General features: G+C 40.8%; 1 protein-coding gene across 1 annotated transcript; it reads left to right on the forward strand.

Moving 5' to 3' along the window:
- The first annotated feature begins 7,220 nt into the window (after positions 1-7,220).
- On the forward strand, positions 7,221-36,177 carry LOC139469854 (uncharacterized). Its single transcript, XM_071252167.1, has 3 exons — positions 7,221-7,410; positions 25,045-25,119; positions 35,979-36,177. Exons 1-3 carry the CDS (start codon positions 7,254-7,256, stop codon positions 36,089-36,091), a joined length of 345 nt encoding a protein of 114 aa, XP_071108268.1. The 5' UTR covers positions 7,221-7,253; the 3' UTR covers positions 36,092-36,177.
- Positions 36,178-72,089: the final 35,912 nt, after the last annotated feature.

The raw sequence follows: 72,089 nt of genomic DNA on the forward strand, positions 1-72,089 counted from the left end.
GCTAGACAGTATTTATACTTTCTGAATGAAATAATAATGCTTTGTACCGTAAGTTGATTTGTAACATCAGTTGCCATTTTTTTTCAGCTGAACAATTGTCTTGCCTTTGCATGTGTTTGTGATGTGTGCCACCGGTTGGACAGGATACGCTCACCTTTTCGCGAACTCCTTTATCATTACTATTTGATAGTGATTCACAAACGCATGCTCGTGATATAGTCGGAACTGGACAATCGACTCTGCTTTATGTCAGGATTTCTGTTGGATATGAAAAGGGTTTTGTCGCTTTATTTCATAACATTATACACTAATGGAAAGAGATGCTTAGATTAGAAGTATGATGCTGAAACACAGGTACAAACATGTCGTGGGACGGATAATGAAGTCGGGTATTAAGTCTTCGAAATATTTTACATACATTAAACTACGGTTATAACCGTAGTTCGTTATAAGCATATTTACAGCATATGAACAGCAAATGGTTGGGACCAGAAACAGTTCGTTATATCCGTCAGTTCGTTATAAGCGTGTTCGTTATAAACGTAGTTTCCTGTATACGTATAGTAGGTGTGGTCCTTGGAGAAAATTACTTATACTTCAGACTGTTGTGACAAAAGAAAAAACGTGTCTGCCTCAAAGATTACATTGTTGCAAGGTGTTTTTCTCCCAAAAATATTTACGCTCAACGTTTTAATTAACAGCAATATGTGGCTTTGCAGCTGAAACTGATAACATATCTAATCTCCACCAGACAAATCTCCCCCACCCCCAGCATATCAGATCGTCGGTCCCTAAGCCGATCTGAGTTGGCGGAAGACCTTGCGGTAAGGGGCAGACCGAGTTGCTGCTGGGAAAACATTTTGCTGAATTAACAACTCTATAAATAAGTCACACGATCGTTTTTTAATCGGAAGTTTAGTAAACAGCAATACATTTCCGTAATTAAATAAGGCGAAATCAATCATTTAACAGTTGCTCGCCGAGGGAGTCACGAGTGTTGTGGACGATAACGCATTGCAAAGAATACCGTGAGTGTTACACTTGGGTTTGGTGACAGACATTGAAGGATGTGCTGTCGGGGAAAATATAGATAACATTATCCAAGATCATGTCCTGCTTAACTGTGTTGTTTTTCCATCACAAGGAATAACTATCCATGAAATGATATTTTAACAATATCAATTCTCATTTAGTTCTTATTTTTTTTAAAGGATTGATTTACAAATTGTGATGATGGTAGGAAGTTGTTTTCTAAATTGGTAGTACATAATTATTAACTGAGATTGTTCGTGGCTGTGCCCTCGACGGGGGTCTGTAAAACCATATGCCATTCAAAGGAATTTTTCAATTTGCCACATTTTGGTCGAAGCGAATTTTGTATTTTAATTTTCGGCTTAGATTGCAAATAATCGCCAGCAGCTGGGGGCAAGGTGTCGATCCTGCTGTGAAGCCATGCAGCTGGTAGAGGTATCGTCATTCCCCATGGTGTCTGGTAGAGTGGCCTAACTTTGGTTGTTGGCGGTCTATAGACTCTCTGAAAATATACAATTGTATTCGAAACAAATAACTCTATTTATATTAAATAGGAACACCACTGAGATGGGATGAGGAAAATCTAGTCTTGCTTCATTTAGATTTTTGGCGGAAGGGAAAATAATATGGTTCAGAGACTATGAGACAGACTAGGCGATCTATTGCCTGTTTTTATGTTGTAATGTCCAATAATCATAACATTTTAATGATCAAATAACAGTTTTACATAATATATTATGATATATTCTAGTTATTGCACTGTCCATCAATATGAATACACAATGTAGCACAATGAAATATTTCGCAGCCTTGAATGTTCTAAAGAAATAAGTTAATGTTACTACTTTCAGTTTATGCCTGTGAAGATACGACTAAGTTCACTGCCATCTTATAACTACTTGTAAATTACATCTGACCCGTGAAGGTCCGGGGTAGAATAGGTCTTCAGCAACACATGCTTGCCATAAAAGGCGACTATGCTTGTCGTAAGAGGCGACTAACGGAATCAGGTGGTCAGACTCGCTGACTTGTTGATGCATGTCATCTTATCCCAATTGCGTGGATCGATGCTCATGATGTCAATCACTGGATCGTGTGGTCCTGACTCGATTATTTACAGACCGCCGTCATATAGCTGGAATATTAAAATATTTTAGTATGTTAAAAAACCCAAACAAACAAGCAACTTGACATGTTCATCTTACAGTTTTTCATATGTCAACTTTTTACGATTTCTAAATCATATCATGTTGTCTGGTTCAATATAGAATGTTTTTGATAAATCTTTATACACTAATATAAAGATGGTATGTGTGCAGATATTCAGATTAGAAATAAGATACACAGGAAAAAATATATTATGTGATGGATCATGAAATCTTCCTTATAATGCATACCTTGTTGTCAAAGACATATGTCTGCAATATTACCGATGTGATGTAAAATGTCAACCCACTCACTCACTTATGAAGACTTTCAATACGTTATGAATACTGAATGAGTATCATTTCTTGTTTGTATGCACGGTGTATGCCAAATTGCGTGAACATTACATTCCAAGAAACTACTATGTATTTCCAATGTTACATAAATCCAAAATCTTGATGTCAAGTGATCAGTGTAATATCATAAGAAATTTGGCTATGTATATTTAAAAGCCTATGCAATTAAGGACAAGACTGCTGATGTAAATTTCATTTATAATTATGACTGCTGCACAACTGCTGTGACATGGGCAATGGCCTACGTAACCTAGCTGAATCAACAACAATATGAATACAGTCAGGAATGCTAGTAATTATCTGACTGTCAAGCACTGTTTGTTAGAATGTGTGGATTTGACACTCATTCCTCAACGTTTTTATTCTGTTCAAACGATTTATGACCATATTAGTACCGTTTCTAACGAATTATTTTTTGCATATTTAAAGGAAATTATACTGTATGATGAGATGTCAGTTTAATGCCATATTGGGCTGAAGTTTGAGTGATATTTGTCATCACTTTTATTCCACGTTCTCAGTGATAAGGCAACCCGAGTTGACCAAGGTCAAGTAGCGAGTTGAGGTCAGAACACATTGTGATGAATTAACAACTCCATGAATAAGTCACACAATCGATTATTAATCGGAAGTTTTGTTAACAGCAATACATGTCTGTAATTAAGTAAGACGAAATCAATCATTTAAGCTTCTCGCCGATGGGAGTCACTCGTAGACGATAATGGATTGCAAAGAATACTGTGAGTGTTACACTTGGGCTTGGGAGACAGACACACTGATACATGAAGGATGTGCTGTCGGGGAGAATATATCGTTCATGTCGTACAACATTATCCTAGAACATTGTCGTTGATTCCTCCGTTGGTTTAGCGTGATGTCGGAAGGATTTATAAACACCCTTTTTAATCATAGGGATCATCCCGAGAGTAAACGTTTTACTGTCACAGTCCGAGATAATTCCAGATAATATTTATATCGATCACGGATAACGATGTGCTTAGACAATATATGGTTCTCAGTACTGTCACCGTCGGTGGCGCCTTTGCTATATCAAGTCAGCAGTCGGCATCGCCGTCATCGCAACTGTTGCTTCAAACAGTCAGCAGTCGACATCACCGTCAGTGTAACTGATTCTATATAGAGTCAGCAGTCGACATCGCCGTCAGTGCAGCTGTTGCTTCAAACAGCGGTCACACACACACACACACACACACACACACACACACACACACACACACACACACACACACACACACACACACACACACACACACACACACGCGTTACAGACACGTTACAGACACGATACAGACCGCTGACATTTCCCATTTCTATACACTAATCATCCCCTCTTCCCTGTGGCCGTTTCAGTGACGGAAACATTAACACGTCTACAGACAATGTATCTAACCTACAATGGCTTACTTTATCTGTTTTAGAGATTACAGTCATTATGACTGTCAAGCACAGGAAATACTAGTAGACACCTGATGCTGGCAGGTTTTCGACTTCTACTCAAGCGTTTCCCTCTTGGCTACCTGATATATAACATTCGAAATGTGTTCTCTCTAATGTTGACCGCCTCCGTGGTCTAATGGTAGAGCGTCCGCCCGGAGAGCAGAAGGTCCGGGGTTCCATTCCCAGCCGCGACATACCAAAAGACGTTAAAAGATGGTACTTATTGTTACCCTGTCTGGCGCTCGGCGTTCATTACGGGGCTAAAGCAAGGACTGGTCGGCTTGGCGTCAGTATACTGTGTCTGAGTGGGGTATCCATGTTAAACTGCGGCATGGTATCCCAGTGAGCTAGCACTATAAATCGGCATCAGTCCGGACTAATATAAGCAGCCACACACACACACACATACACGTGCATGCACATCGCTATATAAGTGCAATAATCTTGGACGCGACGTTAAACCCCATTTCACCTCACCTCACCTCTCTCTAATGTTATACAGTCGTTAACATTTCACCAAGGTATACCCATGAGTGATCAGGTGTATTGTCATTTATTTATTTTCATGACGATTCAGAAGATATCTGAGAACTTGCCACACTATTCAGTAGATATCATCAGGAGATCCTGGTGCAATATTTTCACTACCGTAATTAGAGACGAGTAAATTTCTAAAAAAAATTAGTTTTAGTATATCAACATCTGTCGGGAGGATACGCGACTGACAGAAATCACGCGAGTTTTTTTAACGCCATGAATGTGTCACATTTGCACTAGTGGCTGTCACACCTGGGTGATACATCAATATTTAATTCAACATGTTTCCAAATAGGATTATACCAAATACGTTTTTTAAGTCTCGTGTCTTATGGTTCCTAATCTTATCGTGATTCCAAATCATGTGATAATCACTCAGTTTCTGATATTATCTTAACAGTGAAATGACCTTCCCCTGTCTTGTATTTTCACGACTCTCGTGTTTTACTGAGACGTTAAAACAGGTAAGTAAAGGAAAATCGAATATATTTCACCATCCGGCTTTGTACATTCGTACAATAAAGGTAAACTGTATTTCGTGTTGTTTAACTACCCGACCAACCTTTCATAGGAATATACCTGGATCTGAACAGTTTTAACAAATTCACAGCCATGCTGGAATATCAATATGTGAATAGGTCAAGTACCAAGTTAATTAATTTAGCTTCGCTTTTAACCTTGTATAATGGAAACAGAACTTGATAACGGTGTCTGTATCTGCACCAAAACGTCGCATTCATTGTTATAAAGAAGTTGTACTTCCATAGAACTAACTACCGTGTATAATAGAAGCTGTGTTTCCATGACAAGTGTGGCGGTTTTATTCTTCTGCATTTAGTGAACAATGTTTAACAGGATTCCGAGTACTTTACTATCTTGCGAACACGGGTAGAAATGTATCGCGCAGGAATCCATACATGTAAATCTGATCGCCCTATCAGTGCCCAGTAACTGGTGTGTAATTCAGTGAACGCACAGAAGGCCAATGGAACATAAAGGCTTGCATTAAAGTGCCTATTTGAAGAGTCCCGTGAATAAGTAATCAAAATTAATTGGCGCTAATGTTGTCCGTTATCACGGCTATGAAACAGTTCAGCAGTGTGACATTAAGGGACGCTAACACTTCAGGGGTTAATGTTTCAAGAGCGTGTTCGTGCAGCCCAAGGTTAGATTGTTCACATTTTACCCCCAGTTCATGGGTACATTGTCCGTACGTAAGTCATACATTGATGACATTTAAGTGGTTCATTGTTCACATTTGAGGGGTATATTGATGACATTTAAGTGGTTCATTATTCACATTTGAGGGGTGTATTGATGACATTTAATTGCGTCATTGTCCACATTTGAGGGGTATATTGATGACATTTACGTGGTTCATTGTTCACATTTGGGGGGTATATTGATGACATTTAAGTGGTTCATTATTCACATTTGAGGGGTGTATTGATGACATTTAATTGCGTCATTGTCCACATTTGAGGGGTATATTGATGACATTTACGTGGTTCATTGTTCACATTTGAGGGGTATATTGATGACATTTAATTGCTTCATTGTTCACATTTGAGGGTTATATTGATGACATTTAATTGATTCATTGTTCACATTTGAGGGGTATACTGATGACATTTAAGTGGTTCATTGTTTACATTTAAAAGGTACATTGTTGGTATTTAAATGGCAGTGTTCACATTTGAGGGATTCATTTTTGGCTTTTAAGTGGTTGATAAATCATGTTTGAGGGGGAAATTGTTAGCATATATGTGGCTAATTGTTCACATTGAAGCGACACATTATCGATATTAGAGGTACATTGTTTTCTTATGGTACATACAAGTACAATGTTACATTTTAAGTGTTTCATTGATTGCATTTAAGGGGTACGTCGTTCAGGTTAGGTTGTTCACAGTTTCCTCAGAGTCGCGAATATGACCCTCGCGATTTCCAATAAACTAACCATTTTACTTTTAATGACTTGTTAACAGTTTATTGACACAGGCTTCCTAACATTTCACAAGTGCAGACCTCAGGGTATTCCTGGTACGTCATTCACGACAGCCATACTCCTGTCTCCAGAGACGGGTTCTGTAAGCTGCTTGTCCTGAAAAACAATAGTAGCTGTACACACCCTGATGTGAATTGTTTTTTCAAGCATGATGGCATATTAGTGTTTTGTTGACTTTTCGCCAGTTTGTTAGCCCATTTGATAACCGTGCATGTATTACCTTATTGTGAATTTAATACGACCGTGCTGATGTTTCGTTGTCGATATTTATTACGATGTATTTACTTGATACGTGCCAGTGGATATAGTAAACTCGTCTTAAGTATTATATTTCACGACTAACTGCACAGGGTGGCATTTTGATAAAAAAACGTCAGTAGTAAAATACATAAAACGGTAGACAAATACATTACCTTAATGAATAATTCACTTTAATTAGCAAACACAAATGACAAATGTTCTGTTATAGACACAGTTCCCCATCCACCGCACGAGGAACTACCTAAGTGAGCATTGTCAACACGGATCAATACGGATCAATTTCCTCACGCAGCAAATCAGGTCGATTAAGCTGTTTCTTTAGACCACGCCCCTCCCCTCCCCCACCCCCTGTCGCGTCCCGACTGCGCAGCGCTCTACCGCCCCCGCGCAGTTGAGAGCGCCACTTAAGGCACCAGTAGTGATAGAGTGGGGAGAACCGAGGACGTATCGGCAGGATGAAGGTGCTAGCTAGCTGTGTGGTGTTGTCCGTCCTTGTGCTTAGCCAGGCACACGCCAGGGCCATGGATTATCGTCACCTGTCGGGGGATTATGCAGATTACACATGGAATAATCCACAAAAGGGATTATCGTTAAAAAGGAGACTATGGCCAGGTAAGGGATGTTTTTTTTCTAAAAACCGCATTGATGTCTTTGATTTGCTTGTTTCAAAGAAGATTTGAGTGTCTACAGATAATCGCTCCAAGTTTTATCTGAGACGTACCGTTGTATACTGTCTTGCAATAATCTCTATTCCAACCGCAACTACTAATTCCAGTACAACCGCAACTACTACAACTATTACTTCCACCTCTACTTAAACCAATATATCACAATAAACATTACTAAAACCACGACAACAACCTTCACCGAAACCACTACAACAACCTCCACTGAAACCGCTGAAACCACTACAAAAACCTCCATTGAAACCACTGAAGCCACTTCAACAACATCGACTGAAACCAAAACAATAACCTCCACGGAAACCACTACAACAACATCCGCTGAAACCACTACAACACCATTTAAACCATTGAAACCACTCCAACAACCTACACTGAAACAACTACAATAACCTCCATTGAAACCACAGAAACCACTACAACAACCTCCACTGAAACCACTACAACAACCTCCACTGAAACCACTACAATAATCTCCACTGAAACAACTCCACTGAAACCACAACAACAACCTCCAGTGAAACCACTACAACAACCTCAACTGAAACAACTACAATAACCTCCACTGAAACCACTGAAACCACTACAACAATCTCAACTGAAACAACTACAACAACCTCCACTGAATCAACTACAATAACCTCCACTGAAACAACTACAACAACCTCTACTGAAACCACTGAAACCACAACAACAACCTCCACTGAAACCACTACAACAACCTCAACAGAAACAACTACAATAACCTCCACTGAAACCACTGAAACCACTACAACAACCATCAACTGAAACAACTACAATAACCTCCACTGAAACCAATACAACAACCTCCGTTGAAACCACTACAACAACCTCAATTTAAACCACTGAAACCACTACAACAACATCCACTGAAACCACTACAACAACCCCTACTGAAACCACCACAACAACCTCCATTGAAACCACTGAAACCACAACAACAACCTCCACTGAAACAACTACAACAACCTACACTTAAACCACTACAACCTCCATTGAAACCACTGAAACCACAACAACCTCCACTGAAACCACTACAACAACCTCCATTGAAACTACTACAACAACCTCCACTGAAACCACCACAACCACCCTCACTGAAACCACTACAATAACTTCCACTGAAACCACAACAACAACCTCCACTGAAACCACTGAAACAACCTCCACTGAAACCACAACAACAACCTCCACTGAAACCACCACAACAACCTTCACTGAAACCACTACAATAACTTCCACTGAAACCACTGAAACAACCTTCACTGAAACAACAACAACAACCTCCACTGGAACCACTACAACAACCTCCCCTGAAACCATCACAACAAACTCCACTGAAACCACTACAATAACTTCCACTGAAACCACTGAAACTGCCTTCACTGAAACCACAACAACTACCTCCCCTGAAACAACTACAAAAACCTCCATTGAGACCACTGAAAACACTACAACAACCTCCCTGAAACCACTACAACAACCTCAACTGAAACAACTACAATAACTTCCACTGAAACCACAACAACAACCTCCATTGAAACCACTGAAACCACAACAACAACCTCCACTGAAACCACTACAACAACCTCCATTGAAACCACTGAAACCACAACAACAACCTCCATTGAAACCACTACAACAACCTTCATTGAAAGCAGTGAAACCACTACAACAACCTCCACTGACACCACTGAAACCACTACAATGATTTCTACTGAAACCACAACAACAACCTCCATTGAAAACACTACAACAACCTCCATTGAAACCACTGAAACCACAACAACAACCTCCACTGAAACCACTACAACAACCTCAATTGAAACCACTACAACAACCTCCACTGATACCACTACAACAACCTCAACTGAAACCTCCAAAACAACCTCCACTGAAACCACCACAACAACCTCCACTGAAACCACTACAACAACCTCCACTGATACCACTACAACAACCTCAACTGAAATCTCCAAAATAACCTCCACTGAAACCACCAAAACAACCTCCACTGAAACCACTACAACAATCACTGCTACTGATACCCTTCTACAACACTGCCACTAATACTCGTCTACAACACTGCCACTAATACTCTTCTACAACACTGCTACTAATACTCTTCTATAACACTGCCACTAATACTCTTCTACAACACTGCTACTAATACCCTTCTATAACACTGCCACTAATACTCTTCTACAACACTGCTACTGATACCCTTCTACAACACTGCCACTAATACTCTTCTACAACACTGCTACTAATACTCTTCTATAACACTGCTACTAATACTCTTCTACAACACTGCTACTAATACCCTTCTATAACACTGCCACTAATACTCTTCTACAACACTGCTACTAATACTCTTCTACAACACTGCTACTAATACTCTTCTACAACACTGCCACTAATACTCTTCTACAACACTGCCACTAATACTCTTCTACAACACTGCCACTAATACTCTTCTACAACACTGCTACTAATACTCTTCTACAACACTGCTACTAATACCCTTCTACAACACTGCTACTAATACTCTTCTACAACACTGCTACTAATACTCTTCTACAACACTGCCACTAATACCCTTCTACAACACTGCCACTAATACTCTTCTACAACACTGCTACTAATACTCTTCTACAACACTGCTACTAATACTCTTCTACAACACTGCTACTAATACCCTTCTACAACACTGCCACTAATACTCTTCTACAACACTGCCACTAATACTCTTCTACAACACTGCCACTAATACTCTTCTACAACACTGCCACTAATACCCTTCTACAACACTGCCACTAATACTCTTCTACAACACTGCTACTAATACTCTTCTACAACACTGCCACTAATACTCTTCTACAACACTGCCACTAATACTCTTCTACAACACTGCTACTAATACTCTTCTATAACACTGCCACTAATACTCTTCTACAACACTGCCACTAATACTCTTCTACAACACTGCCACTAATACTCTTCTACAAGACTGCTACTAATACTCTTCTACAACACTGCCACTAATACTCTTCTACAACACTGCTACTTATACTGTTCTACAACACTGCTACTAATACTCTTCTACAACATTGCCACTAATACTCTTCTATAACACTGCCACTAATACTCTTCTACAACACTGCCACTAATACTCTTCTACAACACTGCTACTAATACTCTTCTACAATCACTGCTACTAATACTCTTCTACAATACTGCCACTAATACTCTTCTACAATCACTGCTACTTATACTCTTCTACAACACTGCCACTAATACTCTTCTACAACACTGCTACTTATACTGTTCTACAACACTGCTACTAATACTCTTCTACAACACTGCTACTAATACTCTTCTATAACACTGCCACTAATACTCTTCTACAACACTGCCACTAATACTCTTCTACAACACTGCTACTTATACTGTTCTACAACACTGCTACTTATACTCTTCTACAACACTGCCACAAATACTCTTCTACAATCACTGCTACTTATACTCTTCTACAACACTGCCACTAATACTCTTCTACAACACTGCTACTAATACTCTTCTAGAACACTGCCACTAATACTCTTCTACAACACTGCTACTAATACTCTTCTACAACACTGCTACTAATACTCTTCTACAACACTGCTACTAATACCCTTCTACAACACTGCTACTAATACCCTTCTACACCACTGCCACTGATACTCTTCTACAACACTGCTACTAATACTCTTCTACAACACTGCCACTAATACTCTTCTACAACACTGCCACTAATACTCTTCTACAACACTGCCACTGATACTCTTCTACAACACTGCTACTAATACTCTTCTACAACACTGCCACTAATACTCTTCTACAACACTGCTACTAATACTCTTCTACAATCACTGCTACTAATACTCTTCTACAACACTGCCACTAATACTCTTCTACAACACTGCTACTTATACTCTTCTACAACACAGCTACTAATACTCTTCTATAACACTGCTACTAATACTCTTCTACAACACTGCCACTAATACTCTTCTACAACACTGCTACTTATACTCTTCTACAACACTGCTACTTATACTTTTCTACAACACTGCCACTAATACTCTTCTACAACACTGCTACTTATACTCTTCTACAACACTGCCACTAATACTCTTCTACAATCACTGCTACTAATACTCTTCTACAATCACAGCTACTAATACCTTTCCATAATCTTTGCTACTAATACCGTCCTGCAATCACTGCTACTAATACTCTTCTACAACACTGCTACTAATACTCTTCTACAATCTTTGCTACTAATACCATTCTACAGTCACTGTTAGTAATACTGCTATTACTAGGATCATACGATCCTTGCACGACTAAGGGAGATTAATTCTCCAAAGAAAGAATGATATAGTTCGAAATCTCGTACAAATTCACAAAGACATGGTCAATGGTTTTATACCTCTAGCAGAAATCACAATCATGGGAGTGACCTAAAACTGGACCCAAAGGGACAAGTACACACATAGTAATGCATAAATTACAACCCTGAAATATATCAGTTAGCGTGGTTTTCTGGTCATGACATGATGCCAAATGTCAAAAGGCACACTTGGGATGCGTATCCTGGTGTTAATGAATAAATTGCAACACACGGGTACTTGAAACATATGACCTTCCCTCCAACGAGCACCACGAGGCTAACTAGGATTAGCATGTAGTGGAGCCATTGGTTTAACGACTATTTAGACAGCATTGCCATTGGGGGACGAGGAGATGAGATAGGCAGGGGACGTACTGTGCCACATCGACTGGAAGCACTAATTTAATCCAACAAGTTCATAAACTGTTCTACAACAAATACAAGCAGTTACATTCTCCTGGAGCCGGTGTGTCCCGGAGTTGGCATGACATAGCGTGGTTTTGTGCGGTGTTGTAGTAGTGGGTGCTGGTGATGTAGTGTTGATGTTATGATGGTGTTGTAGTGGTGTTGTGATGGTATGGTGATTGTTTAGTGGTTTGTGCTGTTGTAGTGTGGTTGTTTTGTGCCGTCGTGGTGTGTCGGTGTGATGGTGTAGTGTTGCAGTGGTGTTGTGTTGCAGTGGTGTTGTGATGATGTGGTGGTGGTATAGTGGTGGTATGGTGTGGTGGTGTGATGGTATAGTGGTTTGATTGTGTGGTGGTATAGTGGTGTGATGGTGTAGTAGTGTAGTCAATCAGTCAATCATCTAAATCTCTTTATAATGTATTGGACCTACGTGCAAACACAGAGCGAAACAAAAGTTCTTTTCTATTTCAGTAAATGGTTAATATTCATTATGAATATGCCTCCTTCATGTAGTTACTTTAATTAATAAATAATCTTGACTTATTTAATTTATCCTTTGTAAAGGCACTCTGGATTCAGGTTATTAACGTTTGCACCTCAAACTGCTATTGGCCCATGTCTCCAATCAATTTGCTACATGTGCTCTAGATGCTGGCTTTGTGCAGCCAGTTGTGTTTTGCTTATAAACCGAATGCAGTTCTATCACTAGCATCATGGCACAATATGTCGTAATTTGAACTAAGAGATAATGAACATTAGTTCTCATATTATTCAAAACTCGTGATTTAACCAACTGTTTTGTGGTTTACTTTCATACCTGTGACAATTGATGTTCAAAATAGTGCGTTTCTGTGCTTTACTGTGCAGATTTCCCGAGAGCGATTCCGATGTGATTGATTTTCAAACGTAGGACGGTTAAATTTAGAGAATGTTTTCCTTTAAGCGAACTTTTCATTCGACCTTAAGACGGGAAAGGATAACTTGTTACGGACTGACCATTTGATTTTCTTGGGGGCTAGGGTTTCGTCTAGGGTCTAAATATTGTTATAGTTATAGTTATAGTTACAGTCTCAAAGCCAGGTATTTTTCTAGTAATAGTATGAGCCTGAATTGTGTTTTAAAGGAAAAGACAATGTAATTTTTGTGGTTCAAGGTTGTTTTCAATAGTCTGAAGAGTAATTATTTTTTTCAAGAATTTTCTGGCACGATGTCTTTTTAGATTATAAAATCCACCACATCCTCCCTCCATTCCCCCTTCAAACCCCCACCGCCCACCCCCAGCCCAAGCACCCACACCCCGCACCCCCACACCAGAATATCTAGAGGTCGGTCCCTCAGCAGCAGGTGGCAATACTGAACCGATGGCTAAATTACACCAATCAGTTCAATTATTGTGCAAATTTAAATCGCTTTTCCAAATTCACTTTTTACCACGTGTTCAGCTATTCTACTTGTGATAGTTACACTTGTGTTAGATTTCGAGTCTCACTCAACGCTTACAAGCTATCAAACATCGTCCAATACACACTTCCCATACATTGATTAAAGCTGATTATGAATTTACAAGAGATGGCATTTAAAAATCAATATATTGTAATTAAAGGCATCATTACTGCAGCAACACGGATTTTAACCAAATGTCACGTTATTCAGCCGCTCCATTACGCCATTTGAACCCTACATTATAGGTCATTGTAGGTTTCAAACGACAGCTGAGATAATACAGGAAGACCTTAATGACATATGTATGCATTTCTCTCCCTGGGGGTTGAGCAGAGCAAGTGTAAACTGAAGTCTATGAGTAAACTGAAGTCTATGAGTAAACTGAAGTCTTTAAGTAAACTGAAGTCTGAAAGTAAACTGAAGTCTATAAGTAAACTGAAGTCTATGAGTAAACTGAAGTCTATAAGTAAACTGAAGTCTATAAGTAAACTGAAGTCTATAAGTAAACCGAAGGTTATAAGTAAACTGAAGTCTATAAGTAAACTGAAGTCTATAAGTAAACTGAAGTCTTTAAGTAAACTGAATACTATAAGTAAACTGAAGTCTATAAGTAAACTGAATACTATAAGTAAACTGAAGTCTATGAGTAAACTGAAGTCTATAAGTAAACTGAAGTCTATGAGTAAACTGAAGTCTATAAGTAAACTGAAGTCTATAAGTAAACTGAAGACTCTAAGTAAACTGAAGTCTATAAGTAAACTGAAGTCTATAAGTAAACTGAAGTCTATGAGTAAATTGAAGTCTGAAAGTAAACTGAAGTCTATAAGTAATCTGAAGTCTATGAGTAAACTGAAGTCTATAAGTAAACTGAAGTCTATAAGTAAACTGAAGTTTATAAGTAAACTGAAGACTATAAGTAAACCGAAGACTATAAGTAAACCGAAGACTATAAGTAAACCGAAGACTATAAGTAAACTGAAGACTATAAGTAAACTGAAGTCTTTAAGTAAACTGAAGTCTATGAGTAAACTGAAGTCTATGAGTAAACTGAAGTCTTTGAGTAAACTGAAGTCTTTGAGTAAACTGAAGTCTTTGAGTAAATTGAAGTCTATAAGTAAACTGAAGTCTATAAGTAAACTGAAGTCTATGAGTAAACTGAAGTCTATGAGTAAATTGAAGTCTGAAAGTAAGCTGAAGTCTATAAGTAAACTGAAGTCTATAAGTAAACTGAAGTCTATAAGTAAACTGAAGTCTATGAGTAAACTGAAGTCTTTGAGTAAATTGAAGTCTATAAGTAAACTGAAGTCTATAAGTAAACTGAAGTCTATGAGTAAACTGAAGTCTATGAGTAAATTGAAGTCTGAAAGTAAGCTGAAGTCTATAAGTAAACTGAAGTCTATAAGTAAACTGAAGTCTATAAGTAAACTGAAGTCTATGAGTAAACTGAAGTCTATGAGTAAACTGAAGTCTATGAGTAAACTGAAGTCTATAAGTAAACTGAAGTCTATAAGTAAACGGGAGTTCATAAATGATATGATGCCAAGTTGTTGTGTGTCTTTTTCTTTGTTGTTTACACAGCACTCAGCACTATTCCAGCCATATGACGGCGGCCTGTAAATAATCGAACCTGTACTAGACAATCCAGTGATTGACATAAGAAGCAATGATCCTACGACCAACATAGATTGGTGGGGATTATTCTAACATAGAATCCCCACGGGGCGTTCACGAAAAGCTGGACGTATGCTACCCCACCGGCGACACCCGTCACAAACACATGCAAAGGCAAGTCATATGTTTACATACAAAAAAATTGGGCACAAGTCAAAAACATATGGGCACAAGTCAAAATAGGGACTTGCATCGGACATCATTGTAAATTAACAACCGAACTTCTTACACACGTAATCAAGAAACTAGTTTTTTTATTCCTTCCAGCTCAGCTGGACACCAACAGAAGTGTCAGTTTCGCCCTACAAGTTCCCAGTGAATCCAGCATGCTGGGAACAAACACTTTACTGACACGCCATGTTGTTTTTTTGCAATAACGTGCGCTGTGTTCACCCTTTGATCTGTCCAAGGTTCAAAGTCACTGACACTGTGACAACGTCAAGAATCTTTTCAGATAGCTGAACTAGTTTTTTGTTTTCTTTACAAAACCACAATCATACTCTTTTTAAGACAGCTGATATATATGATGTTCAGAAAATGTGTTAGCATTTTCAGAGAAAAAACAACTACGTAAATTACGTTTGAAGAAAAGGGACGTAAGAAAAGGGACCTTATTCACTCAACGGAATCTTTGGAATATTCTTTTGAAAATAATTGGAAATGTACATAAGATTGACATGTTGCCCTTTTTCTTTCTTATAGCGGCAATTTTTTATGTTTGTACGTGATGAAGTACATATGAGTACAAAAGGTCCATTTTCCAAACAAATAGAAGATAGTAACTGATAATAAGCAAGTTATAATGCTAAGGTATGAAAACAATAGTTCCCGAACAGCTCTAAAATAATATGTTTTTGATAGGTATTTCTTAGATGACGACGGATGACAAAGTAGACACAATGTGTGGATAACAAAGTCGTTAGTATAGTATAAAAAGTATGATAAAGTATATACAAATATAAATACAGTATATATCCATAAGTTGTTATCCATTGTGTCTACTTTAACTTCTAAAATATAGCATTTCCAGCACATTGTAGTGTTATAAGGGCACAACTGAACCTTCTGTCATGTTCTTCAGATCTGTGTTGTGTGGCTTGTTGAGAATTCATGCGATTGCCACATATGCTGGTGGTAAAGGACACAGTTTGACATTTTGTCATTCTCTCAATTAATTTCGCAATATTGAAACATGAAACTACAAACATTTTAATTTCTTAAACAGCCCCGGGGGTACACCCATACTTTCTGATGTACATGATGAGTCTCCAGCCGCTTTCAATAACACATTATACATTGCCCTCGGATCGTAAAACTATTTCTGTTTCAGAAAACAACTCCAGATGTGTCTTAAGTAAATCTCTCATATATATCTCGTCGTTTGGCTTTTTGTATTGCACACAATCAAGCTGATTGTGGCAATATAGATATGAAGCGGGACTTTACAAGCACTTTATAATGAAGACAAAGTTGACTTTCAACTATAATCTCTAAGCGACGTTGGGGCATGGATGCTTTTACATTTCTCAAGTAGTTTTCATAAAGCTAGGATCACCTGTCCTTAACGTCGCTTAGAAAAAATAAAGAGACTGGCATTCCTAAGTCAACTTTATTGATATATTATTATCATCCATGCTACCGTTGTACAAAGCGATCTTAGCCCTATGGTGCTCTTACTCCCATGCCTTAACATAGACTTTCGACAGTCGTAGCGCTGAAGCTGTTTTGTACAACGGCACCCTGAACTGATTTCCACAGGAGAATGTCGCTGCTATGAAATTGCATCACGATGCTTTGCAGACCATTCGAATGACATCTCTAATTTCTTACCATTTAATCTTTCCATTGTGTGTTGTACATAAACTACACTGATTATTAATGTTTACAAATTAAAAACGAGGGAAGAATGATTTTGGATGTCAAATAGAACACCCTCATGTCCTTGATATCATATAGATATACTCATCGATACAAGCCTAAAACTCCTCTGCACGCGTTGGGGTTTTAAACGTGTATCGATTCGTATTGATATATCTGATAACAACAGACACCAGGTGAGATTCTCTACAGACATTCAGTGTCTATAATCACAATTGCAATAGATACCGATCTTGCTAGTTCTTCAAAAAAGGTGTTGATGGTCGCTGCTTGATCGTAGCCTGGCTTTTGTGTTAGTGTGAGAGATTGCTAACAGGACGGACTAATGGGTGCTAATGTCTCGTTGCCCACCTCGCTAATAACGTGATAATGACCTGACGCATGCTTCATTCCCTGTATTGTCTCGCCTCTGGTGATAAGGGCCAACACATTCAAAGCCTTCGAAAGCGTGACGTCACCAAGATGAGGGTCGATGCGCTCTTCGTGCTATATTCAAATTTGGTGGAATCTTACACAAGATCATACAAGTTATTTACCATTAATGAATATTAGTTTTTTTAATTTTTCGATATCCGTTGGGTTGATTTGATAATAATGGAGTTGCAAACATTACACGGGTATTTTCTTGTCGGATTAGGGTGAGACAAAGCAACGGTGAAAATTGAGGTTTACCATTTTCGTGAAAGTCACGTTGATCATACTAGAATCCAATCTGTGAATCGAATTCATGACTAGTGGATCTTGGCATGGCTAAGGAACGGAACTCTGCATGGCAAGTCGCTGTTCCTTGGACGATGACATAGAAAAGTGTTTAAAGGTTTTTTTAATATTGCAGTAGATGGCATCAAAATTGCGAAAACAACTGATATTTGTTAATGAAAAGCAATAAATTAGAACAATATAACTGAATAATGATATCTTATATTTTTCTGTAGCTCATTCTAAATAAAATTTAGTTTATCGATATAATTATTCGGTTTGATACGTTGGAAATCATTAGTTTTCTCTTGTTATCCACACCAGAGTAGCTGACATTTACGTGAGCTTGTCTCATTACTTATTATATGATTATTAGACATAATAAGATCTTTGTTGCAGCTAATATGTTCATCTTCTGGCCGAACATGAATACAATGCCCCGGTCAACACTCCCTATTACACAGCGCCGCCCTCCCTACACCCTGTTGATCTATTAGCGTTAATTACTAATGTACTATCAACACTGACTTGCATCTTGCAACTGACTTGCAACTCTGCGCAGCGAATCGCGGCGCCTTAGACGACCGGGCCACCCGTGCCCCCGCATCTCAGAGTAGTGATCATAGCAACAGTGTCATCAGTTCATGATAACTTTTGTCAGTGATCTAACACTGCTCTTTGATTAACGTAAGGAGCGACTTGGGAGACCTATATTATCCCGCCTTCTTTCAGCATACAGATAAACATTGTAACATGGAACTAACATGTATTAATAATGTGTGTGATAAATTCCTAAATCAACAGCTTTTATATAGAATAAAACATTTTCAGAGAAATATGAGAGAAATATCAACCTATTATAATGAATAATTTAGATAAGAGGCAGTATCAATTGCTCCATTGCAGTTAGACTGGTCGTCTTCAGCAGCAAAATGTCAAAATCTCGTTTGCATGTAATTTGCTTAGCGACGCATATTTACTGCGCAAATAGACCAACGCCCCATTGCATAAAGCTGCCATTTACTCTAGTACTTTCCCAACACTGACTTTCGATCAGGACTGGTCGCTCACTTCCGGTGTGTGCGAATGATGCCCTTGTAGGACTTCCCTGAAAGAGGTTCCATTCCCCAGATCAAACGGGTGTTTGTGAGATTTTGTCATTTTTAGATGATTGTGAAGTCTCGTGATTAATTGTAAACAGGTGTGGAGTATATTGAGTACCAGGCCATTATGTCCACAGTCTGTTCGGCATCAAAGAACCATTTCTATTACGGCGACTCAAAGTAGGCCACTGTTATTCCATCATACTAGGCTTTTGATAGGAATACAGGGATATATATATATATATATATAAATATTTTGAACAATGTTTGACAATACTAAAATCCCCAGTCAAAGGAACTCTTAGCACCACCACCCTGCTTAGTTGTTAATCACGGTCCTTGCAGCGATAGCCTGGTAAAATCCCCTATCTAAGAACCTTCAAGAGTTATTTGGCTAATTCTTTCCTGCCAAGGACATCGCACAGGCACCAGTCTAGATTCCCCAACCTGGCGACCTCGCTGATTACTTAAAGGGGGACTACAAACGGGAGAATTAGCAGTCCAGGAAAGTTGTTCAAACGTCCCATTGTATGTCTGATAATCCAGTTTTTATCGTGTATATTAATGTAACAGTTGCTCACTGCCATAAGCCAATGGGGGCATTTTGACAAAAATCACACAGTGCACTTCAACGTCTAGGCCCCAAACACAACCACAACCACAACCTCAACCACAACCTCAACCCCAGCAATCACAGAAAATAACTCTCCTTCCTTTCGTGTATTTAATGTTTATCTCATCAATAACATGAAGCCAGTTTGACACACCAGCAACACTAAACGTTCCATAGGAAATTGATATTTAAAAACACCGAATCAGTATATTAGATGTGATTCGAAGCAATACCTAAACTCTGTCTTCAGTTGACACAAGATGAAGTAGAAGTGATGTTGTTTTCAAGCTAATGCAAATCACTCTTCCGATTCTTCTGGGTCGTATTTAATGTGTTTAATTCGGTGCGACCAACTACAAGATATAGATACAGAAAATCAAAATCAAAGTATTTGATTTAATTATCTCCATGAACGTGTAGCCTATGTCACACGCATAGCTCAGACGAACAAGGAGCGGTAGGGTAGCCTTGTGGTTAAAGCGTTTGATCGTCACGCCGAAGGCCCGAGCTTCTATTCCCTACATGGGCACAATGTATGAAGCCCATTTCTGGTGTACCCGCCATGATATTGCTGGAATATTGTTTAAACGGCGTAAAACCATAATAAGACTTGCATAACCGTTCTCGTTTCCATCATGCCTTTATATCATCACAGGGACATATAGGCATATCACAGCTTCTGACGTGTCCCTGGGTGCAAGCTGTTCTGTCAAAAGGTGTATACGGCCAGGGTTCACCCCTCGGTGTGTAATGTGTGAGGTATCTAATCATGTCTGCTTTGAAGATTGTGTCAACTGTTTACGGTGTCCACTAAGCCCAGCGTCTAGACGGGATTGGTCACCGGGCCGTCAGGTACTCGCCCTTAGTTTGTTATAACCGGACACTTGTGTGGCTGCAAGATGGCGATAAGCGGCCTTCTCCAGAGTAGGATGTTTTTCCTAAGAATGATCTAAAGAAACATCAGAACTGTAAAGGCACAGTTGGCATCGATAACCAGTTCTGAAAATACTGTTCGTGTTCAATGCCAAACATGCTTACATTTTACGTCATATGCATAAGGCTGGGTTATTTATCCTTTTGATGTTCAATGGCTACCTCTGATCTGCAGGGGGGGGGGGGGGGGGGGAGGCACGCGGTTCGCTGTGCAGAGTTGCGTCCCTTGGGCACGCCATGTTTCTAGGTTTGTCAGCACCATACCCGTGCTCGTGGGTTTCACCGAAGTGGTAAACGTCTGAGACCTGCATCACTTCGGGCTTTCCTCCCACATTAAGCTGACACACCGTGATATAACTGTAATACTGTTAAAAGCGGCGTTAAACCCAACTCACTCACACTCTGATCTGCGGTCTATAGAACTTCGGGCTCTCCTGCCGTGATATAACTGAAATACTGTTAAAACGACGTTACACCACTCATACACTCTTATTATAACGATGTCTTTTTATGACAGGTCTGTGTCATCGAAGGCGACGGTTAAATGCAGATATCAAAAGAGGTACTAAACAGTCCTAGGTGCCTACAACCAAGCACTGTCCCTACTTCTAGCTGTCATGATATTCAGTTATAGTGTTGATTTGGGTTCGAATTCCGGTGCGTCCCAATTTTGTTTATAGGTTTGTCAGTACCACACCCGTGCTCGTGGGTTTCACCAAAGTGGTAAACGTCTGAGACCTCATTACTTAGGGCTTTCCTCCCACATAAAGCTGACACGCCGTGATATTACTGGAATACGAACGTTATACTCAAACTCACTCACTCACCTTTTCGTTTGAGATAAGGCGGTGTGTGGATAAACGGGTTTCCACTATACGCAGATTTTAATCCAACATGCATTTCCACATTTTTGAACATGTTGTAACGTCTACAGACACACTTTAAATGCGATTGTTTTTCTAGGCATATCAACTTGTATCTGCTAATGTTTGATACACTGTCTTGTCTTTGGGTGATCCAAGTTAATCAATTACAGCACCAAATTTATATTACTGATGTAGAAAGTTGGCTCCGTATTTGTCAAATGACATCGATCGCTGTACGGAATTAATGCGATAAAGTATCCATTTCAATCCCCATGCTGCTACACAGTCCGTGGCATACCGGAAGTAATCCGATCTAATAAAGTCAAGGGTCATTGGTTGACTTCGCCACACAAAATTGTTTAATTAGTTGTCTATTTCCTGCTTAGATGATGGTATCGCCAGATGGTATCGATAACCGTACAATTGATATCGTCCAAATCATATCGGACCATATCATAGCCTACTGCATTGCTAACCTCTTGTGACGTCGGATCCTTGATTTAATGACTTGCCTGGTGGTAACCCATTGAATAACACTATTACTATATCCAGTGATACTACCCCTAATGCACCTTAACAAACGCCCAACACAGTTCAAGATGTCACTTACTCTTAGTTTAAGCAAAGTCTAAGGCTTTTGTGGAATGATACAATTTGATTACTCCGTAACGTGTAAATCCTGATAACTACAGGCAATGCATTTAGTGTTTTGTGAGTGTGATATATGGCTGGGCGTTAAAGAAGCCATCGAAAACCCAAAGGCTTGAAGATTGTAAAGGGGCCTGCTCTTCTGTCCAGTACAGACCGCCTCCGTGGTCTAGTGGTAGAGCGTCCGCCCGGACAGCGGAAGGTCCGGGGTTCGATCCCCGACCGCGTCATACCAAAATACGTTAAAAGGTGGTACTTGTTGTTACCCTGTCTGGCGCTCGGCATTAAGGGGCTAAAACAAGGACTGGTCGGCTCGGAGTCAGTATACTGTGTCTGAGTGGTGTATTCATGTTAAACTGCGGCATGGTATCTCAGTGTGCTAGCGCTATAAATCGGCATCAGTCCGGACTAGTACAAGCAGCCACACAAACACACACACGTACATGTACGTCGCTATATAAGTGCAATAATCTTGGACGCGACGTTAAACCCAGTTTCACCTCACCTCTGTCTAGGACACAGTGTCACTCCTGTTTCAGGCGTTGAATTTGCGCCTTGTGAAACTGGGACATTGACGCATGTAAACATAGTAAACATAAACCGTTACTTAAGAAATAAACGACGAGTGGGAGTTGTTTATCGTGGAATAAAACACTGCATGGAGAATAAACCATGGGGAGCTAAGCCCCGAGTGGTTTATTCTCCCTGCATTGTTTTATTGTACGATAAACAACGACCACGACTCGTTAATTACTTATATGAGATGTCAACATTATGTACAGTCTTCTTAAGGATGCCACTAAATTGTACAAGCTTTTAGAACAATTACCCGTATTAAAACATTGATGACTCCCTGAATACAACCCGACCTCGGCAATGTCGGACTGCTCCATTTTATGTACAGGGGAGTTTGGTATTCTCACAATTTTTACGTCGATTGCCTGCAAATTTTCTCCCAATAACTAGTGTCATATCTCTCCCAATTTTTGGTGCGATCGTTCGACCATTATGTCCATTTGCATAGCTCAGCTACATCTATGGGGAACAACTCTCTCCAGACACTGCCCTCTAAAAAATAACGTCGTCCAATATACGACGTCATCAAGTTGCGAGCGTATGTTCGAATCTCAAGACATGACGTCATGATAGAACAATGTTTTATCGTAAAATAAATCACGCTTCGTTCTTCATCGTTCTTTGCGATTTATCGCGTGGCTATCGTTTATATTCTTATATTTAGAACATACATAGAGGTTATCACGCGAGTGTGTTTGGGGATGGTAAATATCCTGCATTAGGAATAAACATTGTATTTAGCGAGCCTTGGCGAGCTAAATACATAGTGTTTATTCCTAATACAGGATATTTACCATCCCTAAACACACAAGCGTGATAACCTCTTTATCATATAATGTCATTCTTCAATTCTGTACTTGAAAATCTTTTCCCCTCACTCACAAACATTACCTAAACATTGCGAGTTTTCCTGGAATGCGCGCATTGATATTTATTACGTCACAGGGTAGGTGATGTGTCAATCGGACAGTGACAGTATCCAATATAGTTCAAACTGAAATCTGTTTCTTATACAGTGGCGAAGCAACATATACGCAAAACAACAATTGTTTTTACTTGCCTTTCGCGACAATCCATCGGTCTGTCCGCTAGAGTAACTGCCCTTTGTCAAAGGGAAGCTACTCTAACCCTAGTCTATGAGACATCACGGCCAGTGATTGTTCACAGTCGGCCTGTTCTGTCATAACGTTAAGAAGTGTAGTCAGATGTATACACAGCGCCAAAACGAAACAAGGTAACACTTCATACATATTTCTCCTAAACCCAACTATTTTTATTTGTGGAAAAGGTTTCAAGCCGCAGAGGTCTACAAGCACAGATATGGCTTCTGATCCCGCTTGGCTAGGCCTAGTGCCCTCGCAAAATTGTTTCGAAATTTATATCTCCAAAGTTGCCCAAACTTATAAAATGCCTTAGTTACGTCGCAGTTCGACACTGACTTTCAGTATATAATTGTAGCAATTATCCCTGTAGTTTATCCAGATTCACGATGGTTAATTCTGACTCGATCGCCGAATGACAAGTGCGACGCCATGTTTGTTTATAAACACTGAAAGTAGTCCCTACTTGACCTTTGATATTTGCATCTCTATCCGCATATGACCCCAACGGATATCGTTTTTATCCGTTGGCTTTATCCTGCCGAGAAACCTACCCATTATATGATAAAGACGAAATACACGGCTTCGTGCCATTGTTCGGCTATGTATCGTGATCACGTGTTATCAGCTGGGAGCACCTGAACATATATTGATTATATTCAAAAGAACGTTGTTAACTGAATATAATATTATTCATCTTATTTATAACAATTGAATGTTAATTCGATGTACGAATTATTTTCGAGTTTCTATCATTCAGACGCTCTAATGGTTGAGCATTTGCTCGTCACACCGAAGCCTCGGGTTCTATTCTATTGATGTAATTTGTGAAACACATTCGTAGCGTCAGCACATTGGACTGTTGCTAAAAGCCGTTTTAAACAAACCACGATACGACTGCACTGTTGCTAAAGCCGTTTTCAACAAACCACGATACGACTTACTGCTGTTGAAGGCGTTCTCATACAAGCCGTGAAATGACTTTTTACTATTGGTCAAAGCGGTCAAAATCCATACTGACCATACTCCGATATTGTTTGGACCCCGACACGATAATTCACACTTGACATTTAGATCTAACTAAAAATGAAACATGGAAATGAGTGTTTGTTAATCTTGATATGTAATGTTTATGTTATTGGGTGAAATGTTTCGTTTTTCTTTTCCAGATTACCCATTACTGCCAAATAGCTTGTCAGAATTACCGGTTCAGACGAAAAGAGCTCAACACGGATACTACTTGGGTGAGTACTTGTTGGGACACTGATGTCACATATAGTAAACCTTCCTCAATCCGGACCCCTGTAACAAACATCAGGATTAACATTTCGTCGTAGTGAAGATTATGGACGAACTTGGACCCCAGGGAGGACTATTTGCCCTCAAGAATAACAACTCATATACCATTGTACATATATAGGCGTTAACAATTATAATCGCCTGGCAACCTGTATTTCCAGTTTAACAGGGTCCAGACTAACGAAGTTTCACTGTATACAAAGATGGACTTCGTACATCCCTTTCAACAAGGCACACATGTAGCCGCGTCATATAGTTCAACACATCGTTGGTAATAAATAGTGATAACAAGATATTCTCTCGAGATATGTCCCTACACAAAACTAGATTTTTACAAAATAAGCGGTTCCTCGGAAACACAATGTGGCAATGTTATTGCCACTTGGACGTTGCTGTCCCCAAAGAGAGCAGGCTTTATCACGCTGAAGGAGGATAATCTCGCCCTAGCCCGCCATGTTCACCTCAAGGACTCACAGGTACAATGTCACACACAATACCAGGCGCTGCTTGATTCGGCATGTGCTCGGTGTGTGTGTGATCAGCATTTCCTTTTGATGAGGATGTTAAATTGCATCTCCGACTTAATCCAAAACCAAAGTAATGGTTCACCTTGATTTTGATTGGAAACTGAAAAGCAAAACATATCAGTTAACTATCATGCAGTAAATGTTATGGTTTTCAAAATACAATCGTGAATAATCACAATAGAGGACAAGTGGAAGAGGGGAAATCAGTCAGTCAGAGGACTTACTGACCATCTCGTGGAAGGTCAGGCCTATACGGGATGCAGGTTAGGGACAAACTCCAGAATGCCGAGATCAAGGACAGATTTCGGGCAGAGTACAAATGTAGACTTTAGAAAATCTGGAGTTCATAGCTGAACTCTCGCAGTAATGTCAAAGCCACAAATCTGTATGCTGTACCCGTCCTTTCGTAGTCATTTGTTGTTGCTGATTGACGAAACAGGTAGTTCAGGGTATTGACATCCTCACGCGAAGAATCATTTCAGACCCTAGATCAGTGGATACCAGCCTCGCTCTGCCCTCAATCGCGTATATTTACCAATAATACGTGGAGGGCGTGGTTTGATTAACGTGGATGATCTTCATGATAAAATTGTATTGTGCACTTTTGCAAACATTTATTTGTCTGATGATCCTCTTGTGAAGCATGTCATGACTCACAATGAAAAATAAGGCATTCCACAGTTTTCCTAAACGAACCAAGGATGTGGGACATAATCTCAGTGTTTGCTGTTGGTTTTCTTGATGATTCTGTTCTGCTGGGCGGTACAGAAATGAGCGTCAACTAAGCGAGGTGCCATATCAAATCGGCCCAGACTCCTTTTTAAAGGAGAGGCTATCTGAATGCCCACTGCATCGAGATGTGTACAGCGTGTTGAGAGGATCAGCAACCCTGCAGAGCCCTTCGCTTGGATGAAGTCGGCTGGCCGGAAAATTGAAACAAGTCTTTCTGTTTTCTGATCAGGACCAGTCACTTCCCACTCGAAACCGTCAATGTGTGGTTTTGCATCAAAATGTAAATATGAAATTTAGGTTATGCAATGAACTTAATGAGACTGTCCAACACATTGTCAGTGGATGCCCAGCTTTGGCACAAACACAGAAAGCCATACTTGTGGTATTGGCACAGAGGTCCATCGATTGTACGATTCAGAATATGTAGAGGGCGTCATTGAACATGATAAATACCAAATTCTTTGGAATAGGCCCGTATACACCCCAGACCTATCCTGGCCGACAAACCTGGTCTTGTCCTTTTTTATTAATCACATGAAATAATTTATATCATTGAACTATCTGTCCCTTTTGTCACTAAAGTGATTGACAAGATTCAGAAAAAAAAACATGGCAAATATCCGGCCCTCGCTTTCGAAATGTCACGCTTGCATCCCAAGTACCAAGTTGTCCGACTCCCCATTGTTCTCGGTGCCTTAGGGTTGGTACCTCCCAATCTGTTGACTCACATTGGGTAAATACCCGAGTTTGCTACCAGGAATACACCCTTTCCGACCATCTGGATGGATCTTCGATTTATTTCGAGTTTTAAGGACAACAAGGAGTTTATGTTTTTGGCACATTTCTATATACGACTAAGACGTCAAGCAGCCTCTGACACACACGTACATGCACGTCGCTATATAAGTGCAATAATCTTCGGCGCCACGTTAACCTCCATTTCACCTCACCTCATGTTGGCTTAACGAAGTACCCAAGCTGGACATTTTGAATGTCATGTATGTGATTAAAGTAAACTGATCTGACAAACAATGCTTGTACTTTGTTTAATGGCTATTATCGGTGTTTCCTAATTCAGTTCGACAACCGTGACATCATTCGGCTGTACCCATGCCGCTTCACTCACGACCTTCACTAACACGAATTCGCGTTTAATTTTGTCATGATAGACTAGAGATAAATATTGTCTGCTTCCAATGTAGATCTAGATAAGCTGGGGGCACGGGTGGCCCAGTCGTCTTAGGCGCCGCGATTCGCTGTGCAGAGTTGCGTCCCTTGGGAACGCCAGAAACCTGTGATTAGCTAAACCTATGATTTCGATATCAATCCCGGTTCGCCCCGATTATGTCTCTAGGTTTGTCAGCACCATACCCGGCTCATGGGTTTCACCGAAGTGGTAAACGTCTGAGACCTGCATCACTTCGGGCTTTCCTCCCACATTAATCTGACACACCGTGATATAACTGTAATACTGTTAAAAGCGGCGTTAAACGCAACTCACTCACTCTAGATAAGCTGGCGTTCATTTCCAAATACAAATTAGTGCGGTTAAACGTTGAAGTAACTTTGCTGGTTCTACATTGACAGCACAGTACGAGAGGGTACCAAAACATTTTGAGCCACGCATACATATTGTCGTGAACTATAATTATTCTTAAACATAGTCCCCTTGCGGTTCAATACACTTGCTTAATGTCTTCCTCTGGCCACTTATCCATGTATTGCAGAAGTCAAATCCTGGTCTGTGAACCATCAATGTACAGCAGCAACCACTTCTTGGTCGTTCTTAAATCTCGCAAGTTTAGTTTGAAGGGGGCACGGGTGGCCCAGTCGCCTAAGGCGCCGCGATTCGCTGTGCAGAGTTGCGTCCCTTAGACACGCCAGAAACCTATGATTGTGGGTTCGAATCCCGGTTCGCCTCGGTTATGTTTCTAGGTTTGTCAGCACCATACCCGTGCTCGTGGGTTTCAACGGAGTGGTAAACGTCTGAGACCTGCATCACTCCGGGTTTTCCTCCCACATTAAGCTGACACGCCGCGATATAACTGGAATAATGTTAAAAGCGGCGTTAAACCAGTGAAAGATGGAAGTGACCAGGTCTGGTGATAATATGGATGGGGAAGACGCTGGAACGTGAGCATGTACAAGTTTGCCGTGATGCTTCTCTCTGAAAGATTCATGCAATCTTTTCAATATGTTGGCATACTATTCTCCGTGGTAAATAATCGATTTGTGTTATCCCTTTGCTGTCCCCAAAGAAGGTGGCTACGGCTTTCTTAGTGGATCTGGTTGCTTTCATCATCTTGGTTTGGGATGACCCTTAGTGTTTCCACTCCATTGAATCCTGTTTGCCCTCGGGGGCACCGTGATGGATCCAGGTCTCATTACCCGTCACTTATCTCAAATGAAAATCTACTGGGTTGAGATTAATAATAACAATGTGCATTTATAATGCGCTAATTTCCATTCACCAAGTTGATGCTCATAGCGGTGCACTATCATCACCATGGTCAATGGAACAGTGTGCACTCGATTTTCATTCTCGGCTCCCTGGGGAGTATATCTGATTAACAGGACGTTAGAGGCGGTGACCCGCGTAGCTTTCATTTCATCCGATAGCATTCTAGGAACCCATAGTGAGGAACCTTTGACATATGCAGATGTTCATAAAGGATTGTTTGTGTTGACTTGTTGTTCTAGCCACAAATACGAGAAACCTGTGGTGTCCTCTTGTGGGCGGGGTCATCCTCCAAACATTGTCTCCCACTGCTTAAATTTCACCACCCAACGTATAATTGTGGCATATGATGCGCCAGCCTCCGCACAAACAACACGAAACCGTTCATCAATATTCTTTGGTGATTGACTAGACTAACACTTAGTCTAAAAAATATATAATTTTAATGAAAAAAAATAACCCCATTTAAATTGAAAAGAAGCCCAGTGAGGTGGGGGATTCAGAACCTGCGGAAATGTAGACTTGGTTCATTTAGGGTTTTTGCATGACAGATAGGGAAAATAATATTGTTCAGGGACTGTGAGACAAACTAGTGACTCTGTAGGGTAAAACTATTGATGACGGCTCTATGCTCAATTCTGTCCATGCCACTGCTGAGGTGTAGTGTGCCCTAGAGCAAGTCATCGGACTGAAACACGCCAAATTGTGACTGATGACTCAACAAACACAGGTCAATACCACAATAAATCACACGTAAGTATAACAACAAGCAATATACCGGGCGCCAAACTTTCTGATATACCTGTAGTAAAAACGTCACTATTACAGCCACAAATGCTCCCATAGTCAAACACGACCCTGTTACAGCCACAGATACTCCTGCATTGAAACATGCCCATGTTACAGCCACAGTACTTCTATAGTATCACACGACCCTGCCGCAGTGAAACATACTCCTATAGTAAAACACGTCATTGTTACAGCCAAACATATTCCTATAGTAAAACACGTCACTGTTACAGCCAAATATACTCCTATAGTATAAACGTCCCTGTTACAGCCACACATACTCCTATAGTAAAACATGCCCATGTTACAGCCACACATACCCCTACAGTAAAACACGGCCCTGTTACAGCCAAACAAACTCCTATAGTAAAATACGACCTGGTTACAGCCACACATACTCCTATAGTAAAACATGCCCATGTTACAGCCACACATACTCCTATAGTAAAACACGACCCTGTCACAGTGAAACATACTCCTATAGTAAAACACGACCCTGTTACAGCCACACATACTCCTTTAGTAAAACATGCCCATGTTACAGCCACACATACTCCTATGGTGACACACGGCAGTTACAGCCACACATACTCCTATAATAAAACACGACCCTGTTACAGCCACACATACTCATATAGTAAAACACGACCTGGTTACAGCCACACATACTCCTATAGTAAAACATGCCCATGTTACAGCCACACATACTCCTATGGTGACACACGGCACTGTTACAGCCACACATACTCCTATAATAAAACACGACCCTGTTACAGCCACACCTACTCATATAGTAAAACACGACCTGGTTACAGCCACACATACTCCTATGGTGACACACGGCAGTTACAGCCACACATTCTCCTATAATAAAACACGACCCTGTTACAGCCACACATACTCCTATAGTAAAACACGACCTGGTTACAGCCACACATAGTCCTATAGTAAAACATGCCCATGTTACAGCCACACATACTCCTATGGTAAAACACGTCACTGTTACAGCCACACATACTCCTATAATAACACACGACCCTGTTGCAGCCACACATACTCCTATAGTAAAACACGACCTGGTTACAGCCACACATAGTCCTATAGTAAAACATGCCCATGTTACAGCCACACATACTCCTATGGTAAAACACGTCACTGTTACAGCCACACATACTCCTATAGTAAAACACGACCCTATCACAGTGAAACATACTCCTATAGTAAAACACGACCCTGTTACAGCAACACATACTCCTTTAGTAAAACATGCCCATGTTACAGCCACAAATACTCCTATGGTAAAACACGTCACTGTTACAGACACACATACTCCTATAATAAAACACGACCCTGTTACAGCCACACAAACTCCTATAGTAAAACACGACCTGGTTACAGCCACACATACTCCTATAGTAAAACATGCCCATGTTACAGCCACACATACTCCTATGGTGACACACGGCACTGTTACAGCAACACATACAACTATAGTAAAACACGACCCTGTTACAGCCACACATACTCATATAGTAAAACACGACCTGGTTACAGCCACACATACTCCTATAGTAAAACATGCCCATGTTACAGCCACACATACTCCTATGGTAAAACACGTCACTGTTACAGCCAAACATACTCCTATATAATAAAACATGCCCATGTTACAGCCACACATACAACTATAGTAAAACACGACCCGGTTACAGCCACACACACTCATATACGCCTTGTCACTTTAACCTGAAGCAAACTCAAGCCTGTTTAAGTCTACATCGCGTGGGCCCTCACCCGGAACACTATCTTAATACAGGGTTTGAAGACAAAGGCGCCGTGGTAAAGACGTGCTATTCCCACGATGACATGAACGACATTTCTTATGAATATTAATTCTATTAGAAAAAGCCTCAAGAAGAATAATTCAAGAAACACAATGATCTCGAGCCTTAACTAGATCTCCTTTGAAATAGATAGCGGGCGTATCCCCAACGACCAAACATCAATTCAAGCGTAACACAATTGTCACCGTTGTTGCTTCACAATAAATACTCCTTGTATCCGTTCATGCTCGAATACTGAAACGTTCGCGGCAATTACCATTAGCTGATTTCATTGTCTTCTCCCATGTGAGTATATTCACTATAATTACTTCTTTACAAAATTACCTATTCTGACGCAATATATCACCTGACTACATACGTGGACTCATCATAGAATTATTGAATGCCATTTTTTGGATGATTTTTTTGTTATTATACATCACGGACCACATTGACGATCAATTTTTTGCTTCTATTTGCACCTAAAACCAGGACATTAAATGTTCAAAATAATTACCATTAACTAATAACTTATCCCATTTAATATTCTGACAAAAAACATGACGTCACTACATATTGCATGCATACAGAAATACTCATTGGTGACATTTTTAATTGTATGTCGGTGTACAGATTCTACCGACTGTAGCTGGTGACGACAATATAAATAAACAATAAAATAGTCAAATAAAAAGTCTTCCTTTCTAGAAGTAAATACATGTACATATCCATGTGAAAATATTACCCATTCCGAATTAACATTTATTTACAAACGAAAACAAACCCGTTTTCGCCAGATTTTTACAGATATTATTCATTTTTATTTCGACCTGCAAACGCCATCGAGAACATATGGTCTTATCATTAAATGTCATGTCAATTTGACTGATGACTCTCTGAGACTGGGTTCCGCTGGGGCGACTTGCTCAGAGGGGTCTTTAAGCTGAGGCCTTCGTCGATCGAACAATTTAACATAAACTTACAATAATCCTTGACCCAGACCACACTGAAATCACATGATTTTCTTTTGACGGGTAATAAATGCTTCCATTTCCAATTTAAAAAGAGAACTACATTTGAAACAAAGAATTAATGCATTATGCCATGTAATAACTGTCCTGCAAGACTATTGTCAACATTGTGATATTACCTTCTCTAAAATCTATACCAGTTATATAAGTATTTTCCCCCTTATACTATACGACGTGGCCTCTGCGTTCGTGAAATTGTATAGGTTTTTACAGTGTTATCCTGTTCCAATGAAATTTGACTTGAAGTGAAGCGAGAGACCAAACATTGGGATATGTTGTGCAGGTGGCAGTGTAGGGTGACAATGCCTATATATAGGAGCCGCCTCTAGCAGTGCCAGTCTGTATAGGTCACGTGACGGCTCCCTGGACACACGGGCGTGTCAGCCGACGATACTCCGCGAAGCCCGATACTCACCCAATAACCTGGACTACTCGCACTATTAATGTATGTTGTACACAACAATCGATGCACATTCACCTCTTTTATATTGTGTTACGCTGTCAAAACCTTTTTTTCTGCTTATAGTATTTGTCCAGGAATAGCAGTGGGTGGAGTAAGTGAATATGGTTTTACGCCGCTTTTAGCAATATTCCAGCAATATCACAGCGGGGGACACAAGAAATGGGCTTCACACTTGTACTCATGTCGGGAAACAAACCCGGTCTTCCGCGTGACTAGCGAAAGCTTGAAGTACTAGGCTACCCGACCACCCAAACGCAGGGTAGAAAAAAAAGGTATTCACGGAGTAAAGATAAACCTTAAGGCCTGACAAAATAACCAGTCTCGATTAACCACCAGTCTCGTCTTCAGCAACCCACGCTTGCCGAAAGAGTCGACTATGTTTGTCGTAAAGGGTAGTAAAGGGTAGGGATCGGGTGGTCAGGCTCGCTTACTTGGTTGTCGTCGATTCCCAATTGCATGGATAAATGCTCATGATATCAGTCACTGGATTGTCTGGTCAAGACTCGATTATTTACAGACCACCGTCATATAGTTGGAATAATGCTGAGTGCGGCGTAAAACAACACCAACCAACAAACCTCTAGGGCCAGTGTGTATCAACTGGTTGACATCCCATAGGAAGGAACTTCTATTCAAATCACTGACAATCAACTGTCTGTTTGCCATTCTAAGAATTTATCATGTAATAAGAAAATATACATGATACTTTATGGTTACATATAGTAAAGGTTCTATGTGACTCGGTTGTGGTCACCCCAGCTTGATAACGACGCAAGGATCTACATCGAAACGCCGCTATATGCAATAAACCAGAAGTTGTTATCCATAAAGTTGTATGTTTGCTTATTCACTGTCAATGACTTGTAATACATCGTTTATACTCCACTTGCCCCTTACGACGCTCCTTCCGACCGGTGACATCGTCATAGCGACCTGTTCCCCTCTCATGGCCATTTTGTGTGACCGGGTTCCGTCTTAGCGCAAACGGGCATACCTAAAACAATTGTCAACTCGTTGCGTAATGGTTCACATTTATTTCCCCATATATTATATATATTTCAGATGCAATTTAAATTTACAGTATGATTGAACATATTTAAATGTGTCTTGGGTATATATTTAGATGCAAGACATATGTAAAATCAAAAACTATTTCTGAGGGATTCTTTGACGAAGAACTTGAAATCATACGCGCATTCTGATTGGTTTGTCGTATTTTCGCACACAACATTCATCGATAGGGGGACGAGTCTTCTTGCAGGCTACGGAAAGGGGCGAGTGGTGACGAATGGGGGACGAGTCTTCTTGCAGGCTACGGAAAGGGGCGAGTGGGGACGAATGCTATCGAGAGGGACACCAGCGACTTCTCTGACCAATGAGCGCACAGATTACATTTCATTAACGGCTGTATTTCTCGTGCAACATGTGCTTCAACCTTTCAGCGATCTGTTCTGAACATTGATTCCAAATCTGGGTACTTTTGGACTCGCGCTCGCAGTAAGGCTCATTTGAATTCCATGTGCTATACACTGCCTCATTGCTTGAGTGGTATTAGACACGCGTCACCAAAACACCGCATTTCTGCAACATATGTCCACGGATGATGGCGGTAGGTAGTGTATAAAACCCCGTGAAGTTTTGAAAATGCACCGTGAATGGATACGACCTCTATAAGGGGTAGTCGTGACACCTCTCTGTCTGAAGTCACCAAATGAGTGAGTGAGTATGGTTTTACGCCACTTTTTGCAATATCGATATCACGCCGGGGGACACCAGAAATAGGCTTCACACAATGTATCCATGTCGGGAATCGAACCGGGACATTCGGCGTGAAGAACGAACGCTTTAAACACGTGGCTACCCCACCGCCCCTCATCAAATGAAATAATTGGTCAGATCACTCACATGCATCCCACCCCTCTTGCTGGAAGCAGGACATTGATGTAATCGTTGGCTACAAATAGGAAGAGAGTGAGTAAGTATGGTTTTACACCGCTTTTAGCAATATTCCAGCAATATCACGGCGGGGTACACCGCAAAATGGGCTTCACACATTGTACCCATGTCGGGAACACCGTATACCAGCCAAGGGTAGTTATGTACGATGAAGTATACAAATCCGAGAAATATTGATGCTTATAATAAAATGAAATACCCTAAGTTAAGTTGACAACATATAAATCACAGTAGAAATTATAATCAGACTGACATTAACAGACTAAGATTAACATTATAAACATCACATTCCTGATACATTAAAAACGAACCCTTAAACATTACACCATGATATATTTTTGTCAAAAGAAGTTCGTTATATTTCTTACACCCAGAATGTCAAAATTTTCATATCCCACCTGAATAACACAATAGTTAAAGGTACACGTGCTGCAATATGGGGAACAGATTCAGTGATAGACGGATATTCACACCCGCCCACGAGTAGCTCAAACGAGCACATTTGCTAAGTTTTAATCTACAAAGTATGGTGTGTGTTCGTTACCTAACAGGAGTGACGTTGAGCGCCGTTACAGTGGCGGCCTGACTTCAGTCAGATAATTACATAGTATCACATGGTCTTCACATCCATAAGCTATTCGAAGACGACTAAGTCACCCTGATGTCAGACGCGAGGCTTAGCATTGCACAAGAAATACACAGCTTTTGTGATTTATCTGACTGTCACATTATATCTGACATTGAAGTTTGTAGGTGACGTCTGTATTCATGGGGAAAAATTGTATCATATTCTACTTAAAGTAAGGTATCTTTGCCAATATGCTAACTTCTTATGCCCGACTGATCACTGAATGTGAACAGTTTGACACATCGCACTCATGAATATTTAAAGAGCTGTAAAGGTTGTGGCTTATTAGGTTTCATTAAGTGAAATGACCTTCAGAGGTATCGACAAATCATTTGGTTCAAACGATTTGAAGAAGATTTGCTTTGATATTTTTAATAAATCGTTGTTTCTCTTCCAGATTACAAGCGAAGCAGTCTGAACGAGCTCATTCAGCGTCTCCTTGCAATGAGAGGCGATTCTAGAGAAACCGGTAGAGCCAACATGATGAGATTCGGAGCCGGACGACGATGAGATGATTTACCACGTGGCTTTCAGCCAATCACAGCAGAACATATCGTGATCCAGTCACACTGATTGGTGCGATATTCGAGTGTTTTACAACTGTTATTTCTTCTTGGCGCGGACACGTTATTCTGTCTCAGAAAGTAGGAAACGATCATTTCTCGAAACCATGAACATTGGGGTGTGGTCTGTTCAGGAGGTGATATGTCGGACTGTATTTGGTCTAAAGTGCTCTCTACTACGACCAGGATGGTGTTGAAGTTGTTATACAAGCTGGGCCTCGTTTTGTAATTTATACAGTGCATCTTGTACTAACCACACGCTAGGATTACATTGTGGAGCGAGGCTCTGCTAGTTCTACGTATTATTATTCTGCTCCTCGATGTGTCACTGTCATTTGTCATCATTAACTTCAATACACTTTTTCACGCGAGAGCGATTCCTTTTAGCAAATTGGTTATGTGTTGAGGCTGTGGCGTCGGTCACGTCTAAGTGTTATTGTGTTTTAAGAATTAATCACATTCCGTGCTTCAGTGACATCTGACATTACTTAAAGGCTTAATGAATACCTTCTTATGTCAACCTATCGCACGTTACATGTTCATTTAGTTTTTATGAAATACCGTATTAAAATATCAGTTAACCGGAAGCGCTGTTTCTCTATGTTGTCCAATACCCATGTTTTCATTTAAGTCTCTTTAATAAGTCCTCGGTCCCTTGCTAAATGTCCTACCTATGGCTTGAGGTATTTAGATTCGAGTTGCGTTTCTGACAATGCAACAGAAATCCCGAACGCATCAGTTGAAGAGCTGACACATATCTGTTTCATTCATCCCGCGGGATGGAGAGTCTCTGATGTGCTGGTGGCTCATCTACTAGCCTCTCACTGGTACTGCTGGCATTTGGTCCATTGTGTGACCTGGAATCTGATCTATGACAGTTGTTTGAAAAGCATTATCTTGGTCTGTCATCTGAAGGGATACTTGAAGCGAAATGGTTAATAAAAGCGGATTTGTAGAAATATTTTTTCTTATTCTTTAACGATAATAACAAAACAGCGGCGAGCACATTAGATCTGGGACTGTAGAGTGCTCTTTAATAATAGCTATGTAATTCGGAGCGAAGCAAGACTAGCGCTATTTCAAATACTTCACAGATGTGGATAAACGTTTTTCTCATTCTTTGAAATTCGACAAAAAGTAAACTAAATTCTGCTGATACACAAAAAGGCAACAGTTTACAACATTCAACAAGAACATGGGACACAGGCCAATGATATTTACACACCATACTGCAATGTCTCTCACTATAGACCAACTGTCTGAAGATCAACTGTCCTGTTATTCGGAGTTCACAGTATCTTAATGAATGGGTGATTTACGAGAATATACATATGGTAGAGTATTGCACGCTACTGTTATGGAATATATCAAAATGAGTTGATGCAGTAGCAATTAGCAACTGCACCAATCAGTACTTTACAACCATCAATAAGGACATTAAGTTAGATGGGTTTGTTTTGCACCGAGTTGACAGTATTTGAAATACATAAGAGCCTATCAGCTTAATTTGGAAGGTCGTAATCGTTCACCACTTGGTCCAGGGTACAGTGATGACACACCAACCATTCTACTACAGGGTGTTGCTGAAATGGTCTGCGCCTAACAAATGATGTTTAGTTCACTCTTAACTGTTTACACGTAGTAAGTGCAATAATGTTCATGTTTACAGTCACTATTGGAGCCCAATCAATACAAAACAAGGCAGCATATTTCAGGAGGAATAAAAGTGACTAGGTATTTATGTTGATAACATTGGATAAAATTGGGTGCCATGCTAACATCAAGTATCGCCAACCGAACGGTCTCCAACAGCCAGCCATCTGTAAAGGGGTAGTGGGGTAGACTAGTGGTTATAGCGTTCGCTAGTCACGCTGAAGACACGGGTTCGATTCCCGACATGGACACAGCATGTGGATCCCTTTTCCGCGACATTGCTGGAATATTGATAAAAGCGGCGTAAAACCACACTTACTTCCTGCGGACATGTGTCAACATTAGGGGATGGTGTTTCTTCTTTTGTCACTGTTAGAACGGACAGAAAGGTTCAAGAGGGATAGAGAGGCCGTGTCAGGAAGACACTCAATTGCCACCACTGAGGAAAATGTTGAGAATACTTGCCAAGCTAATTTGATTAGGGGTAATCGACTACTCACCACAGGTAACATTGCCAATACAGTAGGCATCTCTCATGAGTTGAACACATTTTGAAGAATGAACTAGGCATGACACAGGTATCAGGGGCTCCGTTCCAAGGCTCCTGATCAGAAACGTTCTCGGTTCTTCATCTCTCTGAGAATGTACGTCGTTTTGTAGCTGACACAGCTGATTTTGTTGAGCGAATGTTATCCAGGGAAGCGTTTGTACCTTGCCACAATTAACCACAGACAAAACTACCGAAAAAGTGTAGCGGCGATACAATATCCGAGTCCCGTGATGGGATTCGAACAACGGACCTTCTGATCCGAGGTCGGACGCCTTGTCCACATAACCAAAGAGGTTAATCCCGTCAGCAAGCTGGCAAGGTAAGGATGTCATCTGTGGGATGACTCCGCGCCCTGCTACAAAAGCAATGGAGACATCTAACGTCTCCTCCTCAGAAGTCTGTTCATTCAGTTGGCAAGGTGATAGCTTCGTTTTCTGAGATTCCAAAGGAATCCTACTGTCCGATTATAATTACACCCCCCCCCCCCCCCCCCCGAACTAGTATGTTAATCTGCTTAGACAAATGAACTTATTGAACATCCCACGGTGTTCACCGCGTGTCACCGTCAGATCTCGACCTCTTCCCAAACTTGAAGGAAGAACTGCCTTGCACGCATGCACATCATGATGGGGTAATGTCTGCTTTGGAGGACTGTTTCACTCCAGCATCGTTGGCAGAAGCGTGTGGACCTCGGAGGGGATATTTTTGAAAAATAATTAGCAACCCAATCCATCAACCCAGTCAATCATAGACCTTTCAGCCACTCCTCGTAGCATGGCTCATCTCATGGTGAAAACCACAAGGACAATACCATTTCAACATAACTGTACTCACAAAAACTGCATAATAATAGTAATAATAATAATAATAATAATAATAATAATAATAATAATAACGACGACGATGACGACGATATTACTACTACTACTGCTACTACTACTACTACCACCACTTCTACTACTAATTGCATTCTTAAACAAAATACAGTAATGCATTAATGTTTGCTTCTTCTTTCAAACGTTTGTTTCTGAAGCAAAGCCATAGGTACTTATAAGTTGCAGTGCGTCATCTTGGCGTACACAGCGTCAGAGTGGATACGGCGTTCCAATCAACGAAGCCATGGTGTGGACGTGACCCGCATCAATGCTGTGAAATCTTTGACAAGCCAATTATCTAGACACACATCTGAAACGTCAAATCAGTCTTTCTTGCTTCATGTGTTTATTGTGTCGTAGTATGTTGTTATATCCGTAAAGAAAGACCTCCTCTACTTCCTCATATCGGGACTGAAAGACCTCAATTATGTCGGTATGTCAGGACTGAATTACCTCTATTCTTCCTTATATCAGGACTGACACCCTCTGCTCTGTGTGAAGCCCATTTCTGGTGTCCAACGCCGTGATATTGCTGGAATATTGCTAAAAGCGGCGTAAAACCACACTCACCCACCCACTCACCCTTATGTCTGGACTGAAAGACATCCATCTGCTTCCTTATGTCTGAACTGAAAGACCTCCATCTGCCTCCTTATGTCTGGACAGAAAGACATCCTTCTGCTTCCTTATGTGTGGACTGAAAGACCTCCATCTGCCTCCTTATGTCTGGACTGAAAGACCTCCATCTGCTTCCTTATGTCTGGACTGAAACTGATATATGTCCTGTACTTCCAGTATATCCGGATTCAAAGACTTTCTCTTCCTCCTTATATATCTGGACTGAATAAACCTCCTGTTCTTCGCGGTACATCCGGACAAAAACACCCCCTGTACCTCCTCTAGTCCTTACCCTAGAACAACCATAGCGCGCCTTGTCTCCGTGCATTCAGCGTATGGAACAAGTTAATATAATTAGGAACAATTAGAGTGCTAAATGCTTTAACCAGTTTGACATTTTGTCTACACTGTAGTCTGTCTGTGCAGTCAGGTGGTAAGTCAGGGAACTACCGACAGACACACCTCAGTGTCAACTCATCCCTTGCTCGTGTACAGCTCAGCCTCTGTAAATAGACATATGCAGCAACAACTGATGAGGCAAGCATGTCAATCAAGCTGCGTTACATAAGGAACAGTTGGAGAAAATGTCAGAATTGCATTGTTACATGTCAAACAGATATAGCAATCTGTTAAGAGAATTCAGTCTCATACTAATACTGTTAATTCTGTCACTGGCAACATGCCAATATATAGGAAAATGACGTATTTGGGAAAAGATTTAATCAATGTTTCATTTGGTTTTAATCTTTATATTTTAATCTTCATTTTGTTAGAACTTAACAATTCTGACCAATATTAACGTTGCTCTAATGAGACTTTAATGTATATTCTTCTTTAAGGCACTTTGAAGTATTGATATGTTTTTACTGAAACAGATGAGTATAGAATTTGTTTTTTTATTTAATTAAGAGACGAATCTACCTGCTTCGAACGATGTAGACACTGTCTGTACAAACTTGAAAACAACAAACAAATGTTGTTAGTAAGAAATTATAAGCTGTTGGATTAATGAAATGAAATGGAACAGTAAGAAACATAATACTGCTAAATACTGATAAATATGATTCCATGATTGCAATTAGCAATATTCCCCGGCATGGATCAGGAATATTAGATCTTTTAATCAATAATTGTTACTATTTTTAATCCGTTAATATGTTTATTTTACGTTGCTGAAGGCAAGAAGCCCGACAAATTAACTAGTGTATATACTGATACACGGCAAAGTAGTTGACAGCTGTTGGGACAGAAGCGGACAGTTGTGATCGATAACTTCTAATTAATCAATACAACGGAGAATTTACAACAGTTATGGCAGAATGTGACAGCCTGGGTGTTTGTTGCACAGTGTCTCCGCTATCCCAAACCCTTTGGCTGCCATTTTCTCTTGTGTCTGTTTACTAACTGTTAAGTAGCCAAAGAGGTCAACATGAGAAACAATTTCCCTGTTCAATACTCATTTAATTACGTTGCCTGTGGGGTATTACGATGTGTTGCTTATAGAAGATAGCGTGTCTTTCTTTGTTATAGCAGAACATAACTATGTCGCTCACACCTATAGTAAACGCACCATTATAGTAGAACTTTCAACCGTTGTAAAACTCGAGGTTGACATAGCCTCACACCTATTGCAAAACACGACCAATCAAGATGGATAATCTCTACACTCAGCGTTGTATGCCATCATCCGGGCGCTATATTTATAAACAGGACAAGATAAAAGTCAATTTCATATTCATAATCATATAAGTCCGCTGTACGATTCCGACTATATGTATAATTAAGCATGTGTTTATGAATCACTCTCAAATAGAGATGGGGCGTTCGGGTAGCCTAGTGGTTAAAGCGTTCGCTCGTCACGCCGAAGACCCGGGTTTGATTCCCGATATGAGTACAATGTGTAAAGCCCATTTCTGGTGTCCCCCGCCGTGATATTGCTGAAATATTGCTAAAAGCGGCGTAAAACTTCACTCACTCACTCAAATAGAGATGATACACGCTTTTCGCGATAAGATGAGCGTATCCTGCACAACCGGTGGCACCCGTCACAAACACATGCAAAGACAAGTCATTCACCTGAATAAACACGGGATCATGTACAAAATCAAAATGGCAAGTTCCATCGGATATCATTTTGGTCATTGACGGTCAAATTTGGAAATGTTCTCTCAAACATCTACCAGAGACCTTTTTGAAAGCTCTTCTTAGGCATTGATCGCCTAAACCGCATTGGAATAACGTTTGAGTTGTAGGATCATGCATACAGTCTTTCTTTTTGATTTAGTGGTGATTTACCGTTGAAAACTCATCTCCCAAGTCCAAATATCTGTACCCTGCTCAACAACAAAGCAGAAGGCTAGATAAACCGGAAGATCCTAGTGCTCCATTTAACATCACAGCAGCTCTTTAATACAGCGTGCATGTTTAATTGATATTATATCATAAGCGTGGTTGATCTTATAGAACATACACTTTGTATAATGCCAATTTCTTTCCCAGACAAAGAGTGTGACTTTCACAATAGATTTGCAGTGTTTCTGCTGTAATACTGAAACTTCCGCGCCAATACCTTTTGTTTAACCCATACTGATATTATTTGCCCATGTAAGCATATTCACGATAACTTATTCTCTACGTAAATCTAAATGTTTAGAAGAAATACATCACGTGACTACATACGTCCCTCCCCCCGAAAAACAACAAAAACAACATACAAAACAAAAAAACAAAAACAAAAATAAATAAATAAATAAATACCCCCCCCCCCTCCAGGAACCCCCCCCCCCAAAAAAAACCCAACAAAACAAAACAAACAAACAAACAACAACAACAGACAAACAAAACAACCCACATTCAATATAATGACATAACTACCTCTCAAATCCATACATCTGCCATATATAATTTTCCTTATGCCAGAAACTCTTAGCCGCCTTGGTGTGCGCGTTATTGTCAGGGGCACGTTAAATGTGTAATTACCTGTTCTTAGGAACCTTAACGTCCGCTTGGAAATCTTACAGTATAGCAAGATGCCAAACAATGACTGATGAGCCCATTGTTATGTTATACAAAGAACAGTGAAAATGTGACGGGTGACATCTTACTTGCAGCAGGCCTCACTCTTTCTGCGTTATAGTTTGACGTCTTTGATTATCGCCTTTCCTTTTGCCATGCGCTCCACCAAAATAAATACTGGAACCATGAACTAACTATATTATAACAGCGAATTCTCCTTTACAATTGCACATAAGTCCGCCATAACCACAGCATTGCACAGGTTATGTAGTGAAGGTTCACGACAGAAAATGAACAGTAAGACCTGGTGGGAGTAGTAAGGCCTGGAGGGAGTAGTAAGACCTGGTGGGAATAGTAAGGCCCGGTGGGAGTAGTAAGGCCTGATGAGAGTAGTAAGACTTGGTGGGAGTAGTCAGGCCTGGTGGGAATAGTAAGGCCTGATGGGAGTAGTCGGGCCTGGTGGGAGTAGTCGGGCCTGGTGGGAGTAGTAAGACCTGGTTGGAGTAGTAAGACCTGGTGGGAGTAGTCAGGCCTGGTGGGAGTAGTCGGGCCTGGAGGGAGTAGTCGGGCGTGGTGGGAGTAGTAGGGCCTTGTGGGAGTAGTCAGGCCTGGTAGGAGTAGTAAGGCCATGTGGGAGTAGTTAGGCCTGATTGGAGTAGTAAGGCCTGATTGGATTAGTAAGACCTGGTTGGAGTAGTGAGGCCTGGTAGGAGTAGTCAGGCCTGGTGGGAGTAGTAAGGCCTGATGGGAGTAGTAAGACCTGGTCGGAGTAGTCAGGCCTGGTGGGAGTAGTCGGGCCTGGTGGGAGTAGTAAGGCCTGGTGGGAGTAGTAAGGCCTGGTAGTAGTAGTAAGGCCATGTGGGAGTAGTAAGGCCTGGTGGGAGTAGTAAGGCCTGATGGGAGTAGTAAGACCTGGTGGGAGTAGTCGGGCCTGGTGGGAGTTGTAAGGCCTGGTTGGAGTAGTACGATCTGGTTGGAGTAGTAAGGCCTGATGGGAGAAGTCGGGCCTGGTGGGAGTAGTAAGGCCATCTGGGAGTAGTAAGGCCTGATTGGAGTAATAAGGTCATGTGGGAGTAGTAAGGACTGGTGGGAGTAATAAGGTCTGGTGGGAGTAGTCGGGCCATGTGGGAGTAGTAAGGCCATGTGGGAGTAGTCAGGCCTGGTGGGAGTAATAAGGCCATGTGGGAGTAGTAAGGCCTGGTGGGAGTAGTCGGGCCTGGTGGGAGTAGTCGGGTCTGGTTGGAGTAGTAAGAACTGGTTGGAGTAGTCAGGCCTGGTGGGAGTTGTAAGGCCTGGTTGGCGTAGTAAGGCCTGGTTGGAGTAGTAAGCCCTGGTTGGAGTAGTCAGGCCTGGTGGGAGTTGTAAGGCCTGGTTGGCGTAGTAAGGCCTGGTTGGAGTAGTAAGCCCTGGTTGGAGTAGTCAGGCCTGGTGGGAGTAGTCGGGCCTGGTGGGAGTAGTCGGGCCTGGTGGGAGTTGTAAGGCCTGGTTGGAGTAGTACGATCTGGTTGGAGTAGTAAGGCCTGATGGGAGTAGTCGGGCCTGGTGGGAGTAGTAAGGCCATCTGGGACTAGTAAGGCCTGATTGGAGTAATAAGGTCATGTGGGAGTAGTAAGGACTGGTGGGAGTAATAAGGTCTGGTGGGAGTAGTCGGGCCTGGTGGGAGTAGTAAGGCCATGTGGGAGTAGTCAGGCCTGGTGGGAGTAATAAGGCCATGTGGGAGTAGTAAGGCCTGGTGGGAGTAGTCGGGCCTGGTGGGAGTAGTCGGGTCTGGTTGGAGTAGTAAGAACTGGTTGGAGTAGTCAGGCCTGGTGGGAGTTGTAAGGCCTGGTTGGCGTAGTAAGGCCTGGTTGGAGTAGTAAGCCCTGGTTGGAGTAGTCAGGCCTGATGGGAGTAGTAGGACCTGGTGGGAGTAGTAAGACCTGATGGGAGTAGTAAGGCCTAGTTGGAGTAGTAAGGCCTGGTGGGAGTAGTAAGACCTGATGGGAGTAGTAAGCCCTGGTTGGAGTAGTCAGGCCTGATGGGAGTAGTAGGACCTGGTAGGAGTAGTAAGACCTGGTGGGAGTAGTAAGGCCTAGTTGGAGTAGTAAGGCCTGGTGGGAGTAGTAAGGCCTGATGGGAGTAGTAAGACCTGATGGGAGTAGTAAGGCCATGTTGGAGTAGTAAGAAATGGTGGGAGTAGTAAGACCCGGTGGGAGTAGTGAGAACTGGTTGGAGTAGTTAGGCCATGTGGGAGTAGTCAGGCCTGGTGGGAGTAGTAAGACTGATGGCCGATAGGCCCAAGGTGTTACCTTTCAAGCGATGCCCCCGAGGTTTTACTATTAATTAATCAAATATGATGTGTTTAATTGGTACCTACACACCTGTTTAAAATTGGCTCGGCTAACGGTTATTGATATGCTAGCACGCGCAGCAATGGTGTTGTACGTTGAACCGACCGATGGCGCCACACACTGTCATAACCCGTGTTCCTATTGAACCTTGGCCTGCTCCGATGGCTCATTGGACCAACGCTGGGTTACAATACAAAGTATAATATACGTGGCTGCAGGTTCGATTCACATCATGGAATATTTATGTGAAAAAAATCTTGATTTTTAACCAACAAATAATCAACATTAGATGCAAATTATTGGTATGGTTTAAAAAATCTTAATTAGGAATCAAAGTAAAACATCAGGTCCGACCTGATAGAAGTTAAACCTCAAAGCTAGTCATACTGGGAAAGTAAAGCCTCCCTGTGTATATTCAAAGTCACTCTCGGCTTGCAAGTCCAAGTACCTGCTCAAAGAAGAAAACCCGTAAAGAACAATGGGATGACGTCACTGAAGGATTTCAATGTTGAAGAAACACCTTTGAAAAAGTACATAAAACATCTACTGAAGGAACACATAATATGGATACAGATTTAAAAAGGATTATGTGCAACCTTTATTGCACAAAGGCAAAACGTATCTGTGAATCTTGACTATTCTTGAAATACCTTATCATCTCCTCTTTTTTCATTCCCTTTATAAATTGTAAGATTAGTGGTGTTTAATGGGGCTGAGGGTAGACCCTATAGCATTTTAAAGAGAAGCGATGTGTAATTGGTTTGAAGATTGTTTTGTTTGACCCTACGGGAATTGTAAGTATTTTATATTAATCTTCTTATTCATATCTACTGAGCATATCAATATCATAAATGTTCTAAATATCTCTAGCTAAAGCCAAGTGCACTTGTAATCTTTCAATTCAACACGGCCTCCGCAGCAGTGTATGATATACTCTATATAACTAGAAACGCAAAAGTAGTAAGATCGTAAATATCAGAGTATAGCCAACATCCATACACAATTAACACAAATAATGAATGGGTGATTTCTGCATGGATTGGGATTGATTTGCGTGGAATGAATGAGGATATGCAGAAATTTGGTGAAAATCGCAAAAAACAAAACCACGTAAGAGCCTTGTGCCGAAACACACCAACATGATATTCACGTGCAACATCACTTGTTGGGCTATAAAAACCTTGGGTTTTCATTTGTTTATCATCACAATCTTACAGCAAGTGAACAGTGAAAACATGCCACGATTGACGGGAGCCCAGCGCAACAACGCCATGGTCTGACTGCAAACAGGAGAATCATTAGATGTAGCCAGGAATTTCCACGTAGCACCAAGCACCATTACAAGACCGTCGAACTGTTATCAGGCACACGGGACAATAAGTGACCTTCCCAGATCCGGTCGACTACGTATGACTACAAGAGCACAGGATAGATGCATACGGCAACGTCACTTACGTGACAGAACCACTACAGTCACCTCTTCAACTACGGTAATACCAGGATTGCGTAGGATATCAGCACAGACAGTGAGGACCTGTTTACGAGCGGAATGTATTCGCGCCAGACGACTAGTTCGAGTTGTCATTTTGACAGACCTGCATCGTCCTCTGCGACGTCAATGGTGTATGGCCACAAATGAGATAGAGGCAAGTTTGGTTTAGTGACGAGCCACATTTAATGCTTCGCTGTGCAGTTGGTAGACGTAATGTTTACAGGCGTCGCGGGATCGTTATGCATGAACCTGCATACAGGAAGCGGGCAGATTTGGTGGTGGCAGTGTGATGATGTGGGCAGCCATCTCCTACACTGATAGATCAGGCTTGGTGCAAGTTCTGGGGAATTTAACGGCACAGCGTTACATGGATGAGTTTCTTCGGCCACACATCCATCCCATTATGCAACAAGCGAAAGTTATATTCCATCAAGACAATGCCAGACCTCACACGACAAGACTGACAACAACCTTTTTTAGGAATCACAACAATCAGGTCCTGTCAGGTCTCCAGATTAAAACCCAGTCGAACATGTACAGGGTGCCCTGGATCAACGACTGCGAGCACGTCAGCAACAATCACAGAACCTCCGACAGTTGGCAGAGCACTGCAAGCAGTGTGGATGAACATTTCTCAGGCCACAATTCGGGATCTGATTGCTTCCATGGGACGACGATGCCAGTACTCTAATGGTTGCCATGCAAGATATTGAGAACAGATTACTTTCATTTTGAAAATCTACTTTTCCATTTGTACCATATGGAACCTAGATCAATGACAATAATGTGAGCAAATTTTGAACAATCGATTACACTCTGTTTATTTATTTGTAAGATATATAAAATATACCTAAAAAATCACTTTTGCGGTTTTTTCTTTGAATGGCATAGTTAGTAAATGCGACAAAGGCCTTTCCACATTCCTGAGAAATCTCTGCCAAAAGCAGTCGATTGTACAATTCCGACTATACCATGAGTTTGTTTATTTATCACTATCAAATAGTGATGATACCAGGTGTTCGCGGAAAGGGGAGCGTATCCTGCCCCACCTGTGGCACCCGTCACAAACACATGCAAAGGCAAATCAATTCTTCAACAAAACACAACAACACGGGAACATATGATATAAATAATAATAGGGAATTTCATCGGACATACTTTCTGTCACTTGGAAATGTCCTCCAAAAGTCTACCTTAAAACCTATTGAAAGCCTTACTGAGGTCTTGTTCAAACAACGTCTGAGCAAGGGTTGTTTGACGCTCCTTGAAATCTTGGTAGAAAGAGCATGTTCGATTGTACCTAAAAAAATGTAAACACCAAAGACTGGAGCTGCAGGATTATTACTCGTCATAAGGGAAAGCGAACTATTGGAAAGTTGAAGTAATCCCTCTTTCATGCAGTCTTGTGGAGAGTGTTTTGTTACACTGAATCCTTATACAATGATCTAAGTCTCGCTGGTCCCCTTTGTTTCTAGTTCTGTGCACAATTGGTGCACATATGACTATTGCTTGCCTAACTGTTTTATCACCAAATTATATATTTGAATAGCCTTCGGGTCAATCTCGTCTCCTCAGAAAACAACGGAAATATTTAATGATATCGGAGGATGTTCATAAGATCATTCTTTACAATGCAGTAAGGTTTTAATCATGAACAATTTGAAATAGAATGTGGTCAATATGTTTGAAATCTGTTGAATATCCAAGTTTGTCTACCACATGCGTATTGTACTTGTCTGAGTTAATACAGATTACTGATCGAGTCCCCGTTGGATTCTGTTTTAAATACAACGGGTGCATTTCAAAACGCATACATAAACGAGTTTTGTTACAGAATTTATTATTTTAAAATATTTTTTTCTGCTGTTTGTTAAACAAACAAACAGGGTAGTCCGGCAGAGAGGACAAAATCCAAGAATTAGGGGATAAAGTTTTTTTTATTGCTGGATTTGTTTAAGTACACATTCTAGGTTATGAAATTGACTGATGACACTCTGTCATCTTTGGGCATTTTAAAATATTCAAGATGGCCGCCAAGGCGGCCGCTAAAACATGAAAATATCTCTTCCGTGCTAATTGTATGGAATATGGGACTACTTTTGGTGCATATCACTATTGTTTTGCCATCAACATATTAGAATATGTTATTCTTAATGAAATAGTTTCATTTGGAAATGTAATTAATAAAAATAATAGGCAATATTGTCTATGAAAAACCCCAAATCAGTATATATCGTTATATATACATTTGTTATTATATTATTCAGTGTCAACTGGGATGCTTGTGGATTTTCTAACGATTGTTAATGTTCTATAGTTACAAAATAAGATAAATTCCCACTGCATTTTGAAATCAAATTATAAAAAACAACAATTAAAACTGATTAATTGGTTAGCGTCTAGAAAGTGTCCGGAAAAGCGTCGAGTTTTTCAAGCGTAAAATGGACGGAAAAACGATGCTTTTTGCTCCGCCTTGTACAACTGTTAACGGCCAATCAGATGGCGCTGGTCCCCCGACGCACGTGATACCCAAGGCTTCTTTTCGGAAGCATTAAGTTTCGTATTTCTGGCAGGCCTTGCTCTAGTATCTGTCGCGCGCAGTGCAGCGAGATTTGCTGATAAGTCAGTTTTAGGATATGTAACATGTTAATGGAATTCAGACACACGCCAAGAAGTCAAACCAAACCATGCTACCAAGTTTATTGAGATAACATATCCCTCCGCTATGCACAGTTACCTCTATCGGATAATGGGTTGTGTTTCATTTGGTTATAACAGTAACTAATTTTGTAATGTGAAGTTTACACGATATACGGCTTTTCCATAGGACGAGAGGTGGGTCACATGACGTTTATCAGGTGACTGTATTCTTGAAATTACGTAAACACTGACTACTTCCACATTCCTGGGGAAAACCCTGGGAATTCCCAAGTACGAATTCATACAGAAGCGTTGTTTTTCATCATTTAGACCCTTTAATTTTGAACGTAGCGTCTTAGCATACTCTGGGATAAGTCATAGAGTTTGGTTGCATGCCGTTCAAGGATACCCATCCTAGAGAAAAAAAACAACCCAAAAATCCAAACTATCGTAGTGACAATCTACAGCAATCTATGAATTTACCTTAGTATCTATTTGACACATCTTTACAATCACCTTTCAATGATCGGCCAATTGATCAGTGATGACAAAGGCTTGAAATCGTCACAGGTTAATTAACAACTTCGGAAATATCTCCCGTCACGTTTATCGTGTCGGCCATTTTGTACTTGATGTAAATGTATTACAACGCTCTGTCATTGTGATTGACTTACTGAGGTAGTTCTTAACGGACCTTCTCATCTAATGAGGATATTTTTGGGAATACATTTCTTGTAAACAAACTAAAACAGATGTTCCTCGCTTTGGGGGGAACTATTTTATTCCGGAATGGCCTATTAAAGCTAATAGTAAGTCAAGGCACAATGCGTGTATATGATCTGTTATTATATGTGTTTAACAAATACGGGTTTGGGCGTTAATAAAATACACTGACGCAAGTATACTCTAATCAAATCAATTGGATAATTGAATATGCTTTATTTTACATATTACATAACATCACTACACAAAATTTGGACAGTTGCAGTAACACACTACGGTGATCACATTAAACACCACTTTGAACAGTATTTTAGTTATATCACGGTGTATCAGACTGATGTGGGATACAAATCCGAAGTGGTTCAGGCCATCCAACGGGTGTTCGCGAAAGGTGAGCGTATTCTGCCATACAGTTGGCACCCGTCACAAACACATGCAAGGACAAGTCAACCTGAACAAAGCAGGGAAACACACAATGATGCCCGTCCTCACTATTACCGAGCATGTAAATTATATTGTCCGTCAAAAACATGGACGAGTATAAGCAATATGTTCCTACAGGTAATACATGTCATACATTTGACAAAATGTATTGGCTCAGAGCATTATTGTTCATCACAGCGTATAGACTCGGCATGCAGATGAACTCATCAGCGCATTTTTACACTTTATCTTTTAACTGGCATGTTAAACTTCTATTTCATAACTCAGTTTTATTTGCACGGATCACTATGGAATCTTGGAAGGGACATTGTCACGTTGTCGTATTGCCGCATTGACGCCTTTACAAAAACAAGCAAACACACTGTATACTGCATGTTGTATACAGTATATTGCAGTTGATATACTGTATACTGCATGTCATACTGATTTGCGGAAAAGCTGCAACTTTCAAGATTCAAGATTCAACTTGCATTTATTTCATATACAACAGACCGCCGTCATATATCACTGGAATGCTGCTGAGAGCGGCGTTAAAACAACTTGTTTTCATAATGGAGCGCTGCAGTCATTTAAAATGGAACCGTATACATGTGTTGTACCAACTCAATCACTCTGTTTCGAATATTCAGCAGCAAAAATATATAATAACCAGCTGTGAGGAGAGATATAAGATTTTTATAAGCAGTCAAATATGGATGATAAAGGACCCCTCACTGATTAGGTTCTTGTTTACTTAAGAGCAGAGTTGGCCATGTTAGATGATATAACGGTATCCTCCCAGATCGCCTAATTTCTCCCCACAAGGTACCAAAATACAATTAGGTGATGTGGGTATGCCATGCCTGGATGAGATTTATAATTAGGTAATGTGTGTAGTTGGAACAGTCCACTTTACTGAATGAAGGTATGACAAGACAGCCAGAGATACATAGTTTTACATATTTTAATCAACAATATATTATAACAAGTAGCCTCTATCAAAAACTATGTGTCTCTGTGTCTCTTGTTGAATTAGCATTAGATAAGGTTGAGAAATAATTTGGAAAGTGTGTCGTCTCCGCCCCCAGCTGGCGCCATCACAAATCGTCAATCACCCACTGACCCATAGCCCCGACAGCTGAATGTCCTGCTATTTTTCACAAATTAAACTACCAGCGGCGGTACTGATTTAAACATATTTTATTTCGGAAAACCAAATGGATTAGGCACAAGTGACACACTTACGAGGCCTTCTCCTATTACATTGTAGCTCCAGTGTCTGCTTCAACCAACTCACTAACCGTGTTGTTGATGATGATTGTATGTATGTGAAGAAAACCTTGAGCCAATATTCATTTTTGAAAGTTCAGAATTATCCTTAAAAAGAATGCCGTGCTTGTTGACTTTATAATGTTTCGACAGGCATTTTGCCAGTTATCTTGCTTATTTAAGAATCAAATTATGTTTTAAATGATACCAGTTCATTTAGAATACCATATTCTAATTAGTTGAAATCAAAATATTAGTGATTTGCTCCAAAAGTGGTATCATATTCCATACTGTTAGCAAGAAAGCGATATTTTCATGTTTTGGCCGCCATCTTGTCGGCCATCTTGAATATTTCAAAATGCCCAAAGATGACAGAGTGTCATCAGTCAGTTTCATAATCTAGAGTACATCATTAAACAAATCCAGCAATAAAAAAAACTTTATCCCCTAATTCTGGGTTGGGGGAAAATATTCATTTCTCTGCCGGACTAGGGTGGCTAATGCTAGTTGTAGATTCCTGAAATAATACGCGGCCTGCACCAATGACATTTGCATCTACTGCCTGTTGGCAGTTTTGTTTTTGTCTTTTTTTTAAAATCTAGTACTTGCAAGACTGGATAATTTTTAAGTATGGCCTTTACTCCGGCAATGGTGATTCCAAAGAAAGTTTGACATTTTGTTTGGGCCAATACATCAGAGATATTTCTACCCGAAAATCCACACCAGAAATCTCATCTGGGACTGCGAAATTTGGAATAGCTTCCACCTTTATATTGACCAGTTGTACCTAACCTTGACCGACTACGTCAATTAAGAACACAACATGGGCCTGAGCAAATTCACACAGATAAATAATCAAGGCTTGTCATAATCGCTCAAAGGAAGCATGTATCTTCATTAAATGATCGCCCCATTCCATCGAATGGCAGTCTTTGTACGTTATAGTGAGTGTGTGAGTATGGTTTTATTAGCAATATTCCAGTAATATCCCGGCGGGGGACACCAGAAATGGGCTTTACACATTGTAACCATGTCAGGAATCAAACCCGGGTCTTCGGCATGACGAGCGAACGCTTTAACCACTAGGCTACCCGACCGCCCCTTGTACTTCATCAGCCAGAAGCGTCGTAATTGATGCGGCCCGTAAAAGTAGCTGGTGCATATGTCAACGCAAATGTACTGGTACAGTCCAATAAGTGTAGCAAAATCTCATTTCGTCTTTGCATGTTCTGCGGGAATCTGATACTACTTCTCCAACAGGTCACACATAGTCATAAGCTTGACCAATTCTGTCAATACTGTTATTGATTATTGGCATGGGGTGTAAGTCCGTCTTTGATAACAAGTTCACTCAGTCGCAATTAATAAGAGGCTTTATTGCAAAACTGCACTCACAAATGTCAAGAATTTGTCACAGTTGAATTTCTTGGATAAGTCACATTCTCCATTCTTCAATCCAGGAATCAGAGTTGGAAAAAATGTCAGAAAAGTCAATGTTTTCAGAAGTACCAATTCTGGAGAGACTAACATATATGTTTGGATATGAGCAATTTCTTTAATCTACCGCTGTCGGAAACCCTACAGAATTCAGGATTAGTATAATTGATTTCAATCAATGACGGTCAGTATTTGTGATCTGTCAACAGGTTAATATTACATTGCTGAAGGCAAGAAGCCTGACAAATCAAACTATGAATAAAATGATACTCGGCAAAGCAGTTGTCAGCTGTTTCGACAGAAGCAAACAGTTGTGATTGATAACTTCTAATTAATCAATACGATTCGAGAATCTACAACGGACAGTGAAAACCAGGCAGCCCGATACCACATCTCTCCTGTCTCAACACTGTTGCTGCCATTTTGCCATCTCTGGTGTCTGTGTGCTAACTGTTAGATGTCAATATAGTTTAACACCAAACCTGATTGGTCTGTTCAATTCTCATCAAATTAATTTGTCTGTAGGGTATTACACTGTGTTGCTTATAGAAGATAGCGTGCCTGGCTTTGTTACATTAATGGCCGTGTAGACAGTATGGCCACAGATAGCTATATCTGAACATCTACGATTCCCTTGGCATAACAATAGCAATATTAATAATGATTTTGTCCTGTAGGTCAAATAATGGTAAAATAACTTCCAAAATCTTTAAGTTGGTTGACCTGTGAAATGTAATGGCACACACGTTATTCATGCAATGGTGAGGTGAGGTGAAATGGGGTTTAACGTCGCGTCCAAGGTTATGGTACTTATATAGCGACGTGCATGTACGTGTATGTGTATGTGTGTTGCTGCTTGTACTAGTCCGATTTATAGTGCTAGCACACTGAGATACCATGCCTCAGTTTAACATGAATACCCCACTCAGACACAGTATACTGACTCCGAGCTGACCAGTCCTTGTTTTAGACCCTTAATGCCGAGACCCAGACAGGGTAACAACAAGGGACCATCTTTTGGTATGACGCGACTGGGGATGGAACCCCGGACCTTCCGCTCTCCGGGCGGACGCTCTACCATTAGACCACGGAGGCGGTCTATTTATGCAATGACTACCAATGACTTCCGACACACGATCTATGCACTACGACTATCGTAAGTACCCTCCATGCTTGTATGGGAGTAGTTAAGCATTAAGCCCCATCATTCGTTCTCTGAGTATGCGTGTGCGTGTGTAATAATTTACATGGCCATGCCTCCTGTGTTGTTGCTCTGTGGTCAACACTACTACAGTCAGCGATGCTCTCGAATGCAGACTGAAATCCCGTATGCTTTATTTCATCGAAAGTGATCTTAATAAATTTTCCAGATCGAAAATCAAGTAGTGTTTTCGAGGAGGCTGCGTCATGATTTCGATATTGAATTCTTATTTAAAGTTCACTTTCGATGAAATAAAGTATATGTATTTAAAGGTAAGTAATTAAGAAAGAAAATGCGATATAAGTAAAAAAGATATTTCTTATTTACAGCCAATTGGAGACGTAGAAGTGCGCTGGAAATCGTACAGCCAAATCATCTAGCTTCTCTAGTTCCCAGTTCATCTGAGTAACTCCAAGTAGTGACATATAGAAAAACTTATATATAACGATGACCGGATGAGGGGTAGCGTTAACCGCAGCTTGGGTGGTTGAAGTCTTTGCATGTATGTCATCATTGCATCGCCATGGGTCCCCATTCGCTGCTCGATGAAAAAGTGGACCCTCATATACGGAGGAACCAGGAATGGCCTTTCATTTTGGATGCATACATAGCTACATATACACTTTATTACATATATTACACAGGTACTCCTCACATATTTTGTGGGAGATAAGAAAGCCATAGCCTTATTAACACACATGAAGCAACATTATCTACACGCGATGTTGTGAGCATCATCACCCTGAACGCTGTATCTATAGAGATATTTAAAAGAATGACAATATGGCCTATTCCCCTGACATTTGAATCATATTTCTATCAATATGTAATACTACGGTTTTATAGCTTTTCTATATATCGTTTCGCATTACATGCCTTTGAGATAAAAGCCATGACTCCTATTATGAACAATCAGATATGATTAATGATTTACATTAAATATTTGTTTGTAGTTTCTAGTGGGGTAAACTTGGTGTAACTATCGCGATCATTTCCCTTATTTGATTACATCAACTTGTCCCATGAAACCAATAATAATCTCTCTGCCAAAGTACACATCACAAACCATATGCTACAAAACCATTTCCATAATTATACGACATATCTAGTAAAAACAGCCCACTGTATATTTCCGACGACATCATAACCATTCGGTTATGAATCTTTATACAAACAGGTGGGCGTAGCCTACTCCACCGGTGACTCCCGTTACAAACACATGCAAAAGATAGTCAATCGTTTATCTCGACAAACAGGTGGGCGTATCCTGCTCCACTGGTGACACCCGTTACAAACACATGCAAAAGATAGTCAATCGTTAACCTCGACAAACAGGCGGGCGTATCCTGCTCCATCGGTGACTCCCGTTACAAACACATGCAAAGGATAGTCAATCGTTAACCTCGACAAACAGGCGGGCGTATCCTGCTCCACCGGTGACTCCCGTTACAAACACATGCAAAGGATAGTCAATCGTTAACCTCGGCAAACAGGCGGGCGTATCCTGCTCCACTGGTGACACCCGTTACAAACACATGCAAAGGATAGTCAATCGTTTATCTCGACAAACAGGTGGGCGTATCCTGCTCCACTGGTGACACCCGTTACAAACACATGCAAAAGATAGTCAATTGTTAACCTCGACAAACAGGCGGGCGTATCCTGCTCCACTGGTGACTCCCGTTACAAACACATGCAAAGGATAGTCAATCGTTAACCTCGACAAACAGGCGGGCGTATCCTGCTCCACCGGTGACTCCCGTTACAAACACATGCAAAGGATAGTCAATCGTTAACCTCGACAAACAGGCGGGCGTATCCTGCTCCATCGGTGACTCCCGTTACAAACACATGCAAAGGATAGTCAATCGTTAACCTCGACAAACAGGTGGGCGTATCCTGCTCCATCGGTGACTCCCGTTACAAACACATGCAAAGGATAGTCAATCGTTAACCTCGGCAAACAGGCGGGCGTATCCTGCTCCACCGGTGACTCCCGTTACAAACACATGCAAAGGATAGTCAATCGTTAACCTCGACAAACAGGCGGGCGTATCCTGCTCCACCGGTGACACCCGTTACAAACACATGCAAAGGATAGTCAATTATTTACCTCCGAAAAACACGAGAACATACTTATGGTACAAGTCAAAATAAGGAATTACATCGGACATATTTTTGTTACCGATGCCTCAAATTTGGATATGTCCTCCACATGACTACATAACATAACCAAGCAGCGTGTGCTTAACAATGAAAGAAACAAGAAATGATTGTTCGATGACGATGTGTTCGATACGGCAATCACAGCTGTGTTTTGGACCTTAAGTTTGCGACCCGTGAAGATTCGGGGTAGAATAGATCTTCAGCAACCCATGCTTGCCGTAAAAGGTGACTATGCTTGTCGTAAAAGGCGATTAACGGGATCGGGTGGTCAGGCTCGCTGACTTGGTTGATGCATGTCATTGATCCCAATTGCGTGGGTCGATGCTCATGATATTAATCTCTGGATTGTCTGGTCAAGACTCGATTATTTACAGACCGCTGTCACATAGCTGGAATATTGCTGAGTGCGGCGTTAAACAACAAACTAACCAACCCACCAACCTTAAGTTTGCATTGTTTCGGCGATTGTTTTCAGCCTAGTATAGTTTTGATAAGGTTTGTTATTTTGGGGTCTTATGCCGGAAGCTCTTAGCCTCGGTGTTTGCGATATTGTAAGGGATAAGTTTATTATTAACTTAACGATCTCTCAAGTCCATGCTAGTTAAATAAGTATGTATTACCCTATTGTAAACACCCACCGGTTGTCTTATGTCGGAAGCTTTTAGCCTTGGCATGTACGTAATTGCATGTGTATTGTTGTAAAGAACAGTCCTTTCGGTAAAGTAGAAAGCCCACGCTGGCTGATGAACATACTGTTTTGTGGCACAAACGACAGTGTCACGATAAGACATGATCGTGTATAGCCCTGGATCTCTCTCTGTAAGGTCGTGCCAGGTGGTACAGGTCACGTGATCAAGGCGAGCTGGACACAAGGGCGTGTCGGAAGTCCTCAGTCCGCGCGTGCCAAGAGTCACTTTACAATCCCGGCTACACGTACTGACCGGTAATGTGTGTATTGTGTGTAAATCAATAGCCTTTTAATGTACACCTTGTAGTAGTGTTCTGTTCGTATTTATCCCAATACATGCATTGTTATTGTAATGTCAGATCGTCGCATATAATTATCTGTCGGAGTCCCCATTTAATGCCTGTGGTATAATATATTGTCAGATTGAAATGCAACTCTAAGTTTGTTTGTTTGTTTGTTTAATTTTTAACGCCGCACTCAACACTATCCCAGCTATATGACAGCGGTCTGTAAATAGTCGAATCTTACGACAAGCATAGTCGCCTCTTACAAGCATGAGTTGCTGAAGATCTATTCAAACCCGGATCTTCACGGGTAGCAACTCTAAGATGAACATGATATGCGCCACATTCCTCGTACATTAAATATAAGAACTTAAGTTTCCTGATTTCTTTTTACAAAGGTAATGTCTGTGTATTGTCTTTAAAAATATATTTCTAATACTGACGACACGTCATATAGCCTGACTAAAACGAGTGCTTTTTCTTTAAACGAGTAAAATACACGTAAACTGCCGGGCAAAAGAAAGTATACACCAATGTCTGATGGTGACTAAAATGAAACAGACAAGAAACGGTAATACGGGTATAATAGGCGACATTACATGCATAACGTCAATGAGCATCTCAAAACAGGCGTCCCCAAGTACCACGGGGATCGCTATTCCACACTACACAGTATGAGCAGAGAGAAGTAGGTATTGTCATGATCGGTTTATGCTGGTTCACAGAATCCAGACAAATAATATGACCGCCACGAGCGCCAATGCATGCCCAGACTTGCCGTCTCGTTGTAGTCAAACGACTGATGCCGTCTTTGCGAACAGCAACGATCAATTGCATTGTATACCATTTTCTGTAGGAGTTCAGGTATTCTTGTCATGTTTACGGGCATCTCCCAAACAAACGGGTTGTTTTGGACCTTACGTTTGCAGTGTATCGGCTACTGTTTTCAGTAATGCGACGTTGTGACAACGCTTGTGGTTGTTTGGTCAAATCAAACTTTGAAGTGTATGGTTTCTTTCGCCTGGCGGTTTACACTTGTCTTTTTGGATGTTTGAACCACCGATATTCCTGCATCGTGGTTGTGGTAATTTCAAAGAGTCACCCGTTATAATACATACCCGCGTGCAATGAGGAGGTGCATGGTTACCTCGCATTCGTGACCAACTCGTGTTATTCCGGGACAAGCCGAATAGCGACTCGGTGCCCCTCTCATAGCCATTTTTGCGACCGGGATCCGTCTTAGCGCAATCGGGCATACCTAAAACAATTGTCAACTCGTTGGGTAATGGTTCACATATATTTCCCCATATATTATATATGTTTCAGATGCCATTTAAAGCATATCTGGACATGCGGAATTATACAGTATGATTGAACACATTTAAATGTGTCTTGGGTATATTTTTAGATGCAAGACATGTGTAAAATCAAAAATTATTTCTGAGGGATTCTTTGATGAATAACTTGAAATCTAACGCGCATTCTGATTGGTTTGTCGTATTTTCGCACATAACATTCATCGATAGGGGCACGAGTCTTCTTGCAGGTTACGGAAAGGGGCGAGTGGTGACGAATGGATTATCTCGTTCACATGCATACCGACCATGTGTTTTCGGTGCTCGAGAGCGCTGACATTGACATTGTCCATACACTGAGTAAAGTTGGTACTGACCGTGAAGTTTTAGGTCATTTGCGGACGCTATAGGGCCGTGCCTTTAACATGTATGTGTACCATATGCTGACTGGTCTGCGATTTGCAATTAAAATACACATTTCCATGGGAAAAGGTTCTTGGGATACTATTCAAGGAAAATTGAGCAGCTTTGCCGTGCTCGTTTCGCGTATCGGGCCGGGAAGCTAAACATAAAAGCCTAGGTTCATTTATAGTTATATATCATTAAATCCGGGATAGAATAGATCTTCAGCAACCCCAACTTGCTGTAAAAGGCGACTATGCTTGTCGTAAGAGGCGACTATCGGGATTGGGTGGTCAGGCTCGGTGACTTGGTTGATGCCTGTAATCGTACCCCAAGTGCGTGGATCAATGCTCATGACGTCAATCACTGGATTGTCTGGTCCTGACTCGATTATTTACAGACCGTCGTCATATAGTTGGAATATTGCTGGAGTGCGGCGTTAAACAACAAACAAACAAACCATATCATTTAAAACTCACCGTGGTATTTATTAAATATCTCAGATCACATCCATCGATCCATCGTCAATAATTAGATCAATACCGAAGAGGCAGTGATACTATGCAATGCACTTGTTTGTCCACTGCAGAGCCAGCAAACGGCTGCGTTTGCGCCATGCTGTTTCGGATTTAAATTGAAACTTAAGAACTGGAACCTGCAATATCAATGCAGTAACATGTAGTCTCAATTTGAATGTTATGCTCTGTCTATAAACAATAAGTGCATTTCCCTTGGTTTGAAAGAATGGAACCAGTTCTGCAGGATCTCATTGTATCGGACCTTCGGTTGATCTTACCCTTTGTTTACTTTTAAACCCCGTTAGGTGATCGATAAGTGATGGGTTATGGTGACACATTCGCAATTATTGTCGCCCTCGCCCCAACCAACACCTCACCCACAAATATAAACAAACTGTTATATTTACACCACCCATTGGGATCGTCTCGGGTGCCGTTTATGTACACTGGAGTATCGTTCTTGGATACAAACTTAAAACGCTATGAGCCTTAAAGTACTATTTGTTAGTGATGGATTTTGATACAAATTGTTGAAATACTCCCAAAATAACGACAAGTTATCGCTTAGTAGAGTAAAACTCTTTTTATATTTCTATTAACTGTATGGGCCAAAGGGGGCCAATTTGATTGAACGAGGGGGAAGTGTTTCTGACCCATGAATACGTTCACAGGTAAAGTCTCTCCGCCTCTTTCATTCTTTAATGGACTACCTCCGTGGCCTAGTGGTAGAGCGTCCGCCCGGAGAGCGGAAGGTCCGGGGTTCAATCCCCAGCCGCGTCATACAAAAAGACGTTAAAAGATGGTACTTGATGTTACCCTGTCAGGCGCTCGGCATTAAGGGGTTAAAGCAAGGACTGGTCGGCTCGGAGTCAATATACTGTGTCTGAGTGGGGTATTCATGTTAAAATGCGGCATGGTATCTCAGTGGGCTAGCACTATAAATTGGCATCAGTCCGGTCTAGTACAAGCAGCCACACACACACACACACACGTCGCTATATAAGTGCAATAATCTTGGACGCGACGTTAAACCCAATTTCACCTCACCTCATTCTTTAATGAGTCTTATTAACACTAAAACCTTCAGGCAAGATAGCATTACACAACAATTGAGACGTATATTCACACCTGCCCACGCCATAATCATTAGTAGCTCCAAAGAGCACATTTATTAAGTAATTGTTGTATTCTACAAAGCATCCTGTGGATCCTTTACGTCAAAGGAGTGACGTTGAGCGTCGTTACAGTGGCGGCCTGACTTCAGTCAGATAATGACATCTATAACCAACTGGACTTCACCGCTTATACCAAGAGGACGAAGACACCCGGATGTCAGATGCGAAGGCTCACCAGTGCACAACGCTGCTTGATCAAATAAAGAAATGCATATCTAACCCTCAATAGCTCTTTGACATTACGTCAACGTATTTGAAGTTTGTTGGGGATACTGCCAATCGCAGGAATGTAATCGGTTGTCTCAGTTTGACATTCTACATCAAATAAGATAGCCCTTCCAAAATATACACTGCTCATTCCCACAATATGTTAACAGTTTACCATTTCGAAGTCATCAATATGTAAAAAGATGTAAAGACATTTTGTCATGTGTATGCTTCCTAGAGTAAAGTGAAGTAAAGTGACGCTAAAAGGTATCGAAAATAATGGGTTTAACTGTTAATGATGAATGAATGAATGAGTGAGTGAGTGAGTGTGTGTGTGAGTGTGTGTGTGAGTGAGTGAGTATGGTTTTACGCCGCTTTCAGCAATATTCCAGCAATATCACGGCGGGGGACACCAGAAATGGGCATTACACATTGTACCCATGTCGGGAATCGAACCCGGGTCTTCGGCGTGACGAGCGAACGCTATAACCACTAGGCTACCCGACCGCCCCAATGAATGAATGAATGTATGAATGAATGAATGAATGAATGAATGTCTTTAATCCCTCCAGATAAATCCGAAGATTCTCAAAAAATCAAGATTACGTAAATAAATAATTAAAAACAAAAATAAATCAAACATATATATACACATATTTCCCGCATATTTACAGGCTATAAACAGTGAGAAACATTGGTAATAATACCACACGTTGTTTAGGATATGTTTAATTTGATAAGATAACTTTGAGAATTCTATAATAGTGAAATGCCACGGTATTTCATCAATGTCATTGTTATCTGCATCAAAAAAGAATGCTAACATATCATGGTCTTCCATCATCTCTATTTTAACACACATTGCCACATCAAGATTATCAATTAGAGTGGAAAAGAATACATGCATCTCTCTCTGAAAGTAGACATTGACAGTTTAAGATGATAATCATCATAAGCAAAGGTCTTACATTTAGTACATTCCTTAGATATTTTGCTTCTGGGTCCCTATTACATACTGTATTTTTTCTCTCAATTCTGGATAAAACATTCAAATGCTGTATAACACATGAAGTGTTGTGTGAATTTTAGAATATCGAATTGAAAGGGTATGCATTAAAAACCTAGTTTGGCAATCGTACCATCTACGTAAAATCAGGAAAGTGGAAACAGTATGCCTCTTTGTGTTCTGTTGAAGAGAAACAACACTCCAACTCTCAGTCGTCTTGCCGGCGCCATTTCAATTATCCCGCGTAATCATCAAATGCCAATCATTCGTGACCAACTCGTGTTATTCCGGGACAAGCCGAATAGCGACTCGGTAGCCCTCTCTTAGCCATTTTTGCGACCTGGATCCGTCTTAGCGCAATCGGGCATACCTAAAACAATTGTCAACTCGTTGTGTAATGGTTCACATATATTTCCCCATATATTATATATGTTTCAGATGCAATTTAAAGCATATCTGGACATGCGGAATTATACAGTATGATTGAACACATTTAACTGTGTCTTTGGTGTATTTTTAGATGCAAGACATGTGTAAAATCTAAAATTATTTCTGAGGGATTCTTTGATGAATAACTTGAAATCAAACGCGCATTCTGATTAATTTGTCGTATTTTCGCACATATCATTCATCGATAGGGGGACGAGTCTTCTTGCAGGTTACGGAAAGGGGCGAGTGGTGACGAATGAATGCCAATTAGCGTCAGCGACCCAACAAACTGGGTTTCGGACCAACGATCAAGGGAGGACCTCGTTGACAGCGAGGGGGAATCCCATGAATCATTGCATTTGATTGGATGATGCTTACTCAAACCTTTCACCTTGCAAACTCGTCTGTGTGCGTAAATGTGTATGTACAATTATGTAGTTTATTATTCAAGAGATACGTGAGATATGTTCGTAGCAATGAAGTTCAGTTTTTATGCTTCAAATAGAAACGACGCTCATTTTTCAGGCAAATTGCATATGATACAACAATCACTACTCCCTTTCATGGTATAACCCTGCACCTCTATGTTAATGACTATTATAAGTATAATCAGTGCTAGAACCACTCATATTACTTGACAAAGACTATGCAAAATAACCCAATAACGTTCACCCCTGGCTCTGAGGGTGCCAAGGATATATAGTAATCAGTGGTTCCAATTTGGCATTTATTGCTGAGTGCGGCGTTAAACAACAAACAACAACATTTCTGGTGTCTGGGGTAATTATTTAATCTAAGATTGGGTCATAAATCCAGGTCTGATGTGGCGAGAGTATTACATGTTATGTAATATGCACGTGGCAGCGCAGCAAGAGATGAATTGTCAAAAAAATCTTATAATACTTCCATCCACTTTATCCAACGAAAGCGATTCCTTTTAGCAAATTGATTACGTAATATAATCGTATTCATGGTGTGTGTCTCAGTGGTGTTGTGTGTACGAATAATTCACGTTCTGTTCTGCAGTGACATTTGACAGTTTGTGTCAAAAGTATCTACATCCATATATGTACTTACAACATTTTTTGAAAACTTTGTCAAGTTTGTTGTCAAGTTAAAAGCTTATTGAACGTTGCAAGCCCATTTCGTTTTCATAGAATGTTGGCCTATACACTCGTCACTTTATGTCACTCAGTTTTATTCCTGTGTTCTACCTGTGGCTTATGATATGCGCTCCTGGCAATGCAACAGAAGTCTCGAACGAATCGGTTGAGGAGATGGCTCATGTAGGTTTATGAGTGAGTATGGTTTTACGCCGCTTTTAGCAATATTCCAGCAATATCACGGCGGGGGATACCAGAAAGGGGCTTCACACATTTTACCCATGTCGGGAATCGAACCCGGGTCTTCGGCGTGACGAGCGAACGCTTTAACCACTAGGCTACCCGACCGCCCCTGTAGGTTTATGCAGATTGGGATGCAGAGTCTGGTGTGCTGGTGGCTATCTACTAACCCCTCACTGGTACTGCTGGCATTTGGTCCATTGTCAGACCTGGAATCTGATCTATGACATTTGTTTGAAAGGCATTATCTTGGTCTGTCATGTCACCGTAAACTTGTGTTCCTGCACCCAGACAGTATAATGAAATGGCATTCTCACCAAACCTGTGTGTGTGTGTGTGTGTGCGCGCGCGCGCGTGTGTGTTCTCTGTGTGTGTGTGTGTGTGTGTGTGTGTGTGTGTGTGTGTGTGTTTAAAGCCGTTTTATAATGCTAGCCCACTGATCCACACGTGCACAGCGACACTGTGATATTCCAGTTAAATAAACTAGTAGCAAGCCTTTTGTGTAACTATTATTTTTTAGTGGTTGCCCTTCGCAACGAGCATGGATAATTAAACAATGACCTAGACTTAACAACATTGGCCTGTTGTTTAAAGCGTTCGTTCACCACACCGAAAACCCGTGTTTGATTCAAATACCGATGCAGTGCGTCAAACTGGTGTTCCCTGGCTTGATATTGCTGAAATAATGCTTAAAACAGCATAATAGCTCATTTACAGGAAGAGAAAAGACATTATTCATGTCATACGATCGGACAGTCCATTCGATATCAGTGTTTTATTTTTGTTGGCAGCCATAACTAGATGTATGCGGAAGCAATTAAACACGCCAATGCTTTCGGGTCATTTATATTGTCATTACTGTCAACAGCAAGAGTGAGTTTACGCGCTTTAGAACTGTGTCGGACCTGATGACAGACACTCATTTGTACGAGTGCTAAATGATAGTCAGACAACACCATGTGTGCCGGATTGCCGACACGGCACTCTTCCCCACCGGTATCTGTGGTAGTGCGTACAATCATATGAGCTATTTGTAACAAAATGTTCAATTCAAAGCCAATATGTATTTCGCGTCACTGATGTCTTGATACTGAGTAAGGGTAACGTTCAATTACCACTAACAGAAGCGTATATTTGGCTTGAATGCCGTACTTCATTTTCAAAGGATGCAAAAGTCTGAATTTTAACCTACTTTAAATTGTAAGGGATTGAAATTACACATTTTCAGATTGTTAACAATATTGAATGATGGTATCGTCTGAATAAAACAATGTTATGCTATTCTTAAAAATTCTTATAAGATCATGATTATATATATATATATATATATATATATATATATATATATATATATATATATATATATATATATATATATATATATATATATATTATAATGTGAAGTTTTTACACAGATCATGTACACAGTGTTAACAAAGCTTATTGGAGTTTTCAGTTGGTGTCAATGCCTTATAGCCCAAACATTGTAGGATTGAAGTCAGCGTCTCGTATGCCCACCACGAGGGTAATAATGGCGACACATCTGTGCATCGAGCGCGCAAGGCGGTTGATGAAGGCCACAGGAATCTAGGCCCACATGCGTAGAAAGACTGCACTCAGTTCAGCTGCGGTTGTCGGCCTTGGTTGGAGGTGCTTGAGACGTCTTTGGATCACGTCCCACAAGTGTTCTGTTGGATTCAAATCCTGACTAAGGACTGGCCAAGGCATGGTGATGGTGTTATGCTGCTTTAGGTCGTCTCTTGTGGCTCCAGCTGTATGGGGACGAGCGTTGTCTTGATGGATATGCGGCGTTGGTGACGGGCGAAAAGGGAAAGATCTGAGGACATGATAAATGTAGCGCTGCGCTGTGACGCCATCACTCCTGCCTGGACAAATATTTTGGAAGAGCACAGGTCCAATTCTTTAGTTCAGTCAATGTCTCCCATATTTACACTGCCCATCCGAGTATCTGACGATGTCGGTTTGTAAGGATAGGCACTCGAGCAGGTAGTGGACAAAAGATGTTGCTGGCGACAATGCGGCTATGTTGCTTGCGACGGTATCGGCACTGATGGGTTGTTGGTGGTTGCCGATCGTCTGCCGAGCTGTTTCAGTGGCGCAGAGTATTTCTACAGGTGATGGCGACGCTTGTTACGATCTTGTCGAGGCGTCGTGACTCGGGGCCGACCAATACGTGGACGGTCGTCGGTGCTGTTGGTAGTGTTAAGTCATCGCTGCATATGGTATATTGTTCTAAGGTGCACATTAAAATAATTTGCGACAAGCTGCGCACTCGGACCAGCATTCAATCTTCCAACAGCCTGTTTTCTCTCGTTGTTAGGTAATATAATCTCACAATCGCTACTGTAAATATCTCATGACTGGCAAACGAGGGTAGCTTTTTTAAACTACTTCATTCTGCACGTGCATCTTGATTTGCACGAGGAATGTTCGCTACGGCTCCCGCAGACATTTGGTGTGAGGTTTCGTTTGCGCTAATGTGTTTTTTCGACCTGAAGCACCAGTTCAGTTCCCCCCAAAGTGAGTGAGTGAGTGAGATTTTACGCCGCTTTTAGCAATATTCCAGCAATATCCCGGCGGGGGACACCACAGATGAGCTTCACACATTGTACCCATGTCGGGAATCGAACCCGGATTTTCGGCGTGACGAGCGAACGCTTTAACCACTAGGCTACCCAACCACCCCTGTTCCCCCAAATAATGTATTTGAGCTAACTTTTTGTATTACAAATGTTTATAGACATTACGTTTCTTTTGCGATTAATCATATATACCTGAATACAATATATGCCCTGAATGCAATGTGTCTGCATTGACATGTTTAATACAAACAGCTCGTCTTCAACCGTATCTAGTGCCCAACAGTAGAAGTTTTTTCAGCAGTGAGTTTCCCTTTCTCAATAATCAATTACATGACCTTTTTGAACAGTAATGTTGTTATATATGCGCGTGGGCTTAAGGATGCTTGTTTGTTGTTTGACGCCTTACGCAACAATATTCCATTATGACGGCGACCTTTAATAATCGAATCTGGACCAGCCAATCCATTGATTGTTATAATGAGCATCGATGCACGCCGTTGGGTTACGATTGCAAGCAATCAACCAAGTCATCTGGTCTATTACCATCTGATCAACTGAGTCGCCTCTTACGACATGCGTAAACTATGTTCCTGGGAACCAAGTCGAACCTTAATTCCTCACGGTTCCTGCACATTGTGGGGTTTCCAGGTTCTGATCGTACAGCGTTTGGTGCACATTCTTGTGTCCCCCGCGGGAATAGTGCTCAAAACATCGACACCTCACCCACACACTACATGGGGGGTGTTTAACAAGGGGGTGTTAATGCATTGTATCGTGTTCAGGTAATACGTACCAATATTAATATTTTGACGTGTTAATTGATTTATTGACACAGCTTGATCCAGCTGTCGGCCCACACGTTATTACATAACGGAATAACACCGGCGTCATGAACAACTCCCATGTTCTTCTCCAGCAGGGAGACGTGTCTGCTGATAACGGTACTCTGTTTACTGTTAAACAGGCTCCTTCAGCTCGCCAAGATAAGGTTTAACAAGAGGGGCGCAACTTACAAGAGGCCAACTCTCAGTCTCAACGCTGTTGTGTACATGTTCTTTGTTATCTGATGACATTAAAAAAGGTGGAAATATTAACACCATTATCATTACTAGACAATGACCAGTTCTCGAGTATCCGCCGAAACACATTGCATTGGGCGGAAAAGGAGAAATATCGGTGAAAATTATATAAATGGATCACTGAAAATCAGTGATGACACCAAGTGTTTGCGAAAAGGGTAAGCATGTCCTGCACTGCTGGTAGAAACCGCCTCTCACATAATTTGCATAATAAAGTTGATGTTGATGTACATTCGGATCTAAAGGTTTCCTGTATTAAACGATATGCCTACATCCAAAGATCTGTTGTAATCAGACTTCAATTTAAAACACCTCTTCCTTTCTATATATTCCGATTGAGCGACCTCCTTGTCTTACTAATGACTGTTTTGACAGATTGATTACCAGCAACGCTGATGCACCTTTCGACCTTATATAAAACTAACTTAATTATTTAATGTTATAGTCCGGACTCAAAGTCCTCCTCTTCTCTTTTATAACCGGACTGAAAGAGCGTCTCTACTTCGTTATATCCGGACTGAATAACCTTCTCTAATTCGCATTATCCGGACTGAAAGACCTCCTCTACTTTGCTATATCCGGACTGAAAGACTTCCCCTAATTCGCTATATCCGTACTGAAAGACCTCATCTACTGCCTTATATCCTTACTGAAAGACCTCCTCTACTTCGCTATATCCGGACTGAAAGACTTCCCCTACTTCGCTATGTCCTTACGGAAAGACCTCATCTACTGACTTATATCCGTACTGAAAGACCTCCTCTACTTCGCTATATCCGGACTGAAAGACTTCCCCTACTTCGCTATGTCCTTACGGAAAGACCTCATCTACTGACTTATATCCGTACTGAAAGACCTCCTCTACTTCGCTATATCCGGACTGAAAGACTTCCCCTACTTCGATATATCCTTACTGAAAGACCTCATCTACTGCCTTATATCCTTACTGAAAGACCTCATCTACTGCCTTATATCCGTACTGAAAGACCTCCTCTACTTCGCTATATCTGGACTGAAAGGCCTCATCTACAGCCTTATATCCGTACCGAAAGACTTCCCCTACTTCGCTATATCCTTACTGAAAGACCTCATCTACTGCCTTATATCCGTACTGAAAGACCTTCTCTGCTTTGCCATATTCGGACTGAAAGACTTCCCCTACTTCGCTATATCCGTACTGAAAGACCTCATCTACTGCCTTATATCCGTACTGAAAGACCTCCTCTACTTCGCTATATCTGCATGTTTACATCCGGACCGAAAGACCATCTCGTTTCCCATATACCTTGACTGAAAGATCCCCTGCCATAGGAGCCACAACTTCAGGAACAATTAATGGACATTCTCCATGGCAGAACAATCGGAGTATCCAAACGTTGCACTGTCGTACAGAATGATTGGTTTAACCATGAGGTCACAAAAAGTACACAAATTCGAGTTGGATGTGACGATATCTCTCTCACAATGACAAGGACAATGTTATCAAATCTTGCTCCGTCAACGCTGTAATAGGCTTGGTTAAAGATGCGATCCTATTAACGTTTTCGCATACATTATCATCTACACACCTGGAAATATATTCTATATTTCCAGGTGTAAAAAGTCAATCTATATATTTTTCTAATATAGCATGAGGTGCCTGGAAAGTGTTTAATTTTGTTGTTAAAGTGACATGGTCTGATTGCCGTTGAATTCAGTTATCTAACAACATGCTTTGTAATGACCCTGTCACATTAAACGTTGGAGTAACTTGCCCCTAGGGTGTAAAACACAGTTAGTACGCCGTCATACGTCGAGCTTTCATCGGAAAACCATGATTTTGGCGTATCCATAGCGTTTTCATAACGATTTCACCGTATATGTAACGCATGTCTAACGTATAAAAGCGCATTGGCAGCGTGTATCTGGCGTTTTCAGCGTAGTATAACTAGTAGCGTACACCCATTCATCAAATTACCACGAAAAGCGACAGCAGTCTAGAAACGTTCCCATACGCCGAAACTTTTGTGCATACACAAACATGTTTTTAACCCTTGGCGTACTACAGCGTATACCAGCGTGCTTTTAACGTATACAACTTACACCTAACTTAGCCGTAGCGTGTTTCAGCGTTGCCGGCGTTTTGGCAAAAAATCTCATACGTCGCCATACGTTACTGCTGTACGTTGTAGTGTGACAGGGCCATAACTGTTCAGTAGTAATTTGACTTCACCTTTCGCTTTTTCTGCTTCTTTGCTTCTTCTACGACTCAGTCCTTGAGAAACATACGGTGCTCTTGAACAATTGTTTCAACAGCTGTCGGTTGGACCTATACGTCTATTTACAAAAGTTACACTGGAGCAAGGGATATAACGTGAGGAACAAAGGAAACCTCAACTCCCACTTGATATGTTGGATTTTCAATTGGAAACGTCTTAAAAACTGAACTGTACTGGCGCTATGTCAGAACTCAAAGAATAGTATACATGGTTTTAGTTTTTACAAATTTTAATTTGATTTAAAACTGTTCTTCTCCCCCATAATACAAACTATTGGTGGGTATCTCAGACATCTTGTTCTTGAAAACCAATACATATGTTTTTTTCTGCCCAAATGTACAACATTTCAAACATGGTAGGCGTCTTGTGGTTGCAACTTCATTTCTTACCCTTGTCTTTAAACAAAATTACCCAGCCGGAGATTACTTTTTAAAAACTTTTGCAGGAATGAGTTCTGGTTAAAAATAGACATAATCAAATTTAAGAACAGTTCTTTCAAGTTTCAATTACGAGGGCTTGTAAAAAGGTTCTAAGCCTAACAAACAAAACCAACAATTGTGAAAATGTTTTTAACTTTATTTTTTAAACATAATCTCCCTGCTTTTCAATACACTTATCGATCGTGAAGGTTGTCAATTCCAGTCAGGAAGAAGTTTTCTGAAGCCACCCTGAAAAACCCATTCACAGCAGCTTTGGGGTCATCGTTGTCGTCATAGCGCTTTCAATGAAGGTGTTCTTTTAGTTTAGGAAACAGGTGAAAATCACTTAATGCCCGGTCTGGCGGGTATGGAGGGTGTAGAAGCTCTTCGAACCCACAGCAGCCTTTGCAAGTCGAGAGGTGTGAGAAGATGTATTGTCATGAAGTAGCAGATCTCCAACAGTCAGCATTCCTCGCCGCTTTTCTTTGATAGAATATCTCAGGCGATGAAGCAAATTAGTATAGTGGGCACCGGTAATCGCCTTCTGACTTTCTAAGTAATCAACAAGGATCACACCCTTTGCATACAGAATACAGTGGCCATAACGTTTTTCACTGATCTTGAAGACTTGAATTTCTTTGGTGCCGGAGAAATTTAATGGTGTTATTCCATGGATAGACGTTTTGACTCGGGATCATAGTGGTAGAGCCATGTTTCATCACCCGTTACTAATCTTATTTTTTGTATTTCACGAAATCCTCCTCAGTTAGCTCTAAATTGTCTCTGGCAATGTCAGTTCTTTTTTTCTGAAGATCAGAATTTAGATACTTTGGCACCCAACGAGCAGATATCTTATTTATGTTATCTTATACTTGTGTAAACAGCATCAAATATAGCAACGATGTGTTTCTGCTTATTTACGAGGGGTGTTTATTAAAGATTTCTCCTAAACCACTTAGGGTTATCATATTTGGTTGAAATTTCACATGTGAAATGATACATGTACGAGCGCGTATCTATGGGTTATGTCTGAATTTGCAGCACCGAACTATTAATCTTAAATATTTCTCAAACATAGTCATACAATACTGAAGGCAACTGAGCGATTCCAAAAACAGAAATGTATCGCTGGCACATAACAAGAAAATCATTCCATATTCCTGTTTGAAAGCCTTCACAGTAATTATCCAATCAAGAAAATCAGTTCTCGGTGCTCACAACCGCAACCAGAAGACTCAGGTCACGTGAAACGACCTTTCGCGAACTTTGACTCATCCATGAAATGACTAACAGCTTTAGCGCGTTTTACGACACGAGTTTAATGTTGATTTACTTTCAAGACTACATTTTGAAGCATATTTTGATAAAGTACTCGATTTACAATTTGAAGATTGAAGAAAACTATATTTTGGAATATTTAATGAATGGCCCAGTTTGTACAGAAGCCAATCAGAATTTGCGTCAGAAAATGGACACTTGCATAAAAATGCTGAATATTTAAATGAACTATGGAAATATTAGACTGGCATTTCCACACCGCAGCGCAGCGTATGACGTGCCCCCTAATGGGATGCCCACAAATCGAGCACTAAGATCTGATTTGTCGAGTACGTAATAAGCACAGTTGCTGCTAGGCTTGTTTTGCTGGAGGTCGGGTGTTCTATACACTGTTTAATGAACCCCTTCCCAATAATTTATCTTTTAAAAGCGTTAGGTTGATGTCTAGTATTTGATTTTTTATTCGATATGACACAAATCTATCCTGTTTTATAGAACTTTGTAAATCTGATAGCGCAAATTTACTTTTAAGACAAAAAATACAAGCGATAAAAAATAAAAACACACCC

This window comes from Haliotis cracherodii, unplaced genomic scaffold, assembly GCF_022045235.1.
Source record: "Haliotis cracherodii isolate W230 unplaced genomic scaffold, xgHalCrac1.p SCAF_1, whole genome shotgun sequence".
Classification (NCBI taxonomy): Eukaryota; Metazoa; Mollusca; class Gastropoda; order Lepetellida; family Haliotidae; genus Haliotis; species Haliotis cracherodii.

Bases quoted from the DNA above. Each gene is read 5' to 3' on its own strand.
- LOC139469854 (XM_071252167.1), top strand. From the start codon at position 7,254: ATGAAGGTGCTAGCTAGCTGTGTGGTGTTGTCCGTCCTTGTGCTTAGC. The intron at 7,411-25,044 runs GTAAGGGATGTT...TTTCTTTTCCAG, and splicing joins AAAAAGGAGACTATGGCCAG to ATTACCCATTACTGCCAAAT. The intron at 25,120-35,978 runs GTGAGTACTTGT...TTTCTCTTCCAG, and splicing joins TCAACACGGATACTACTTGG to ATTACAAGCGAAGCAGTCTG.